This window comes from Cajanus cajan, chromosome 5 (genome assembly GCF_000230855.2).
Source record: "Cajanus cajan strain Asha chromosome 5, NIPB_CcT2T_4, whole genome shotgun sequence".
NCBI classification, from domain to species: Eukaryota; Viridiplantae; Streptophyta; class Magnoliopsida; order Fabales; family Fabaceae; genus Cajanus; species Cajanus cajan.
In genome coordinates, this window is record NC_138521.1 from 70,444,341 (window position 1) to 70,516,429 (window position 72,089).

Consider the following 72,089-nt stretch of genomic DNA (forward strand, 5'->3'; position numbering starts at 1 on the left):
ATAGAATCTGACCAAGAGCAGCAAATTATGTACATAAATAAATATCAGAATGCCATTGAGGTTACCAAATAAACTTTCAAGTCAACCCTAATTTGCCAGGTTTATAGAATGCTCTAATTTCCTCACTTTTGAGGTCTGCTTACCTGTTTCACGAAGCTGTATTGTTCATCTCAAAAGACGGATGCTGAACTTCTAGTCTTCTACAGACAAGTCAACCAATTCCATAACAATCCAAGGGAAATAAACTATGTCCTAATAATGCATGTCAATCTCAATCAAACAATAACCTATTCTACCGAGATTTAGCACATCCAACATCTCTTCCATTTTTTTCAATCACCGGTGTAGTGTGTACCAATGATCATAGGTATCCACACCTTTGTACCTAACAGAATTTAACATACAGAAGCAGTTTCAAAAGCAAGCCAGCATATAGCAGTATTGAACAAGCAAACAATTTTACTAATCCACATGTCTGTGCAATCAGATCATTAGGAATAAAACGTCAACCTAAGAACAATTTACACACACAATTTCACAAAAATGATGAATCCCCTCTATCGCCAAAAAATATTATTTTTCCTTTATTCGGCTTCTGTATGAAAACATACAACAATATAAGAATTGAAATCTCATAAACAAGCTAGCATGATTGTTACTTGTTAGTCAGAGTGAGAGGCTGAGAGCCAAGACAAGGATACAAGCAAGATTTGTTCTTCTCCTTCTCCCTGTGAATGTCATGTATTGTCAACATTCATAGTTTCGTCGTATATCTCCAACAACCTCAAAGAATGTCCCTGAAAACGCGTGACAAACCTCTCCAAGAACAGTTTCTCAGTGACAAGGAACGGCGTGACGAGACTGGCACCCTTTTTCCTGAGACCCTGGGAGGCAAGGAAGTGCAAAACGGCAGCCCTGGGAAGCAACCTCTTCTGGAGACTCAGCTGGAAAATGATAGGATACCTAACAAGATCTTTAGAATCACCACCGAATGTATCAACCCAGAAGCTGAAAACAGCATGGATCTTCTCAGGGGAATTCAACATACAATAGGGTTGCCTTTTAAACGCCGAAACCACATCCTCCTCAGACCAGCCCCATTTCCTAAAGGCCTCAACTTTCTCACCCCACTTGGCTTTATTGACGGTCCGTTTAGCGAGAAGCGCGACGGAGAAGGTGGTGGTGGAGGAGTCAAAGCCCATTTGTTTGAGCTCGAGGATGGTGTCGGAGAGGTTGCAGGAGCAGAGAATGGAGGGCCACATGCGGAGGAGCTTGGCGATGGTGGAGCGCGTGGCGCCGTTGTCGAGGAGCATTTTGGTGTTGAGGGGGACGCGGCCGTCGGAGAAGAAGCAGGAGTTGCGGACGAGGCAGGCGATGATTTGGGCGTCGGAGAGGAGGAAGGCGCGGAAGAATTCGTAGGCGGGGACGATGTGCTTGTGGAGGCTGCGGGAGAGGAGGCGGGGGCCGGTGGTGACGACGTGGACGAGCTGCTCGGCGGAGGCGCCCTTGGAGCGGAGGAAGCGGAACTTGGGGGAGAGGACCTTGTGGGGGTCGCAGAGGAGGATGCGGTGCTCGCGCTTGATGATACTGCGGATTTGGGATTGGGAGAAGCCGTGCCTCTCCAAGAAGGATATCACGGAGTCCGGCTTCGACGGGGTCTCCAAGCGGAGCTTGCAGGCGGTGGCGGCCGCCGAGGAGGGGGAGAAGCCGCACTGGGTTATGAGGTACGACACTGTGAAGGCGTGCGGCTCGGAGGTGCTGCTGCTGAATTTGAATGCCTGTTTAGTTGAGGGGTGGAGGGGGCTGCGTGTTAGTGTTAGGGTTCGGAATGCGATGCAGTGCAGCTGGTGGAGAACACCTTTCTGAGTGTGGAAACTCGCCATGTCTCCTGCCGAGGGAAATCACCATTTATGTCAACTAATGTTATTGTTAGCAAATAAAATACATAATAGATATATAATTTGCGAAAAATAAAATACAACATAAATATATAATTGTCTTAAAAATTAGACACTGAAACGAAAGTCCAATTTGCGAGGTGTAGGATGCGAAATCATTTATTCGAGTCTCTTATATGGATCGAGCCCAATCTGCTGGGCTTCAAACCCACGAAAATTACGTTGACTAAATAAAGACGATCATATCTTTGTACTTTTCCTCACTGAAGCGCTGTGAAAAGCGGAAACCATTTTACGGGAAATGTGAAAAAAAATAAAGAAAAAGTATAATGTGAAATTGTGAGTTGAAAATTATATAAATAATTTAATATTCTTGAAAGAAAACAAAAAAAAAAAAAAAAGCATGTGTGCTAGTTAGAGACATGTTGATTAATAATTAATAATCATAATTATTTTTATTTACATTTTTTTGACTTTCTAGCACATGATAATTATTTTGAATCTAAATTAATTAACTCTAATCAAATTGGAGAACATATGAAGAAGAAAAATACTTTATTCTTTTTTTTTACGTAAACAAATTTTATTTATTAATTTAGAGAACATAAATCAGATAATATTTAAGTTTGATCCTTAGTAGCAATAATTTTTAATAAGATTTTAGTTACTTCTCGGTCAAATTAATATAAAATAAAGTCTCAAGATAATGGTGCAAAATAAATAATAATGATAATAATAATAATAAAACTCAAATTTTGTTGTTACTTACATCAAATATGCTATAATAATTAATGTACTTAATGAATAATTTTGAGTATAGAATATAAACAACATTAAGTAAGTACATGCATAAATTTCATCAATGATAGATCTATAAAAATTTTAATAGTGAGATAATGCTCATACTTAAATTTATAGTATTAAACATATAACTTCTCAAATTTTATATATATATATATATATATATATCAAATTGTTTCTATGAAATTTCATATTATAGAAATATTAATTTTTTTCATTTTTAGTATATTCAAAAATATCTTTGTATAAGTAATTAAACAATTATATTGGATCTATTTGATTTCATCATTTTCTATTTTCATTTTTGAACAGAAATGTGTTTACTTTTAATTCTAGGAAAATTTTTTAAAAATATTTTATTTTAAAATATTTTCAAAAGAAGCCCAAAATTGTAAATGAAAAAAAAGTTTTTTTTTTACTATTCTCTATACTTTTAAAATTGCAGTGTCATGTGATGGTAATTATTAAAAAAAATTATTAACTTGCTTCTAAGTTTGCATCTGTACACATAATTCAATAGACTTCAACTTTTTTAATACATCTAATTCAATCAATCTATCTTCTATTTTATTTTGTGTGCTTAAAATTTTTATTTGATGCTTGCGTATATATTATATATTAATATTAATATTATAAGATTTATTATATATAATCATTTTATAGGATTTTAATTACATAAGTTATTTGTATTATTTAATTATTTTAATTGAATATTGTTTATTAAATATGATTATTATTTAGTATGATTAAGTTCTGATTGATATATTTTATAAGTAGTGACGATTAATTAATTAATTAATTAATCATATTCATATATATATATATATATATCATTTATAAAAATAAATATATATTTTTTATTTTGATATACAATTACTATTTTTTGGATAATAAATTATTCATTTGATAAAAAAAATATAAAAAACATTTGCATGTGTTTGAGAGTGAAATCTAACTATTATAAGAAGAGAGTATTCAAATAAAAATAAACATAAGATAGAGTGAAAATAGTGAAATATTTATAAAATAAAAATATTATTCTAATTCATATATAGAAAGTAATTTTTATTGTAAATTTTATACCAAAAATATTTTATGAACTTTTATTTAAAAAATAATCAAACCAATCATATTTTTCTAAATTTCAAAACTAGAAAATAAAAATATATTTTTAAAATGAAAATAGATAATATTTTCTAAAATCAAACAAACTCTTAACTATTCATAACCCATAATTTCATATCAAAATTTTGTCATTTTCTCAAAATAGTATAATATGAACTTAAATCAACCATCATTTCTTAATATTTTTTTACTGACTTAACTTAGTACTTTATTCGTCTCATAATAAGTATTGTCTTACATTATTGTACACAAACTAAAAAATTAATCTTCTTTATTATAAATAATGAAATACATTAAACATAATTTAAAGGAATATTACCAAGGATATAAATGAAAAGTGGTAATCATTACTACATTAAAAACTTAACATAACACTTATTTTAATTATTTTATAAACATGATACTAATTCTGAGATACACAGAATATTATATATATTATGAAAATATCTTTTAAAAAAGTTAATATATTATCTTTGACATTTTTTATAAAATAAAAATACAAAAAAGAGTGGAAACATCTAGTTTTAAGCATGAAAAATATAAGTATTTTATTAATATTAAATATGAATAAGTTAGTGGGCATTTGTCCACTCTATGTTGAACCTCAATCTGTCCATGAATTTCATTAAAAACAGAGAGAGAAACTACATGACTTTAATAATTGGAGTAATGAAAATTGTTTTCCTTGAAATTTGAATGGAATGCTAATATCTGAAAATATATTAAAGAAAAATGTGTATTTTATATTTTTTCATGTATAATATTTTTTATAATTATTTTCAGTAACAATTTAATATTAAAACACAAATTTTATATATTTGTATCCAAATTTAAAAAATTTAAAATATATTTAAAATGAGACTAATTTAATGATTGATAATGTGTGATTTTCAAATGATTTTATTTGCTCTAGTATATAATAATCTCTTACAAATAAATACATTATACCAATAATGTATATTAATTAATATAATTATATTTTTATGCTTGTTTTGAAATCAAAATTGGTGAAAAAAACCAAAATTAAAATTTTAAATCCATAATAAATATATTAATTAAAATAATGTATTAAATAAAATAAATTTAACATTAAATAATAATTTTGGTAAACCAAAAATAACGTTTTCATGTATAATATATTTTGGCGTTATTAAATAACATAAATCATTTTGGCATTATTTCATGTACATTTTTTTTATAATTATTTTCACTAGCAATTTAATATTAAAATACAAATTTGATATATTTGTATCCAAATTTATATATTTTAATAAGTATTAAAATATTTTTATCCAATTATTTTTATTATTTTTATATATTTGTTTTGATATAATATATAAATAATATTCATTTTCTTTCACTTATTTTGATATATCTGGAGGAATTTTTGATAAAATATTATTTCGTTAAAATATTTTATTTTATGAAAAAAAAATTGTTTTGATACATTTTTTATTTTAATTACTAAAATATTTTCATCCAAAAATTTCCTTTTATTTTGATAATTTTTTTAATTTATTTTCTGTAGCAGTTTATTTTATAGTATTGTGAAAATTTAATTATTATTAGTAATTATTAAAATATTTTTATGCAAATTTTTTCTCTTATTTTAGTATATCTGTTTTGATATAATATATAAATGTCATGCAGTATTCATTTTCTTCATTTAAATGACCGTGTACACATAGGTTATATTATAGGTAATAAAAAAAACTATTTTTGTGTGTGTACAGTTATCAACAATAACATTTTAAGTTTATATTAAAATATGTGAATTAAATATGAAGTTGTATTTATCCTATATTAATCCATTTTGGTAAAGAAAACAAGTTTTGACAAGCCGGCGAAATTGAAATTGGGGTCAAATTTGATGTGACTTGTTAAAATGGGAGTATGAATAGGTTTGAGAATGGAACCCATGGCCCAGGCACACTGTTCTATCTAAGTAAAACTAATTATTTTAATAGTTAAATTATAACACCTAAATACTAAAATTAAAGTCATATATTTAAATAAATTCATAATTTGATTCATAAGTATTTTTTGGATTATTTGTCAATGGTTTAAATATATTTTTAATCTCTTAAATTTATGATAAATTTATTTTTAATTTCTTAATTTTAAAATTAATATTTTAATATAATTTATAAAAATTTTATTTTAGCTTTTTAAGCCATCAATAACATATGTAAAAGTATCTGATTGAGACAATTGTACATTATTAATTGAATTTAATATAATATTTTTACTAAAAAGAATATTAATAGATAAATTTTATATAATAATATTTAACAAGTTTTTTTAATAAAATTTGAGTATAAAAATTAAAACAATATTTTTTAAAATTATAAGCTACAAAATTAACTTTAAATTTGAGAAATTAAAAATAAATTTATCTTAAATTTAAGAGACTAAAAATATATTTATGTATATTTTAATTTATATATTGTTTGAATTAATAAATATATAATAACAAAATATAACATTTAAAATATACAGATAAAAAATATTTCTTTAAAGTATATATAAGAAGAACAAAAAAAAAGAGTAAATGATATGAAAATAGTTAAAGTTAATCACCTATACGCTGTCAGTGTAAAGTTTTTTTACACCGACAGTTAATTAGAACCATTAATAGTACCTTTTTATCTGCTTATTTAATTAAATTAAAATTAAAAAATCATTATTAATGACTTTGATTAATTACTAGTATAAAAATTTTTACACCAATAATATATAAGTGATTAACTAAAAAATCTGACCGACATTTTGGTGGGTGGAGGGAGGGAAAGAATGGAAGTAACGTCCAAAAAAAGGAGTAATTGCGCAATGGCCAAAGTCATACTCATGCGCACCTGTACGGATTAATCTAATGTCTGCCGTCCGATCCTCCCATTCATTGTCACCAACTCCCTAATCCCTGTCACGTTTTTTTTGTTAAAATCTTTCCGCCACAATCGCGAGTTGGGACCACGTACCATACCATTCACTTTACCACAAAATAAAAAAATATTCCAGCTTCAATATTGTTACAACATCAACGCCATCTTATTATACTTTTTTTTTTCTTCTTTATATCACTAATTTCATTTTAGTTTTAATTAATTATTTATTTATTTTTCTATTTGAAAATGAAAATAAATTTGCTCCATCGTTGATTTTTGTTTAATATATTAAAAATACTAAATTTTATTTAAATTTTGGGAGAATATAATAAATTAGTATCTTAATTTGTATCATTCATAGAGTGAATATTTAATTTATATAATTAAAATTTAGAATAAATAAAATTTTTAAATATATAAATTTTATTATAATTAAAATTTATAATAAATAATTTTTTTTATCACAAATTATATTTTAAATTTATGAATAATAATCTATCTTGTGATATATAAAGTTAATTATTAATATTTTTAAAAATATCAAAACTTAATTTATAAATTAAAATTAAAAGATAAATTGTAATAATAAAAGGTTAATAACAATTCCTAAAGATGTTATCATCAAATAAAACTCTAAAAAAACCTTGGTTACAAAAATCATTTAAGATGTATTTATTCTAAAATATATACTTTTATATTATATATATATATATAGGGAATATCTTTCTTTGATTTTCATAATTTTTAGATATTTATATTCTTTTGCTGTATATTTTTTTTCCCACCATCATATCTCTCAGGGTAAAATAAAATATGTAATAACTCAACATGTTTCTATACTTATTACAGTCTAACAATTAGTAACGAAAAATATTAATGTAAATACTTAAAATTTTCATGTAAACAATTATTTGATATTTATGCAATAATACACATGTAAAGAATAAACATCTAAAAACATAAAATTCTTTAGTGAGATTATAACCAGTCCCATATACACACATAACCACAAACACACATATCAGGTTGCAAAACATAAAAGTCATTGGTTGTCCTTGCCTTACTCTTATAATATGATAATTGTAATTCAACAATAAGAAAAAGTTAGGGTGAGATTTATTACAACAAAACATCGTATAATATATAAACAACGAGCTAGCTATAAAAACAACTTCATCAACACAACAACAATCAAAGTTCAACTTAACAATACTAGTCAACATATCAACACAATTATACAACTTAATAACATGTAAATGTCACTACTTAATAACATAGCAACATTTAAACTCGTAACACAACTTATCAACACAACATATTAACAACATAACAATTTATGCATTGTCTCATATTTCAACTAATAAATATCTTACAACATAGGTAAGCAATTAAATTGATTTGATCCTACTAAACCAATAACAACACGATCTTCTTGCCTTGCTAGATCAACAACAAAGTTGAATATCGATCCATTTCAACACAACATAATTTCTTGAATTTTATCAGTTATACTAAAAAAGTTAAATATCCATCGTAAAAAATAACATAGCTTAAACATAGGTCCGCCACGACATTAACATGCATTAATCAAGTCACATATGAGAATAATCTGCTAATTATCTTCATGATACCACACACCATTCCAATAATCAGTAAAAGATTTTATCCATCAACTTCATACCTTACTCAAATTGGCCACTTCTAAACTAATATGACTCAACCTTGCCTCCATATAGTATCAATTGAAGACTTAAAGGAGCCTCGACACTATAATATATGTATATTAATTTTTTCATTATATTATATAAAAAAATAGGTTGAACTATCAAGCCTAACATATTTTTTCATAATCTTTAAGCTTAACCTTTTATATAAATAGGTTTTTCTAGAAGTCTAAATTTAACATTTTTATTAAACAGGTTAGTCCAGACTAAGTTTTAAACAAGTTAGGTCATAAGTTCCTATTTAAGGGTTGCCATATTCTCATCATAAATCACAACACATGTCCACACAATGAGATATTTCAACTTTTAAAACAACACTTATCTCATAGTCGTGAGTTTACAACTCATTTCAACATCATGCATCTATCAACATAACTCAATATAACAACATGTCTCATGCATATCATAATACGACCTTACACAAACAACACATCTCATGCATGTCACTACACAACAAAATGCCTCATACATCCTTCAACACAACACAAAGAGAATATAACTCAAAAACCATGATTCTCAAAAGAGGTCATCGCTTAAAGCCTTGATGAATGCTCTCCAAGCAAACAAAATTCACTTTAAGTGCTCTATTGCTCGCTTTGAGCAAGTTCAAACAGAGACTACACCTAGGAGGTGAGGTCAATTCACTTAAGTGAGTGAGTACTCATATTGAGTGAGAAATTCACTTAGATCGACTAAGTGAACGCTTTAAGTGAGTCAAGTAAGAAATCACTTCTGAAAATGATTGCAGTAATTCGCTTGAGTGAGCCCTAGGGACACTCTGTGCGAGCAAACACAACAAATACAACCAAATCAAAAACATGCATCATCAACTATAAACAACTCAACCTCTTTTAACAATTTCAATCCTCTGGCCATACCAATTCAACATGCAACTTTCAAAAACAACATATATATATATATATATATATATATATATATATATATATATATATAACAAATCATTCATCAAAAGGAATAACATGCACCAACAAAAAGATCTAAGATTATCAATTTTCTCAAATCACAAAAAAAAAAAAACATAACCCTTGGGGTTCTAGTCTTAAAAATCAGCATGAAATGTCTTGATGTTAAGTGTGTTACTTGTTCTATTAATTAATAATCGTTGCATATGGGTGCCAAATGACTGTTGTCCATCATGATTAATTTTAGAGCCATTAAAGAATCTATCTCGCAGATGATTTTATTATAACCTTCATTCCATGTTAGTTCGAGTCCATGGAGGATAGCTAAAATAATTAAAATTGTAACTAATTAAATAATACTGATAAGTTTAATTCATTTATTCTTTCTATTACTTACTACAAGAAATATCATATATAATGACATATAAAAAATATCATTATAGATATAAAATATATAAATATAAATTTATTTGACATATAGTTACACATAATTTTAATGTTAATTTTAAATGAGATTTAACAATATATATTGTGTTTCACTATAGTTCATACTTATATTTTTTAACAATATATCAATATATGTTGTATCTATATGAGAATCAAAAAAATATTACATCTATATATTGATAGAAGTATTTTTCAGTAATAAGTACTATCTTACTATAAGATGTGTGTTACATGACAATTTTTTTGTAATAACTATAACTAATATGTTTTTTTAATAGTTATGTAACTTTTATCTTCTTTTTTTTTTTTATAAATGAAATTGTTATACTTTCAATGAATTTTTTATTCCGATATTTAAAATAATTTTGCAATTGAAAAGAGCTTAAACTTTAAAACATGAAAATAACAATTTAATAAAATAAAATAAAAATCGTAAGACACGTCAGGTTATAATTTTGAAGATAACTCATTGTTTTAATTTTAAGAAAATATAATAATCGTGGAATAAAACAATATACTCTTTGTAAACATTAATTTCTCCATGTCTCTCTTAACATGTTTCCTAGATGAAGAACTTTATATATTTTTAGCATAAATTATGTTTGAGTTGAGTAAGAACATTATGGGGAAAAAAAATCTTTTTACACATCAATCTAACTGCATATTCAAGACCCGAATTAAAAATTTATGATTAAGTTGAGATAATTTTATATTAGCAGATTCATGAGCTCGATAAGTATGTTTGATTTGTATTCATAATTTCAAGAAAAAGAAAGAAAATGTCAAGTCAATATCCTTCATGTGTATTTCTATTCATCTCGTTATTTTTAAAATTAATAAGGACAAAAGCTGTAATCAATTGGTCGATATTCATTGTTACTACTTACTGATAAGTGTTTGCTTCGTGTTACTATAATAATTTGCATACATTTTATCCATAGAGATCGGCCTAACCAAAAAAATTAATTTCTCGTAGCGTAATAAACCATTGATCGATTTTATAGTAAATGGATATTTACATTTAATATTTAAGAACATATTTAATGGGTGTATTTTAAATATCTTATTTACTTTAACTAATCTATAATGCTACATTACATTTAAGCGATTTATAAAAAATAAAAAATTTATTTACATTTTTCTTTAACAGTATATCTTAAAAAGTAGTTTCACTCTTTTACATTTTTTTAATAATTTTTTTTATTTACATTTAAATGGGTCGTCCATAAACTTCTCTCACCTCTCTTTTCTCAATGTTTTTTTTTTGTTCGTAAGATATTATATCCCATTTTGATATAAGATACAAAGTTTTTATCAATCTTCCATTCAATATTTTCTTTAAATATACTTATAAGGAGATAAACAAATGTGCTAATTGATTGTCAAAACCAGGAACCAATTTTTCGAATGAGATTTTTTTGTTTGTTTGAGTGTTTGAGATAATTATCTCGTTTTGTCCTAATGGATGTTACAGGAATTATGTGTTTTAGAGGTAGCTAGTTTTTCTTTCTCCTCATTTTTTTTTTGTCTTTCACATTGATAAAATATATATATATATATATATATATATATATATATATATATATATATATATAAAAGATATACAACCAAACTGATTAACCGATCAGATATAAAATTCTCATGATATTTGAATGATCAAATAGGATCTTAGAATTTATAATTTTCACATATAAAATTAAATAAAAATACTAACCTTGATCTATGATGAGATTGATGACTTTGAATCTTGTAGAATTTGTAAGAAGAATCTTTTCTATCTCTTTATCTTTATCTTTTCTTTGTACTCTGTTTCTTGATGGTAATTAAGAGACAAACTTTCATAGGCAGAGATAGAGATTATTCATGTCCTTCCATTATATATATATTGTTTCCATCAAACAATATACCCCTTCATTAAAACATAATAACTCTTTCCCAAAAGTCATACCCTTTCATTCAAAATAATTGAATAATATACCTCTAAAAGTTATATCCTTTCATTTGCCACACACATAAAATATTAATTTCTTACATCAGAAACTAGTCTTAAACCAGTTTAATTAGTCTAAAGATCAAATTGTTGAAAAATTAGTAGATCCAATTAAAATTGGTAAAAAAATAAGTCAAACTAGTTTGAACTGATTAAGTTAGAAAAATTGTTTTTAATTTTTAAATTTAATTCAATATATTTTTAATAATAATATTCAATAAAAAATAAATTAGAATAACTTATTTTTAACACTTGTTTCATAACTATAATTTAATCATTTATGTTAATTTACAACTTTTAATATAATTATTTTTTGATAGTTTATATTATATTAATTTATTTTTTAAAATTTTAGACATAAACTTATTATTATTAACAGGTTAATATATTTTATTAAAAATTAAACTTAGATATTATATTATATACAACTTAGAATTTTTACGTGTATATTAAATATAAAAAAATTAAAAATAACATTTTATTTTTATTTTTTAGTGTTATAAAATTCTAATATTATATTTTATATAATGTTAATTGTATAATAATAATAATATTTATTATTAATATTAATAATAATTACTAGTTTCATCATGGTTCAAACAACTATTGAATTATTAAAACTTGAACCAAAGTTTAGATCGATTTAATGATTGTTTTGATTTTAAAAACATTGCTATTGATCATGATTTTGAAAATTGGACTGAATGGATCAGTCGGACTAGTTCAATTAAGAAACAATCTTTAACGAGTTTCATTGATCCCAAGAATCATTTGACAACAAACCAGTGAAAAAATTGTAAAACTAGTAATAAACCAATCAAATTAATTTGAACCGGTTCAATTAAAAATGATTTTAAAACTTTTAAATTTAATTTAAAATAATTTTAATAAAATACATATTTTTAAAAATTATAAATTAAAATAATTTATTTTTAATACCTAACTTATAAATATATTTATGTTAATTTGTAATTTTTAATATCTTTATTTTATAATTTATATTATATTAATTTGACACTCTTTATTCTAAATGTAAACTTGTCATCATTAATAAGTGTAACGACCTGTCATGGCCGTCACACTACGGAACAACACTACACACTACAAGAATATATATACTAAAATAGTATATTAAAATAATTACAACACAAGTTGCTAATCAAGCAACCAACAACAACCAGCTATATACAACAAAATATGTTATTATAAGGTAGCTTACAAAAAAACCAATCCAACTCCAGGCACCTCCTGTGGTCTCTAGCAGCTATCTCCCAGCCTATCCCTGCCCTGCTCCCATACAATGTATGATCATCGTAGTCCAAACCACATGGAAACATGCAAGGGTAAGCTAGAGACAATAAACAACTTATAATAATTAAAAATGCAACACGCCAACTATATAATCATCTTCACATCCAACATAGAAGACAACAACACATATACTATACATCTTAACATCATTTTAACTTGATTCAACATATCACCACACTACAAGAAAAATGTAAATTTCCGACGGAAAATTTCCGACGGATATGGATCCGTCAGAAATTTTCGACGGATATGGATCCGTCAGAAATTTCCGACGGATTTATATTTCCGTCGGAAATTTCCGACAGAATTTTCTGTCGGAAATTTTTCGTCAGAAATTTTCGACGGAAATATAAATCCGTCGGAAATTTCCGATAGAAACTTTCCGACGGAAAATTTCGTCGGAAATTTCCGACGGAAAAATAAATCCGTCGGAAATTTCTGCCGGAAAATTTCCGACGGAATAAATTTCCGACGGAATTTTCTGTCGGAAATTTCCGACGGAATTTTCCGTCAGAAATCTTATTTTTAATTTCTTTTTTTAATATCTTATTTTTAATTTATTATTTTTAATTTCTTATATATATTTGTAGTATTAAAAATTTTATATATCTTTTAAAGGTATAAATATATATTATAATTATTTATTACAAGTTTTTTATATCTACGATTAGTATTAAAGATGAAAATAAATTAGGTTATACTATATTTTATTATAATTTACTTGGTTTGAACCTAACTTTCTTTAAAAATATATATTTTAAGTGTGACTTATTTATCTATCATAGATAATTTTTAAATATTTGGGTAGAACTACAATTATATATATAATAATTTAACACTATTAAAAATATAAAAATCTATATGTTAAATTTATAAAAATAAAGTTTAATTTATTTATGATATAAATCTGTTTTTAATATATCTAATATATATTTTTAGATGATAATTTATTTTAAAATATATCTTATAATAACAATTCTAAATAGAATATAAATCTTATGATTTTCTTATTTTGATTTTTTTAATCAATGTATACAATTTTACAATTTTGATTTTTTCAATCAACGTATACAATAAATAAAAAACACAAAAGAAAAACATGCATGCTACAAATTTTATTTTATCAAAAAATTATTTGTTTTAATATATTACATTATATATGTGAATATTAAGACATATATATATATATACATATATATTATAATTAAACTTTTTTTAAAAATTAATTCATTATTAAGAAATTTTTTTTATCACATGAGAATTAATTTCCTTCAAAAATTTGACAGATATCAAATAAATAAACATTTTTTCTGAATCTATATATTTATTTTATTAGAATATAATTTTTATTTTTTAAAATATATTATTTTTTTAGATAAAAAATTATGTATATGTCAAATAGTAGTGAGGGCAAGTGCCTCACTATTCCAAACGTGCAGCTGTCGCTGTATATATATGTATGTGTATATATATATATATATATATATATATATATATATATATATAATATAAGGGGTTATAATTATATCGGTGTAACTTTTACTAAGTATTATGCCGCTCTATAACTTTATATTAAATGTGAATTTTGTAAATCCAACCGTTAAATTGAAAGTTCATATCACTTTATACGTGTATATCAAGTTTTGTTAAAATTGAACAACAACTGGAAGATAATCCAAGTGTTCATATTTTAGTGTATTTTGAAATGAATATATTACATCAATTTTGTTTTATAAAAATGAAGTATCAAATCATCTTGGATTAATATAAAGTTTTGTATATATAATCTATAAGAGATATGAACTTTCAATCTAACAGTTGGATTTACCAAATTCACATTTAATATAAAGTTATTGAGCGGTGTAATACATTGTAAAAGTCGCATTTAATATATATATATATATATATATATATATATATATATATATATATGAGGGGGGTTATAATTACAATGGTATAAATTTTACTAAGTGTTACACCGCTCAATAACTTTATATTAAATGTGAATTTTGTAAATTCAACCGTTAAATTGAAAATATTTTACTCTTAAATCATATATATATATATAGACACACACACACACACACACACATATATATATATATATATATATATATATATATATATACACAAGGACGGAGCCAAGGGGGGACCTACGGGTGCCACGGCCCCCCTAACAATTTTAATTTTTTTTTATATACATATATATTACTATATGGCACCCCCTATTTTTAATATAAACTCATATGTATAATTAAATGAATAACCCAAATTTATTTTTTTATTCAACTTTTGGACTTCTGGTACGGCCTGCTATGTGGTATCACTTTGGAATTTTTTTTTTTTAAAAAAATGTAGCGCCTCATTTGATCATTCCAATTCTCGGCCCCCCAGTATTGAAATCCTGGCTCCGTCCCTGTATATACATGAGGGGAGCTATAATTACAATGGTATTAATTTTACTAAGTGTTACACCGCTCAATAACTTTATATTAAATGTGAATTTTGTAAATTTAACCGTTCAATTGAAAATCTTTTACTCTTAAATCATATATACAAAATGTTATATTAATCGAAGATGATTTTTTATAAAATAAAATTAAATCTGTCGAAAAATTTATATTTTTGATGAGAAAATTTTTGTAAGAAAAGTTATATTATTGATAGAATATTTCAGAAAAATTTATATTTGTCGAAAATGTAAGAACTGGTTTTAAATTTGATATGAAAATATTATGATATAATTAGATAAGATTTTAAGTTAGTATTTTATTAATGGTTGATAATTAAAAAATAAAACATGGATAAATACATTATTTGAATTTTATATGTTTGATTTAAGATAACTTACAAAATAACTCTTGGTAAAGTTATTCCGCTCAATAACTCATGGTGTGTTGAATTTCATCGATCCAATTAATTGTTAAATTAAAAGTTATTAAATTTTACTAATAATTAATATAAAAAATTAATTAGTTTTGGAATAAATTATTTGCTAATTAACAATATAATTGAAATATTAATTATTTTAAATTATTTAACTAAAATCTTATTGACAATTTACTATATGATCTTAATATTTTTGTATAACTAATATCTGGTTTTAAATTTGATATGAAAATATTATATATAATTAGATAAGATTTTAAGTTAGTATTTTATTAATAGTTGATAATTAGAAAAAAAAAAGGATAAATACATTTTTTAAATTTTATATGTTTGATTTAAGGTAAATAAATATATTAAATTAATTAATAATTTATTTAAAATATTAAAATTTAATTTATAAGTATGTAATAAATAAATATTTATAATTTTATAAATTATATTATCATTATAAATTATAAAATTAAATAATTTAAATTATAATTTTAAATAAAAGTAAGTAGATGTTAATTATAAAAGTAAGTACATATAAATAAAGAATAATTAAATATATTATTATTATTATTATTATTATTATTATTATTCGTAATATAAAATTATTATATATTATTATTATAGTACAAATATGAGATTGTATATTTGAGGATGACTTAAATGAATTAATTTGTACAAGTTATACTGACAACATACATAGACATTTCGGTAGCTTACTCATCAGAACTTCACAGTTAAGCGTGCTTGACCTGGAGTAGTACTGGGATGGGTGACCTTCTGGGAAGTCTCCCAGAAATTGCACAAGTAAGAATAAAACACGCTAAACAGTGAAATATTGTGAACCCTTGAGAAGCCAAATATGAGAGTTGTTACATTAATAAATTTATTAAAATTAAAAAAAAAATTATAATTTCCGACGGATTATTCCGTCGGAAAATTTGACAGCAATTTCCGACGGATTTTTCCGTCGGAAATTTTTGACAGAATTTTCTGTCGGAAAATTCCGTCGAAAAAATTATTTCCGACGGATTTTTTTTTCCGACGCCACTTTTTCCGACGGATTGAAATCCGTCGGAAAAAGCAAAATCCGTCGGAAATTTACCTATTTTCGTCGGAAATTTCCGTCGAAAATCAGCATTTTTCTTGTAGTGCCACTGTATCAATACTTCAATGCAGCTACTGTACAAACCATTGGAATAGTTACCATATTCATCATAACAACAACCGACACATGTATTGCACACCTCTCAACAACACATGTTTAAAAGCAACTTACAACATAACAACACTATCATCATCCTCAACAGGGTTAACATACAACACATAACAACACATAACTCAATCACAACTTCACAACACAACAACACATATACAGCTCATATCAATCATCAATTAAACACATCAACAACTTATGCGTCGTCACGCATTTCAATTCGGAGATCTCCTATAACACGGGTGAGCAGTTTAAGTGGCTAGGTTCTACCGAACCGACAACAAAGAACCTTTTTGGGCTTGTTAGGTAAACAACAAATTTGGATGCCAATCCACAACATGATAACGATTTCTCAAACTTTGCCACTTAAACAAGGAAGTATAGTACTATGTCAGGATAGAACAGCTGGGTTTAGGCCTACCACGACATTAGCTAGCTTAACTAAGCCATCTATGAGATTAACCTACTGACTATCCTCTAGATACTACAACCCTTTGATACTCGATTAGGAACTAAGTTCACAACCTCGTACTTTACTCAAATTGGTCGTTTTGTAATCGGTATAGCTCGACCTGGCCCTTATACCGTGGTCGCTTTGTACACGTGTGTCTCGACCTTGCACACACACGGGACCAACTAAGTACTAGAGGAGAACAACACAATGTCCACTCCAAGGGACAACTTCCCAATGAGGGTTTTCAACAAATTGGGCTCTCTGAGCACCACAGCTTTTTCAATCCACACAATGGGATGGGCAACTTCAAAAACATCTCATCTAATCCTAGTGATCAAATTTGGTCGCTTGTAATCGGTATAGCTCGACCTGGCCCCTATACCGTGGTCGCTTTGTACACGTGTGCCTCGACTTTGCCCACACACGGGACCAACTAAGTCTTAGAGGAGAACAGCACAATGTCCACTCCAAGGGACAACTTTCCAAGGAGGGTTTTCAACAAAATTGGGCTCTCTGAGCACCACAACTTTCTCAATCCACACAATAGGATGAGAAACTTAAAAAAAAACATTTCCTCCAGTCCTAGTGATCAACAACTCATCATCACAGCATAATCAACATACAACACAACTCAACTCAACATCTTTAACAACATAATCAACATACTACTCAACTTAACATCTTTAGCAGCATAATCAACATACAACACAACTCAACTTAACATCTTTAACAACATAATCAACTCAACAACACAACTCAGCTCAACAACTTAAACAACATGATCAACTTAACAACTTAACGACTCAACTCATAATCTACAACTCAATCATCATAAAATAATATCTTTCAACTATATCATCTCATCATATTTCACAACATAATTAGCCAACTCATAACATAAAACAACTTTAACCACTTAATTTCAACATGCTCCAACCATATCATCAATTCAACATATAATAGATCAACAACTTCACAACATACAACATATTCAACACATAATACAACTCACCCATCATGTTTACAACTCATCTATCATGCCAACCTACACATCATATATAACATGAATTAACCTACGCACCCAAGACAGCCTTCAACTTATCCAAATCACTCCTTGTGAAATGACAACCTTTACATAAAACAGCATATCAGGAGTTATACTACTCCTATCATTCTCATCCTTATCTCATATGAAAGATAAGAAGATTTCCTACAACTCTCATGAAGATACCAATTCCTAAATCTATCATCTACCTTGTTAAAAATTCTAAAAACCGCAACAGCTATAACCAATGCTGGCAGCTTGACCCCTCTTCACTAAAACAGTCATATCTAGAGTTCTAGAACTCCTTTTTGGGTGATTCCAGCGCCATTGGAAAACTAAGATCCAAGGATACAACTTTCATGAAGACTACAAAGTCAAATTATGAAAGCAAAAAAGCGCTCAGCACCTCCAAAGCGCTCAATGCTTTAGCTCTAGGAATTCTCCTCTAGCTCTCTATCCCCAAAGGGCTCAGTCCTTCAAAATGGCTCAGCCGTTTCAAAAGCGCTCAGCCCTTTAAAATGGCTCAGCCCTTTAAAACAACTCAACTGTTTATGACAGAACCCACATGTTCTTCACCATTTTCACCCAGAACCTGTGATCTCAGAATAATCCAACACATGCAACTACCTCCAAACACTTACCACTAAATCAAACAGCTAAAAGCAACTCAAAACATCAACATGCAACTATAAGATCACCACAAATCATCAAAAACACCACATGCAAACCCATTAGCTTCCCTTACCTCGGAGAAGAAGAATTTAGCTTTAGGGAAAAGAAAGAAGAAGAAGAATATTCGTGCCTCCAGCTAGCAATCCACACCTCTACTCAACACCTTCCACGCGACTCCGAGTTTCTCCCAAGCTTCAAGCTCCCTAACACCAAAACCTAAATTTTCCTCGGCTCAATCTTTAGAAAACAAGAAGGAAAGGAGAAAAGGATTTAATTTCAGCCAAGAAAAAAGAAATGAAGAGTAAAGGAGAAACGGATTTGAGACTTACAATAAATATTATCATATTTTATTAAAATTTAAATTTAAATATTATATTATATTTAGTTTAGAACTTTAACATTATATTACATTAAATGTTAAGAATTTATAAATAATATTTTATTTAAATTTTAGTATTATAAAATTATATTATTATATTTATTTAATATTATTTTTTATATTGATAATAATATATTTATTATTTTATTAATACCATTTTAATTATAATTCAATTACAATTAAATCATTAATCTTAAATTAGTATTAAAATCGATTCAATAATCAATCCAATTTTCAACACTTTATTATTGATACTACATCCAATGAAAAAAAATGATATCGTTGCTTATTATACTACATTTTCTTTAAAGGATTGAACTCAAATACAAATTCAAATGAAAACCAAAATCATATATGAGATATATAAATAAGATTCGTGAATCACCATAATCTTATTATCAGCTGTTCATTGTGAATGTTGTCATCGTGTAACAGTAAGAATTGAATTGTTGCACTGTTTGAAATTAAAAACAAAAATCACGCACACGCGTATATCCGGACATTGGTGCACAACTAAATCAAACTATTATAAAGTTTGATCTTTCTAATAAAACAAACCCAATAACATGCGTCTCTTTTTTTTTGGTATAAATAGTTGCATGTCAACATTCGAAAGCAACTTAATGAGATGGAAAACTAACATAACATAAAAGCATTGCAGTGGGCAATTGTGTTTTAAATGTAAAAGGGTCTGTTGTTAAGACAATTTTACCCTCATTATTCACTTAATACGTTATTATGACAATACATAAACATGAACATAAATTGTTTAGTATTTTAATTTATATATCAATTTGTGGGGCACTTTAATTTTGGTTTATTCTTTGTATAAAGATTTGATAGTTTAAGAAGTAAATAATAAATAAGCAAAATGTTTTTTCATAAAATATGCTTTTAAAACAAGAGAGATCGAACCTAAAAATCTACGAATCTCTCTTGAACTGTAACGTATAAATGCTATTGCTAACTGAAAATTATATGGTTTGCATTCATTGTTTATTTGCATTAAAATTAACAAAAACTGTAATAATACTTGTCATCAATAGTGTTCAGGTTTTGCTAACACGAACTTATGAAAACAAGGGGGGAAATTATAAAACCTATATCATGATAATTAAGTAACACTTTGTATTATGATAATTACGTTATTTGGCTCCTAGACAAAGAATGCATTGAAACAGTTATCGTGTCTCTCGTATATTCTAAGTCGCTCGCTATCATGAGTCCAACATTATGATAAAAACAAAAAATGTTATACCATGTTACTCAGCAACATAATTGTAGGATGATATAAATTGCGGAGAGGAAAATCTGCATGACACGAATGAAAAAGAAAAATTCATAGAATAAATTATTTATTATAATAAAACATAAATTTCCACCCTAATCATCTCATTCTTTTATTAATATATATTTCTGTCTTCTCATTTGCAAGTCAAGCATCTATATCTCATTTCTTCGTACGTCTATAGATGATTGAGTTTGATTATTGTCTCATACCAAATATTTTGGTATTTTTAATATTTAATATTTTTTTTATTCATGAGAATTGAACACAGATATCAAAATAATTTATAACACTTATGCATCTGGTTCAATCAACTAAACTGGATCTCTCAATTTTTTTATTTAATATGAACTTAATTTGTTTTATTATATTTACTTTACTTTTTTTTTTTCTGTAATAACGCAGCCCAAAATTGGTAAAGTTAGTTAGTAAAATAACTTTTTATTATTGTCATTTAGGGATAGATGTCATAGCTTCACAGTATGTTGAAATACTAAAAATGTGAATAAAATAAAACAGTATTAGATATAGTGATTTCCCCCTAATATTTATGAAGAATATTTTAAACATTCACTCCCCCCACATGTAACTACAACTATAACTATTAACGACTAGAATGAAAGATTAATTGTTAAAAAAATATACTGAATCAAAATTTAAAATTATTCGTTGAGGTAATCGATTAGATTTCAAAAATTAATAAATATTTTTGCATTAATAAAGCGATAAAAAACTACACACATATGCATATAATCATAAATATAGGCTTGCGTAGTTATATATATATATATATATATATATATATATAAATAATGAAGGAATTATTTATTATAAAAATAAGTTAATTAAATTTATTATACTCAATAATTTATGTTTTATATTAAATTTTAACGATATAACTGTTGAATTAAAAACTCATAATGTATGTATTAAGTTAGTAAAATTTTAAAAATTTTAAAAATTATTTATTACTCCATTTTACTAATTTAAATTAATGTATAAAATATTTTTATAATTATTCATCAATTTAAATTAATGAAATAGAATATTAAATAATTTTTAATTTTTATAATTTTATAAATTTGATCTATATTTTAAAAAATTTTAATTTAATGATTTAATCATTAAAATTCGATGTATAACATAAATTATTAATTAAAATAAGTTTAAATAAACTTAAGCCGTCAAATTTTTTTTCCTTCAAACAACGTTTTTTTAACTCGATCTCATTATTTAAGAATTTGTGAAGTGAACAAGTTATACTAATATTATAAAAATATCGCAAACTTTAATTTTATTCATTATTTTTTTTAATAATCCCCTTTTTAATCGGATGTTTTTATCTTTAAATAAATTATTTTTAAAATTATTCGCTCTCTATAATAAAAAAAACTACCGACTCACAAATCTACAATTTTCAAATCTTAATTTTTCTTCCATAACTATAGTTTCCTAAAAATAAATATAAAGGACACAAAGTATTTTTTTCGTTACTAGTATCATCTTATAACAAACCTGATAATGATATAATATTTGTTTTTGATAATCCAAATAATTGAAAATAAAAGGAAGTACAAGGAGTACTCTAACCCATTACAAAAATACCACATGTGATATGTGTACTATGCACCACTAAAAATATTATTTGAAAACTAGGAACCTAAGCTAGTCCATCACATCTAAACCCATAACTTTGAGATAGAAATTGCAGAATCAGATTTCTCTAATAGTCTCATTTACCACCTGAATACATTTACCTAGGTGAGGCAAGCTGCTGGATTCATGGACCAAGAAGTAAAGTCATACCTAAAATCTTTATGCCTTGTCCTTAACCAATTTCAGGTTTTAATTTTAATCAAATCTACCATCTCCAATACATATATTTGAGTGGAAGAAAAGACCACTTCATTCCTAGCCAACCACACTGTCCATATGATGGCTAACCAAATAAATATCAACAATCCCTTTTTTGAGAGTTACATAAAGAAATACCAAAGAATTGTTCCAAGTGCATTGCACAATTATTATGCATAACTGTGCTAACACTTAACCATTTAAAACATTCCATCCAAACTCGATAAGATACATGATACTCAAAAAACATATATGATATAGTCTGCGTGTGACCCGTGCAACAAGGGCACTCAACTTGAGAACTGTCCAAAATGTCTCTAATAAACAAATTGTGTTTAGTAGCAACTTGGTTAAGAATTACCTTACAAGCAAAAGCTGTAACCTTTGTTGGAACTACCTGTGACCATACTTTTGAAAAAATTTTATTGGATGCAAAAATCTTATCATTTATAATCTCCTTATATGAAGACTCGACAGAGTAAATGTCATTGGGATCAGCAGTCCAACTACAACAGTCTTCTACATCAACCTTCAAATTTATATGACATAATATAAAATGAATTATATTTAAGTGGTAAAATTATTTTTCGTAAGAATTACATATAACTTTTTAAAAAGTAACTTTAATTTAGTTTTTAATTTTTATAAATTAAAAAAATATAAAATTTATGATTTTAACAAAATTATTATACAAATAATTACTTTTCTTTAAATTATAAATATAATTTTTTTAAAAAATAGTTAATATTCAAATATTTTAAATATTTAAATAATGATTATTTAATTTCAATATTATTTATATTTATGTCAAAAGTATATATATATATATATATATATATATATATATATATATGTATATGTATTCTAACATGTGCAATGTAGATGATCAATATATATTTATATAACTAAATTTCTAATTAAATATTTTGATATATAAAGAAAGAGACAAAAATGAAAATATTGGCATGAGAGTAATTTAATACATCGAATTAAAACCTAAAGATTTTTTTTGGAATAAAATAAAAGACAAAATTAGAGAAAGAAATTAAAGGTAAATTAATTTTAAAAGATAAAAATCACAATTATGTGAAAATTACAGTTTGAAGGAGAGAGGAAAAAGGAAAGTAATTTACACGTATTTTTTTGGAAGTGCTGGAATGCAAAAATTAAAATACTTTGCGCTAACCGGCAACCAATGACCTTTCAACAAAAAGTGCATTTTCATTACACAATTAAGCATAGACAGAATCTAAATCCGAAGCTAGTGGAAAGACATCAATAATTTGTTTGGATTTGGTTTTGCCAAGTTGAAATGAAACAATGTTCACGCGACCCCTTCAGTGGTTTTTTTTTTTCTTTTCACAGACATATTCTATACAGTATTTTAAAATAAGCAATTAAAAATTAATTTATATTGATTAAATATCATTTTATTGTAAAAAAAAAATGTGAAGCGTTTTGTTTTTGTTATTAATTATTAGACAGTGTGAGAGAAAAGATATGGAAATTGAATGGAATCCCTGAAGTAGAGTGAGAAAGAGGTTAGTTGGGAGTTCATAGTTCATAGTGGTATGTGTCCTGTAACCTTTTTACCACTTTTAAGGAAGAAGATGTAACATGTTTGCGCCACGTGGAGGCAGTGACATCTACTCATGCTTCTTTTTGCATCAGCGACAACGCCTGCCCACAACCATCAGGAGATTAATTAATTATCTCACTTAATTCATCCTTTGTTTTTTCTATTAACACTAATCTAATCTATAAAGGACAAATCTACCATATCCCCTATATTCTATTCTATTCACTCTCCTATCTGCACTACCACAACCTCAATCACATTTTCAATTCTTTTTTTTACGCCCCCTAAATCTCACACTAATTTTCTTTTCTTTCTTTACCCAACCTATCCACTGCTCTAAAAATTCATAATCTCGACCACATTTTTTTTTTACAAATATATAATCAACAAAGTTGCTATGTTTACAACAAGAGTTTAATTTAAACCATTGGTGGAGTTTGACTAATATGCCTAATTCCGCATGTTTCAACTGATGAGATTTTTTATTTGTATTTTCTAGAGATATATATATATTTTTTAAAAGAAACTTGATATAATTATATCCATAGATTTCATATGTACAAGAAAAAAAATGTAACACAAAATTTAAATTTTAAAGTCAAATTGATACTACTTTATTTGATCAGTAAAAAAATATTATAATAACAGTAACGATACTTTTATTTTTTATTTACATACTATTTTAATTCTCACTACTATTGTCATTATTTTTACCACTATAAAAAATTTACATTATCAGTTAATTAGAAATTAGCAATAAATATAATTTTATAAAAATTATTATAAAAAGGAATAAATTTATGGTATAGGTTAATGTGTGACCGGAAGAGAATGTAAATTTTTTATTTTGTTTCCTTAAAGTAATCTTCCAAATTTATATAGATTGTTGAGTTAAATCCTAATAAAGCAATTTACAATTACGAAAAAGGAGTAATTGAAGGGGGGGTTTATATTATTGTTTTTAATTATTTTGGTAATTGTGTGAGATGTTTGGCGCGTACATAAATAATAAACCAACAATCTCTCTCTCCCACCAATGAAAAGAGCGTCTCCCAAAGTGAGGAAAGAAAAAGATAAAAAAAAAAAAAAAGCTTTGAAACGGAAAGAGAGAGAGAGAAGCTAGAGAGAGAAAGAGACCAAACTAATAGTGTAGAAGAAACAGAGACGCTGTGTGTGTGCGTGCGTGAGTGAGTGAGAGAGGGAGAGAGAGAGAGAGATAGAGAGAGAGAGAGAAAGCACAGAAAATCCGAAGCAGTTTCTCACTCTTTTGATCGGAACCTCTCATTCTGCGTTCAGATTGCGCCCCTTTTTCCCCCCATTTGGTCCGTACAATGGAGCGGTAAGGCCGGGCCAGCGAAGGGTCGCAGTCTGATCCGTCGCCGGAATGGACCGTCGGCGGTGGCGACGCCGCCCTCGAAGGTGACTCTATCCGCATTCTCTGTTATTCCTTTAGCGATTCTCGATTTGCGCACAATAATGTGATAACAAGGGAAGTAAGTAGGTTTGATCTTGATTTGGCGAATGCAGAGTCCTCGTGGCAACTCGGATTAGCCGCTGCCGAATCCTACCCTCTGCGTCCCGATGAAGCCGATTGTATCTACTATTTGAGGACTGGGTTCTGCGGTTACGGCACACGATGTCGTTTCAACCATCCTCGTGACCGTTCCACGGTATTACTCTTAATTCCCGTTTCGCTGGGTTTTCGTTAATTTCGTTCCTCCTCTTCGCGTTTGTGTTTCCAATTTTGCTTTTGATCTTGCCTCTCTGTGGTTTGTAGCAGTTAGCCTTCAACGGTTACAATTCAGTTCGTTGGATTTTACTTCTGTTGTGTGTTAATTGAACTTTAATTGTGTGAGATTAAGGAGTCTGCATTGGACACTGTGATCGAACGTTTCCTTATTTGGGGATATTTTTCTAATTGTGTGTGTGATTGCTTAGGTTATTGGAGCTGCGACGAGGACTGGAGGGGAGTTTCCAGAGCGCGTGGGACAGCCTGTGTGCCAGGTTTTTTAATATAGATTCTGTGCTGCACTTGTATTAAATGGTTGTTGTGTAAATGTAATTACTTTCTGTTTTCACAAAATTGTGCGCTGTGTCATGTTTGTTGTGAAGGTTTGGGTGGAAGTTGAAATTGACTTCTATTTTTGTTTTGCTTGTGTTCAATGTTGGTGACTTTCCTTATGTGTTGGTTGTATCTGCTCATGGTTAAACTCCAGTACTATATGAGGACGGGATCATGCAAGTTTGGTGCATCCTGCAAGTACCACCATCCTAGGCAGGCGGCTGGCACTGCTACCCCTGTGCCGCTAAATTATTATGGATATCCATTGCGAGTGGTCTGTATCGGTTTATGTTCATTCTGTAAAATTATGCATGTTTTGTGAATTTTGTGAATGTTGGTGTCGCGTTTTCCAAATGATAATGTGGGTTTCTCTTCAAACTTGAATTTTGTAAATGATACAGGGTGAGAAAGAGTGTTCCTATTATGTGAAAACTGGACAGTGCAAGTTTGGTGCAACTTGTAAATTCCATCATCCACAACCTGCAGGTGTCCAAGTTCTAGCACCATCTCCAGTTCCCCCAGTTTCACCTCTGCCTGTACCTGTACCTTCACCAATATATCCAACTGTACAGCCCCCGTCTGGTCCTTCGTCACAGCAATATGGTGTGCTAGTTGCAAGGCCACCTATGATACCTGGCTCAGTAGTTCAGGGTCCCTATGGGCCTATGGTAGTGTCCCCTGCCATGGTCCCTTTTTCAGGCTGGGGTCCTTACCAGGTAGGTCCACCATTTCATATGAATTGCTTGTGCTTACTCAAGTTATATGTACATTCATTGAAGCTGTTAAGCACTTGGTGCAGGCTCCTGCAACAAACCCTGTACTTCCATCTAGCACCACGTCTAATGTTGTTTCAACACAGATTTATGGGATAACCCAGCTACCTTCATCGGCAGCTACTTACACCGGACCTTATCAGCCTTCTGGTTCGTCAATTGGTCCTTCAGGTGCTAGTCAGAATGAGCATCCATTTCCAGAAAGGCCAGATCAACCAGAATGTCATTATTACATGAAAACAGGGGAGTGTAAATTTGGTCCATCATGTAGATATCATCATCCACCAGACAAGAGTGCACCAAAAGCCAGCGTGATCCTTAGTCCTGTGGGTCTTCCTTTGCGTCCGGTATTTTCAACTCCTTTATTCGTTGGTGCTTTGACTTGTGACTAACATATACTTGATAAATATCTCCTTTCCTACCAAAATTTTTGGTATCCAGTGATTAAAATAGCTAACTGTTAGGTATAACAGAATTACCTTCCTAATTTTGTTACATAATGCATGCATTTTTTTATGTAGGATTGCAACCCTGCTTTAATATGAAGTTTGTTTTTTCATTGAAAACGAGCCCTTTTTATTTTTTTCCTTGTCCATTGCTTCCTATTTATACTAGCTATTTTTTGGGATGGCTTTCCGTTTTCATGTATTATGCATTCATGTTGGGCTATACATACCTGTTGGTTTATTAGTTCCACCTTTTATGAGTGGAATTCTCTTTTCGTATTACATTCATTATAAGTGTGCTTCCAGTTCCTTTCTTTAGGTGTTGGTTTTGTGAAAAATATAGTGTATCACTGTGACCATGCCCAAAGACAAGTTCGTAAGCTCCTTTTTGAATCCTGTTGCTACGGAAATGTTCTTTGACAGGGCAGGGAATAGTGTTATAATGAACTCTCAAAGGCTTAAATATATTTTTGGCCCCTGTAGTATATCGTTGTTTTGGTCCTTATAATTTTAAATAGTCCTTGTAAAATTTCTCTTTTTTATTTTGGTCCTTATTATTTTGTTTTAGTCACCATTTTGTATGCTTGAAATGTATTTACATTATGAAATGGTTTTCCAATATGAAGTGGTGACTCAAGAACCATGAGTGTATTGCTTTCCTGGTTTGTACGGAGTTGGTTGCCATTGGTTGCATTTTGCCTGAAATCTTTGACAGTGCTAAGAATTTTGTGCTCCAGGATTCTATGTTTAGTGCATAGCTGTACATATGCTCGGTTATCTGTTTTTCCTCTCAAAGCTATGTTCCCGTGCTAGCTTGAGTTGTTCAAACTTTGTTTTCATTAGTAAATTTCGTGTTTCATTCCTGTGATTTTGGATTAGGGGTGCTTCCTATTTTGCATGTTAAAAACAGATGTGGATGTTTCATGGCACAGTTCTTCGTATTGTTTGATGTGGTCATTTCCTGTCTTCATAAATTAGTCTTTAATGATCTTTCTGGCTATTATTTCTCTCTTCTTAGTGCTATTGTCTCTTTGGAATGTGGTTGAAGAATAGGCAAGTATCTTTATTTTTATTCATTATATGACTTTGGTTGTTTAAAACTGTCACTGAAATGATAAATTTGTCTATATTCTGTTGATTTTTTTTTTCTCTTTAAATTCTGACTACATTCATGAATTATTAATTGTCAAGTATTTAATGTTCATGTTTGTTAATCAGGGGGCACCACTTTGCACTCATTATACTCAGCGTGGAGTTTGCAAGTTTGGTTCTGCATGCAAATTTGATCACCCTATGGGATCACTGAGTTATAGTCCATCTGCATCTTCCCTGGCTGACATGCCAGTTGCACCCTATCCTGTGGGTTCCTCAGTTGGTACTCTTGCCCCATCATCTTCGTCCTCAGAGTTACGGCCCGAACTTGGTGCAGGATCCAGCAAGGAGACTGTTTCGTCCAGAATGTCTTCAATGAGCACATCGACTGGATCAGTTGGCTTGACCCTGTCAAGCGTTGGACCCATTTCTCACTCAAGCACCCATCCATCTGCTCCGAGTTCTACTCAGAGTTCTAGTTCTTCTGCATCCACCAGTGTTACTGCAAGTAACACTATTTCTCACACCTCAAGCTAAGCAATGTGAATGAATCCCTCATTATTACTCCTTTTTATCTCAAATTTTTCAACCGGTCATCATTACTCAAGGAGGTTCTCAAATAGGTTTTATTTTTCAATTATCCAAGTTCCACATTCAGGTCTAGCACACATTGCACCAATTGTCTCTGTGTTCATATAATCTTTTTGTGGCCATTCCTTTGATCTTGAATAAACCATGGCCAACCTTGAGAATTTTAGCAACCCATACACGCACCTTGCTTTTGAATAATTTCAAAAGAATCTGCAACTCCATAATGCACATGTCCATCCACATCTCCAATTTTCGTAGTTTGTTGTGCTTATTTATGCTTCAATCTTTTTTGATGAGAAAATTTCTGCTCGGAGTTTCATTGACTATGTGTATCTCTCTTCACCTGAACCCTTTCTTTTTTTGCATTTGGGAATATCTATTTCTGCCCGGTAGGTACTGTTCACCACCGTTCCCAAAATTATCTAAGGTTTGACGTGAGGAGAAGTAATCAGGAGACTACAATGAGGCTTCACATTGCTATATTTTTATGATTTGAGATACACGGTGATGTTGTGACAAGTAAAATGCTTGACTTGGTACTTAAATTTATTACAGAATACATATATGAAGAAACACATTTAAATTAACAATTTGAATGTTTAATAATGTTTTCTTCTCTCGTCATTGTACTTTGGTCAAGCTTTCATGTGATCGGGTGATTTTTCTGGGGGATTTTCTTTTTTTGATTTTTTTCATTGTCCCTCCCCCCCCTTATATTTGGATATGTTTGTTGTAAGATGATTCTATGTATAAATAGAATACACTCTCCTGAAGATGAAGAGCGCAGCGTGGCATGCAACATAGAACATACAGCGGAAATCAGAGCCGAAGATAAAGGAAGTACATGCGTAACTTGTGTTCTTAGCCACTTCAAAGTTAAGGTCAGGCGTATTGCACCTGACCAACCAAACTGACGTGGCACCAAAAAAAAAATCACAGATTAACCTTAAAAATGAAATATAAAGTTTGTCTCTTCTGACTTTGTTTTGCTGTCTAAAAGGATTTTGTGACTGTACCCTTCCAAATTTTCCCTTCGTTTCCACGAAACCCTAGTTTCAGTGATCTGATCTGGATTTTGTAGTGACAATTTCTTGTTTCGCACAACGATCGGATCCGTGTACCGATTTATAATTAACAGTACTGATGCCGTTGGTAAAAGCTATTTGGTAAGCCTCTGAACTAGGAATCATGTCTCGTCTATTAATTGTTTTTGAAATTTATGTTACTTCATTTTCCATGCTTTTTGTGAGATGAATCAAACTAAGGTATTATTTTTCTATTTAGAAGTTATCTATCATACTTAGTAATTCTATAATTGGATCGTTCGATTTTTCTGATGAGAACGTTGTCAAATGGACTGCACCAAATAACTGCATTAAATAGCTAGGGAGCATTATCCTTTTCCTTTCCAATTCAACATTGTACTGTCAATTTCCAATCTGATTTTTGGCTTTATATTATAGGACAGGGTGATTTGAAACTCAGTACAAAGCTTTACAAAAGAAATTTTATAAAATGGTTTTTTTTTAAATATATCAATTCAACTATTAGATTTAAAATTCTGATAAAGTAGGACAAATTTACAAAAGTATATTCTCTAGAAAATTAATTAATGTTTCATCACACTATTTTGTTCTTTAATGGATATGCAAAACTGTCGAATGTTTTATATTGTAAACCAATTAATAAGTTTTGGTGTGATTTTAAGATAATTATTATTAGAGTGGATGAAATTAGCATTGCGATAGGATGACATTTATATTTTTTCACTTAATTTTACTGTGCAAAATGTTTTTAAAAATATAAATAAATATCTACTACTAAACATTATATATATGCGTGAATTTTTAAAATATATATGATTATGATTATCATGACGATACTGTATAATTTAGTTTTGTAGTAATTAAATCCTGATCAATTCTGTTTCTTAAAGACAAAAAATTGGACATCTTGCTAAAGTCACTTGTGGTAACTATTTCCTATTGATGTATTTTTTTTTTCAGAAAAAAGTGCGGTTGATAAGATTTGAACGCCTGGCTGTCCTATACCTAACCATGATATTGCTTCAAGCGTGGAACTTTTCTGAAAATTAAAATTAAAATTGTTTTATAGGAAGTTATAAAGAAAAGGAAAAGGAAGAGGGAAAAACAACTCATTATCTAATCAATCAGTAGTCAGCAAAAGGGAATGTACTGCAAGCAATAGATTAGAATCGCGGGTTATTGGCTTGACAATATGTCTTTCTGTGAACCTATATGCTGTTTGATTGATATGCGTGTGCCATGACTACCTTTATTGTACCCAAAAGTATAGGCAACTAGCCGAAAAGAAGGATAAAATCATGCTAACAATATGCATCCATATAAATAAGTTTATTTGTACTTTTCATCTTTATATTTTATTCTCATCTCAAGTATCATTTTACCTTTTTATTTTCAATTCCTCGCACATTAAGTCACCGACCTCAAATTTTTATTCAATAATAACAAACGAACACAAATATAACGGAAGTAATCCAAATCATGAATTTATATACATATATGTATATAATATTTAAATTAAAAATAAAAATCAATTTATATATATTTACTTCTATTGAAATGTATATATGTTTTTTTCTATTAATTTATACAAAATCAATGACACGTTGCACTAATATTACATTTACGTTATTTATTGGATAAAATTTGAAGGTAAATAATTTAATTTGAACAAATAATTTTAAGGGAATCAAAATCACGCCAAAAGTAAAATATAGAGAGTATAATTAAGCGTAAATAATAAATAAGCAGAAGGGGGGGCAAGGCACTAGGCAGAGCATCAAAGGAAAGGCTTTCCATTGATTTGAAAGGGTAGTGGAGCTTTTTGAACATCTCAAAACCTCACCCCATCATGTGTGCAATTTAGTAATTACATTAGAAGAGGCAAAAGGCTTGGTTTGCTAGACCCAAGTTACAAGGAAAAATAAAAAGAAAAAAAACGTACAAGTGCATGCAATGCAATGCAAGTACTAAGGTACTCCTTGATAAATGCACCTCAGTCTGAAACTCAGAAGAGTGGGTATCCCAAGTCTACGTCCCCAAAGGATGGAAGTGATGGAGAACAGTTAGTTGAAGTTGAAGAAGCACCCTGATTCATTACCCCATAGCTTGGACTATCATTAAATGCATCCATGCACCCATCTTCAACCCTTAATGGGTTCTTAAATATTGCTGAAAGTTCACTACTATTCCAATCCCATGATCCTTCACTTGGATAATAAAAATCTGAATAGTTTGACTCCCTTGGTGCCATTTCTTGAGAGAATGAGGTCATGTCAACATGTGAGTGGTACTCATACTCATGAGTACTCTCCATGGAGCTTGTGTTAAGCTTTTGATCACTCACATTGCTCTTTCTGGAGCTTGAACTAGGTCTGAAGCAATTATCAGGAACTATGCATTCCAGATAGCCTGAGTTAGAATCACTGGAAAAGAAGAAATCATCATCCTGAGCTGACCCATGTGTAGTTTCAATATTGTTCATTGGGGAGGGGTTTCCACAGTTTGGAGCATGAGTAACCTGAGAGAGACTATTGTGGTTGGTTGGTTGTTTGGCCTGAGTGGTGTTAGTGTTAGTGAGAAAGTGTGAAGGTGGCAAGAGGGGTTGGACTTGAACTTGAAGTTGAACATCCACAGGAGAAAGGAGAGTGTGGAAGTTGATGTTGTCAGAGTAAACAAAGTTGGTCCTTGCTTGGCTTCCTTTCATGGACAAAGCAGCTCTGTCATAAGCAAGAGCTGCTTCTTGAGCAGTGTCAAATGTGCCAAGCCAATGCCTCTCTTTGGTTGTGGGGTCTCTGATTTCAGCAGCATAACGGCCCCATGGGCGCCTCCTAACTCCAAGGAACCTCCCTGGCTCTGCTTGCTTCCTTCTGCCTCTTCTCTCACCACAAGGTGATGTGTTGCGTTGGAGGAGAGAGAGGCACATTTGAGTTTGGTTATTGGGGTCATATCCCTTGAAGGGTGTATCTGAGGTTCTAGAGGTTGACATGGCAAAGAAAATTTGGAGTGAAATGGAATGAGGTGAGGAAATGGGGAGTTAAATAGTGTGCCAGAAGAGAGTACACTGCAGAAGGCTTAGGATGAGATGAATGGGAGAAGTGTTGGGGAGTCTTTAAAGACTGTGACTTGGATCATGGAAGGAAGAAAAAGGACATTTTGCAGATGTCATTCTTTTTTCTTTGGAGACCATCCTCCCTTTTCCACCTACTTTTTAAAAATCTTTCTTTTTCTTATTTCTATTAAACCTCTACTTCTCCATCCCATTTAGTTAAGGCTCACAACTAAACAGTGAAAATAAAGATTCCCTTCACTTGTCAAGTACTTTAAATGGGGCTCTACACACTGCACTTTTGAGATCTTATTTCCTTGCAACAGTCACTTTCCTCCTAGTTCCAATGACAGTCCAAAATGTGTTTTCTGTTTCTTAGTAATAATAAGTACAGACATAGAAAAATCAAATTACATTGGTGTTGAATAATGTAAAAGTTAGTGAGGTAATTATTACATCAGGTCCATGCAATTGCAAGGTATTGGGATTTGATAAGGATTGACAAAGTTAAATCTCTATGCATATCAGTTCACGTGTAAAGGCCCAGCTAATCAACTAACTACCTGGAATTGACCTGGTAAGCTCTATTGCACTATTTCCAATACTAGGAAAAAATAATGAAAACAAGAACCAAAAAAGAAAAGCTTGCCCTATAAATTACTGTTTTTTATTTTTAATTTATGGACAAAGAAATCTAACAAAACTTCTACCTCAGTTTTTTCTCTAGGCTTGATAGATATTGACCTATAAGTTTTGTTTTTTGAGATAATACATTATACACATACTGCTGTTTTTGGAGAACTTTCCTGATGAATAAATGATTGGTGTAAATGAAATCTTATTATGCTGGAATCAATCCCTGACAAAACCAGAAAAAGAAAACAACTGCGTGGTTTTGTCTACATACTCCTAGAGAGTCTCAAACATTTGAATTTGGAGGTACTAATCTTAGCATGATATTCACTAAATAATGCATGTATTATGCACATGTGAATCCGCGTTTTATGCAAAATAATCAACCAATTACATCGGAAGCTCTTGTTTGCTTCATGATTTTCAAAGGGAGCAGTTAAAATCATCTCTAACTACACACAAAATTATCCAACAATTTTATATTGTATGAGCCTTCCCTGTCTTGTGTCATGGAAACAACCCCACACTTGAGTACAAAAATAAAAAGTTCTCTTTTGAAGGGCCCACAAGACAAACTCTTGACTTTGTTTGTTCTGCATATGCTTCACATATTAATAGTAGATTTCCCCTATTTTTTTTGGTAATGAGTTTTAGAATTTTTAATTCTTGTACAAGAGTTTATTTGTGCCAAACTGATCATAGCAGTTGACCATGGTCTTAGCTTAGTGCCCTGTTATGATTATGTGGCTCAGCCAGATAAACTAAACCTCTTAAAAGTGTAGATATGATTTCTTTTACTGCTCTAGAAACTTGCATTGCCCTGTTTTCACATTTTTTGCATATTATAGTTTATTTTGAAAGTATTTAATTTAGCTCGTGTTTTGGATCTTAATTTCAAGGACAAATACAATTGTGTATTATAAAGATAATAATCAAATTTTGTGGTAGTGGTGTAGGCTAAGGTGACCTTGTGAATGTACACTGAGTTTTAAGGGTAGCGGAGAAAATGGCTAATGGTATAAAATTTAAATAGATGACAAAAACAATGCCTTTTAGGTTAAACACCTTTACTATCTCTGATCTCCAAAAGCCAAATTAGCCAATATAAAAAGGGTTCAGTCAAAAGGGCAATGAAAAGTTTAAAGGACACTTGCAAGTTGAGTTGGATTAAACCGCCCCACAAAGGCTAAAGCATAGTGGGGCACATTTTTATTAGTTCACAGTTCCTACAAGGAAATTTTGTAATTTTAGTACTCCCTTTAATTAGTCTGCAATCACATGCCTATATATCATTGGAAATAGCACAATGCTAATCATACAAATGGGTCAAGCCGTCTTGTTGTTATCAGCATATTTCCTAGTGCCAAAATATTTTCCAACTACTAATAGCATGTTGGCTCATGAAAGGATAGAGATGTCACACACACTGACTCAACTATATTTGTTTAAGGTTAATTAGTCCTTTGTGTTCCTTAATTGATTGAAGTTTGAATCCAAGACCCTTGACTCCTCCACTAAAGATTCCAAGAGGCAGAAAGATAGTATGTTAGCTCCGTTTGGGCCCCATGGTGAAAGGCCAAAAAAATGAAATATTACTTGTTTTGATCAGGGTATCATAGTGCTCTCGTGTACCAAGACAATTTAATGAGTATTAATATGAAAAGGAAAACACATATGAAATTCAAAAAGATGGGCATCGAGTTTTTTTTCTTGTCTTAGTTTTCTTCCATTAGGAAGAGTACTAGTAGCTGAGTGCATGGTAAAAAAAGAAAGCAGTCTAATTAAGAAAAACTAGACACAATATTACAGTTGGTGGTAATTGAGAAAAAAAGTTGATTCCAAAAGAGGAAGAAGGAAAACTAGAGGGAGTGAACGTACATGTTACAATTCCATAACCATTATTCTTGGTATGGAAGGTTTTGGAACTTACGATTATGAAAGAATAAAGGTTAGTCAATGTGTGTCTCAAAAGATGTGACTTTGAAGTTGGGTTGGCAAAGGGTACATTTTGACAAGGTGCTTTAGACATCCCTAAAATAGATGTTTTTCTTCAATAATGACCAAACAAGACCATAAAGAAAGGTAGCTCTATGTCTCTCTCTTGTTATTGTTTATTTTATTTTGTCTAAGATGGTTTTTAGCATGTAACTTTTTATGGTCAGAAGGGAATTCTGCACATTCTCCAAAAGTGGCACACACTTTTTTGCTAATGTTAAAGGTCGTCCGGGATTTAGGGAAAAAGATAAACATGTTTTTTAGGAGTTGGATTTTGACGGAAAAACTAATGGTGTTTAAGTGACAAATGTTCTAGTAAGCACTTTTCATTCAAACCTGTCCCATGTTAGCTTTTCATGCTTCGCCTTCTTTCTGCTCAAAAACCACACTCGTGTCCTTCCACAAACTAGTGTTTTTTGGACTTTAATTTAAACCCTCTTCTTTGGCAAGTGTGTTTTGTGTTGTGTCTGAATCGTACTTCGTATGAATTATTGTTGCTTTAGTCAAAGTGGCATCATATATAACATGCAGGAGTCACGTGCTTAGAGACAAGAATAGACACTTTTTAATGAAAAATATTACAGATTGCCATCAAAATATTTTTAATGTGTTTTTCATCCAAGATTTTAATGGGATTACTTATTTTTTTTAAGTTTTTTTAAATATTTTAATATAAAATATCTTATTTAAATGAAAAATTTATAAATAATTTAAAATTTTAAAGATGTATAATTTTACATTATAAGAATTTAAAATTTTTCTTTCTCTTTTTTCTCCTACCTCTCTCTCTTCTCTTTTAAAGTCGACATAAAAAATATCAATAATTTTTCAAATTATTGAATATTCAAATCATTTTTTAAATTATTAAATATTATCTAATAAATTTTAAAATTATTAGTTTTATAGAATTAACATCTATAAAAATTAGTTAATATTTAATTTTATAAAACTATCTAATCTTAAGAATTTAGTTTTATCTATAATCAGAATTGAATTACTATATCCAAATTAAAGATTTAAAATTTTAAAAATTTTGAATTGGTTGATCTAAACAAAGAATTTAAAAAATAATGAAAATTGAAATGAAAATAATTTAAATTCTAAAAATTTTAATTCCTTGAATTTTTAAAATTTTTCATTCAAATATACTATTAAGTTTAAAATAAACTTTAATATAATTTTAAATTTTAGCTTTTCTATTATTTATTTTCACTTATCCTGTTTTTTTTTTATATACTTTGATTAATTTCTCCATGTTAAAGAGTTTATTTATAACATAAAACTCAAACTACTCTATTTAACGTCAGCACGTTTCTTTAAAATGAATTTTATTATTAAAATGAGTTTGTGAAAGTGTTATATAACCTTTGTAACCAATGTCACATAATATGAGAGTTTTGTTGTTGTATTTTGTTTCATGTATATATTTTTATTACTTAAGTTTCATTAGCCAGAATCTGATAATTGAATTAGGATTAAAAGTTAATAATTTTTTTTACAGGAATATAATTTTCTTTTATTAAAAATCACAACGAAAATATATTGAAAATAGCGCAGCTTAATACATGCATAAAATTAATTAACATGACAACCAATTTTTTTTTTCATTATTCAAACATGACGCAAACAAAGTGATGGAATTGTCTAACAAAAATATTCGTGAATACACGAGATAGAAGGGGGAAAAAAATTAGACACCCCAAAACACCCTGTTACAAAGATGGGAAGAGAGGAGAGCGGTTAGGGCTATTCAATTAAAACATATATGAAAAGAAGAGAGATAGAAACAAATTAAATTAAGATTCCGATTAGGTGTTTCATTTTTTATCAGTTAAATTACAAACAGGGGTGATAATTTCGTCACAATTGGTTATATAGTAGATTTTTAGATCAAATACTCTGGTTTATTGTAGGGGTACAAGCGGGTTGGGTTATTAAATAAATCTGTTATCTCACTAAATTAAAATTTAAGAGATTGGATTGGGTTAGATTTATATAACTTTTTTTAAAAATTCAATCCAATCTAACTCAATCACGAATAGGTTAAGTTATGTTAGGTTAATTGGGTCAACATAATTATATTTATTTATTGATTTATAAAAATTTAAATATTTCAAAATATATATAAATCATTTGATACATAGTTATAAATTCAATGTTATCAAGCTATAAAATAAATAATGATACAAATTAAATTTTTAAATAAATTTATTAATTTGTTACATTGTTATCAATTCAAAAAATCATTAATCAATACAAAATAAAATTTAAAATAAATATATTATATTGTTACAATACTATCAACCTAAAACATAAAATTTATTATTAAGAGTGACAATAAGTAATGTCCTAAGCAAAATGATCATTCAAATATTATTATTATTATTATTATTATTATTATTATTATTATTATTATTATTATTATTATATATATAATCAGGTTGGATCAGGTTGGTAATAGGTTAAAAACACAAAATCTGTTACCTGACCCGTACAGTAACAAATTTTGAGTAGGTTGGGTTGAATTTGACTCAAACATTGAAAAAATCCAATTTAAATTCATTAAATTAATTTGGATCTCGCGGATTATCCATTCCCACTTATTTAATAGTTAGTTAAAATTTAATAATGTTAGTTTAATCATAAATCAATAAAAATAATACCCACTTCTGTCTCTCTCTCTTCCTTTAATAATTTCCTTAATCCTAAGTATTGGTAATATAAATTTTATACAGAAAGCAGCACTGGAAAATCGGCAACGTTAAAAATGATTCAGATGAATAAGCTATGAAGAACAAAGTATAATTCGCCATCCGTAGACATGTATTAGTGTTTGCCTACTGCACAGCCTCATTATACTTAATTTTCCTCTCATTGACATGTATTAGTATCTTATATAATTTTGTTCCAGCCAAAGGGTGGACTAGGGTTTTTTCCTAGATCGTGCCTTAGAGCCAGAGCATTCAAAAGTGTAATCTGCCTTCTTAGCCTTAGGGTTTTAGGTTTTATACTTCGTTGCCTATGAGCCTCATGGGCCCCGAGAACATAGGGATTTCCTCAACCGTTCTTGCTACGAGGTCCCGCAATGAGTGAGGATTAGTCAAGTCAGATTTTGACTGACTAGGCCTGTTCCAAGGGTCCAATCGGGTAAACGCCGATAGCCCCCCTTATAAGCGAGTGGAGCCGAGCTAGGACCGAGTCGGCTTGCTCACCAAGGATCCAGTCGGGTGCGCGCCGAGTGGCCCCCTTATAGGCGAGTGGAGCCGAGCTAGGACCGAGTCGGCTTGCTCACCAAGGATCCAGTCGGGTGCGTGCCGAATGACCCCCTTATAGGCGAGTGGAACCGAGCTAGGAGTGAGTCGGCTCGCGTAGAGATGTTAACTCGGTTGTAGGCCGAGTGGTTTCCAGTCAAACAGAGGATCAAGTTGGGTTTTGACCTGGACGGTACACTAGCCTTCCAGCCCTGAGCCGATAAGTCGAGAGGGCTTGTGGCCTGGTAACTTAGTCGGGTATCAACCGAGTAGAGGTCAGTCAGATTTTGACCTGGACGGTACACTAGCCTTCCAGCCCTGAGCCGATGAGGCGAGAGGGCTTGTGGCCTGGTAACTTAGTCGGGTATCAACCGAGTAGAGGTCAGTCGGATTTTGACCTGGATGGTACACTAGCCTTCCAGCCCTGAGCCGATAAGGCGAGAGGGCTTGTGGCCTGGTAACTTAGTCGGGTATCAACCGAGTAGAGGTCAATCGGATTTTGACTTGGACGGTACACTAGCCTTCCAGCCCTGAGCCGATAAGGCGAGAGGGCTTGTGGCCCTTCGAATGATGTAGGGAGATCGCCGAGTCCTTCTTCGGATGAGAACCGTAACGGTACGTATGTCATCCTGGAAAGTGGGGATCTCTCAGGTCTTGGGAAGACGTGTCTTTTCCCCTGGTCCAGGAAGGGACATGCATTTATTACAAAGACGGCGTTGCAGGGGTGTAATTAATGACGGAGCCACGTGGCGGCGCTTGCTACCAGGGTTAATGAGGTGGGGCCCCCTTGGGTTAGGGGTTACAGCGCCCCACGCGCGTTGTGGCTTTTGGGTTTTCCCCCCTCACGCGCGGCCCTTCACCTCTATAAATAGAGGTGGCCTCCCATTTTTTTGAGTTATTTTCTTTTCCCTCTTTGCGTGCCTTCTTCTCCGGTGGTCTCTTTCTTCTCCGTTTTGGGGCTACGGCGGTCGACGGTGGTTGTCCCTGTTTTTAGTGGGTGAAGTGGTGTGAGAGACCCTTAGGTACGCGTATTTATTCTGCTATTGTAGTGGTTTTCTTGCAAACCTTTGGGTTGTAGGTTAGTCTAAGCTTATATTTGCCATGGCTGTCATGAGTTATGGGGAGTTATATAAATGGGTTAAAGATGATGCATTAAAATGTGAGTCTTCTTGGGAGGCTATGGATAGCTTTTGTAGAGACCATGTGGTTTGTCGTGATGGGAACGACGTAGTTATATGTGAACCTTGTGTTGACAAAGAACCGGTGTGTATTAGTTCACCCTCAACAGAAAAGTTTACGTTTTGTTATACGACCCTCATTTCTAAAATTAGGTGAGATGGCCCCTTACTGACTGTGAAAAGGGGGTACTTCACGCCTTGGGTGTTGCCCCGACCCAATTGCACCCAAATAGTTGGGCCTTTGTACGTGGTTTTGATGTTTTGTGCGCGGGGCTCGATATAACCCCGACTGTAGATAAGTTCTTCTACTTCTTTGAGAGTAGGATTAGCAAGCGCACTAGCTGGGTGTCCGTTAGCGGGGTTTCGGGTCGGGGAGTTTTATCATTATTCCAGTCGTCCTATAAGGACTTTAAAAAACCGTTTTTACGAGTTCGTAGCATGCCGGGTCATGAAAATGTGTTAGAGGGGTTCCCTTTGTACTGAAATCAGAGGCCGATAACATTTGGTGGTCTAGAATCTGAGAAGCTTTGCGAGAGTGATCGGGGTGACGTTAAGAAAATTGAAGAGTTGAAAACCCTATTCAATACTGGGAAACTCCTAGATCTAGAGAGTAGGCCTCAAGAGTTGAGAATATACATAGGTATACTGTTGTTTTGAATGTTGAGAATTTCCTTTTCCGTTTAGCCTTCTACTTCTATCACAACTTGTTTATGTATTTTTTGCAGAGAGAATGGCGAGTATGAGCAACCGGGAAATGATGAAACTCTGGAAACAACAGAAGGTTTCCCAAGCTGCTGTGGTGGGCGAGTCGGCCACCGAGAGAGTTGTAGAGGCCGGGAGTACCGCGATTGTGTCGAAGGTTGTCGACGAGGCTTCGCACAAGCGTCGCAGGGAGACCGATAAGGCTGTATCGGTGGTGAACCTGGAGACGGTAATGGCCACCGAGATGGAGAAAGGCGACATGGAAGTTCAGTCTGTCGAGAGGACTCTGAGTGTATGTCTCGGCGAGAATTGGGAGCCAGTGGACCACGGAGTTGATCATGACCATGTGGCTTCTTTCTGGGACGAGAAGTTTAACCATAGCGCTCATATTCGTGGTACCGACTTGCTGGACGGGGACCGAGGTGATCTGGAGAAAATGAGTGCTTTTTCCATTGCCAAAGGCGTTGAATCGCTGACGAATCGCCTCTCTGCTCTTTCAGTTATCAACGAAGATAAGATTCGTGGGTTAGTGAGGGAGACGAAGGTGCAGGGGAAAAGGATTTCTTCCTTGGAAGAAAGTTTGAATAAGAGTAGAGCTGACTTCAAGTGGGTGGCCAACGAAATAGATAAGTTACTGGAAGGGCGTCGCGTCTTCGAAGGAGAGAAGCAAGGTTGGGCTGCCGAGAAGGTGGCGATGGAGAGCGAGTTGGCCGAGATGCGCCTAGCCAGGGACAAGCCAGCCGACGCTGCGAGTGTCTTTGAGAACGACTTGTCTTTGATGAAGCTGGAGGTAGAGAAACTCCAAAACGACCTTCAAGCAGCGAAGATGGACTCTATGAAGAAATTCGTTCAAGGCTTCGATGCGGCGACTTCCCAGATAAAATTTCTGCATGCCGATCTTGATATTTGGGGGCATGGGCTACTTTAAGGAGATCGTGAATGGCGAACTGGTGGATCCTCCTGAGGAAGATTGAATGTTACCTTATTAGGCTACTTTTTCCTTTAGCTACTTTTTCCTTTATGCCTTTATGTTTTTTCTCTTCTTTTCTAATCGTTTGTATAAACTATCGTTATCCTTCCTTTTGGAACCCTATATGAAAATTATGCGTTGTTTTTGATTGCGACACGACAAGCAAATTGCTATATCAACGAAAATTTTTTCTAAGGTAATAATTAACCGCGTTGGCCGACTGCTATGACAACGAAAAATTTTCTAAGTTAAAGACGTAATTTCATGAAGCCACTCGGCCGAATTCCGATTTATTTGACACGAAATTTTTTTTTCTAAGTTAAAAATGTAATTGTACGAAGACAATCGGTCGAATTCTGACTCTTTTTTCTAAGTTTAAAAGGTGAAATTCTTCATAAAAGGTCGGTAAAATTCCGATTCAAATGGGACAAAAAAACTTTCTAAGTTAAAAGGGTAAAATTCCACATAAAATGTCGGTAAAATTCCGATTCAAATGGGACGAAAAACTTTCTAAGTTAAAAAGGTAAAATTCCACCTAAAATGTCGGTAAAATTCCGATTCAAATGGGACGAAAAACTTTCTAAGTTAAAAAGGTAAAATTCCACATAAAATGTCGGTAAAATTCTGATTCAAATGGGACGAAAAACTTTCTAAGTTAAAAAGGTAAAATTCCACATAAAGGCCGGTAAAAATCCGACACGTAATGATTAAAAAATTTTAGCTTAAAGAGGTGCTTCGTAATTACAGTCGGCCAAGCCTGACTTGTTTGAATAGAAAAATTTCCAATCTGATATGAACGTCAAGTGCGATGATTGCCTGAATTCCTAGTCAACGTGGTTTAGGGCTTTGGGTTTAGGAATCACCCAGTGGGGGGTTCGCCGAGTAAGGGATCACCCTTCCGCGAGGGATGGTCGGCCATATTCCGACTTGTATGAGTTGGATCGTCAAATCTCCGAGTCTTGAGATGTGAGATCACCCAGTGGGGGGTTCGCCGAGTAAGGGATCACCTTTCCGCGAGGGATGGTCGACCATATTACGACTTGTATGAGTTGGATCGTCAAATCTCCGAGTCTTGAGATGTGAGAAATTTACTTAGTTAGGAAAAATCATCATTTAAAAGTAGTCGGTCGATTCCCGACTCACGTTCCTTGGTCATAGTCGGCCAATTGCCGTCCCAATTCTTCTTTGGTCACATAATCTAACTTCGTCCGCCAGTTATGAGTCTGTCTTCGAGTTGTTTATACTCGCCCAGTCGGACTTTGGCCGACAATCACGAGTTTAGTTCTTCGAGTTATTTATACTCGCCCAGTCGGACTTTGGCCGACAATCACGAGTTTAGTTCTTCGAGTTATTTATACTCGCCCAGTCGGACTTTTGCCAACAATCACGAGTTTAGTTCTTCGAGTTATTTATACTCGGCCAGTCGGACTTTGGCCGACAATCACGAGTTTAGTTCTTCGAGTTATTTATACTCGCCCAGTCGGACTTTGGCTGACAATCACGAGTTTAGTCTCTCTTCTGTATAAAAAATGTCAAAAAATCATATGAGGGATAATAATATTCATTAAATAGACAAATTATTGGATTGTGGGGCCTCGTTAAAAACCTTCTCAGCAAAAACCCCTCTCATTCTTTATGGGAAAAATACTGAGTTAGGAAAAGAGTGCACCTTCTACAAATGAATAAACTAACTGTAATAGAAACGTAAGTTGGCTGCGTTCCAAGTTCTCGAGATCGTCCCTCCGTCCAAGGTCCTCAGTCGGTAAGCTCCTTTGCCGACCACATCATCAATTTTATAAGGGCCGACCCACTTAGGTGACAACTTGTTCTTCATCTGAGTTAGCTGAGCACGCCTCAACACGAGGTCTCCTACAACAAAATCCCTCGGGATGACTTTTGTATTGTACTTGAAGGCTGCTCTTCTCTGGGCTGCTACTTGACTTATTCTTGCTCTCTCTCTTGTTTCCGTGATCAAATCCAAATCCACTCGTCTTCCCTGGTCGGACTCCTCCTCCGAAAAAGCTGTAGTGCGTACTGTCAGCTCTGCAATTTCAATCGGGATCACGGCGTCTGTTCCGTACACTAAATTGAAAGGAGTCTCTTGGGTCGATGAATGAACTGTTGTGTGGTATGACCATAGCACTCGGGGAAGCTCTTCCACCCATGAAGCGCCTGAATCTTGGACGCGCTTCTTCAGTCCCAAGAGTATAACTTTGTTGGCCGACTCTGCCTGGCCGTTGGATTGGGGGTGTTCGACGGAAGTGAAAGTCATTCGAATACCGACCTCGTTACAGAAATCACGAACTCTATTACTTGCAAATTGTGTCCCGTTGTCAGAGACAAGCACTTGAGGAACACCATACCTGCACACAGGGACGGATCTACTTACAACGTAGTGGGGGCACTTGCCCCCACTACCATTTTTTACATACACAATTTTTTTTATCTAAAAAAATATATTTTAAAAAATAAAAAATATATTCTAATTATATATATATATATATTTAAATCATCATATATATAAAATATAAATTCTGAGGAACTATTCATTTATCTGATATTTGTTAAACTTTCGAATGAGATTAATTCTCATTTGTAATAAAAAAATACTCCTTAATAATGAACTAATTTTTTTAAAATTTTTGGTTATAATATATATATATATATATATATATATATATATATATTAATGCTCACATATATAATGTAATATATTAATTTTTGATAAAATAAAATTTACAGCATGCATGTTTATCTTTTGTGCTTTCTATTTATTGTATATATTGATAAAAAAAATTAAAATAGTAAAAATTGTAAGATTGTATACGTTGATTTAAAAAAATCAAAATAGAAAAGATTGAAAGATTTATGTTTTATTTATAATTTTTATTTTAAAATGTGTTTTAAAATAAATTACCATCTAAAAATTTATATCACATATTAAAAACATGTTTATATCATAAATAAATTAAACTTGATTTTTATAATATTTAACATATTTATTTTTATATTTTTATTAGTGTTAAATTATTAATAAGTAGGTCTTTAAGATCGTAATTTTAACCAAACATTTAAAAAATGTCTATGATAGATAAATATGTCATATTTATAAGATGTATTTTTAAAAAAAATTAGGTTCAAATCTACTAAATTATAATATAACATTGTCTGATCTAATTTATTTTCATCCTTAATTGTAATTGTAAATATAAAAATTTATAAAAAATAATTATAATATATATATATATACTTTTAAAAGTTATATGTAAAATTTTTAATACTAAAATTATATAAATAAGTATTGCCCTCACTATCTAAAATTTCTGGATCCGTCACTGCCTGCACACCACGTTTTTCCACAGAAACACCCTTACTTTCTCTGCTGAAATAGTTGCAACCGGCTCTGCCTCGATTCACTTGCTGAAATAGTCCACGGCTACTATCAAGAATTTCAACTGCCTTACCGCGATCGGAAATGGACCGAGAATATCAATACTCCACTTGTGGAAAGGCCAGGGAGATAGAATTGAATGTAATCGTTCAGCTGGGGAATGGAGTAGGGTTGCGTGTCTTTGGCATCCATCACACTTTTGGACCCAATTGACGCAACCGTTCCTCAAGGATGGCCAGAAGTACCCCGCCCGGGGAACTTTATACACTAAAGCTCGTCCTCCAATATGACTTCCACACATTCCGCTATGCACTTCATCCATCACTCTCTGCGCTTGTGACGTGGTCAAACACCTCAAAAGGGGAGAGCTGAAACCTCTTCGATACAACCTTTCATTGATGACCACAAACCTGGCTGACTCTCTCTGTATCAATGACGCCTCCCTTTTGTCCTCTGGTAGTTCTCCCCGAGTCAAGTATGCGATGTACGGTCCCATCCACGAATCAAGTTCTTCCTGGACAAAAAGGACATTCCCATGGGCCTCATTTATACTCGGCTGTGCTAACGTCTCTTGGATGACTGACCGAGTAGCCCCTGGTTTCTTTGTACTTGCTAATTTAGACAACAAATCGGCTCATGAATTTTGCTCTCGAGGGACATGATTCAGCGAAAATTTGGTAAAGTCAGCCGACATGTCCTTTACCCTTTCCAGGTACCCTGCCCCGTCACAAGTTGCGAGTCGCTCTTGGCCGAGAGGCTTGTTGCACCCATTTCCTTCGCCAAAGCCATCCCTGCCAACAGCGCTTCATACTCTGCCTGATTGTTGCTAGCTCGAAACTCAAAGCGTAGCGACTGTTCCAAGAGTATGCCTCCTGGCCCCTCAAGGACGATCCCGGCTCCGCTGCCACCTATGTTGGAAGCTCCGTCGACCGATAGGATCCACTCGCTTTCCCCAGAAGGATCACCCTCGGCTGGCGGGGTCAGTTCGACCAAGAAGTCGGCCAACACTTGAGCTTTGATGGGTCCTCTTGGCTCGTACTTGATTGCAAACTTTGACAACTCGATGGACCACTTCATCATTCTGCCAGCAAGGTCGGGCTTTTGCAACACCTGTCTGATGGGGTAGTCTGTTCGGACTACCGTTTCGTAGCTCTGAAAATAGTGTCTCAGCTTTCGCACGGTTATCACTATGGTAAGTGCCAGCTTCTCAATCTTTTGATAGCGAACCAATGCCCCTTGCAACACCCTGCTAACAAAATAGGTCGGTAGTTGGGAGTTACCCTTCTCTTGCACCACGACTACGCTGACGACGTTATCGGATGCCGACAAATATACCAACAAAGGGGAGTCGGCTTGCGGTTTAGTGAGGATCGGCGGTGAGGTGAGAGTCTGTTTGAGTTCGCCGAATGCTCTTTCACATTCGTCGGTCCATGCGAAGCGGTCGTTCTTTCTCAAACATTGGAACAAGGGTAACGACTTGTCCACTGCCTTTGAAAGAAACCGAGAGAGGGAGGCCATTCTCCTTGTCAACTGCTGGACCTCCTTCACCGTCGCAGGACTTCTCATATTAATTATTGCTGAGCACTTGTCCGGATTCGCCACAATACCTCGATGAGTCAATAGGAAACCGAGGAATTTTCTGGCTTGAACGCTGAAAGAGCACTTCGCAGGGTTCAACTTGAGTTGGTATTGTGCGAGAGTGTCGAACGATTCCTGTAAGTCAGAAAAATGTCGAGACACACTAGGCGACTTGACGACCATGTCGTCTACGTACGCCTCAACATTCCTTCCTAACTGATCTGCCAACACCTTGTCAATGAGCCTCTGGTACGTCGCCCCTACATTTTTTAAACCGAAAGGCATGACCTTATAACAGTAGGTGGCCTGATCGGCTATGAACGAAGTTTTGTCCTCATCGGCGTGATGCATCCTGATCTGATTGTACCCTGAATACGGGTCCATGAAGCTCAACAGTTCATAGCTTGATGCGTTGTCGACTAGGCAATCGATGTTAGGCAGCGGGTACGAATCTTTTGGACAGGCTTTGTTCAAATCCGTGAAGTCGGTGCACATCCTCCAGTTTCCATTGCTCTTTCGTACCATTACCACATTCGCTAGCCACGTCGGGTATTGGATTTCCCGAATGTGTCCAGCCGACAGCAGCTTCCTCGTCTCCTCCGCTATAGCTTTCCTTTTGTCCTCGCCGAACTTTCACCTTTTTTGGGTCACCGGCTTCGCCTTGGGGTCCACCATGAGATGGTGACATAGGAAGTCGGGGTCAATACCTGGCATGTCGCCGACACTCCACGCAAAGGCCGAAACGTTGTTTTTCAACACAGTGAGCAGCCCCTCCTCGTCTTCTTTGGCCAAAGATACACCCATTTTGACTGTTTTCCCTTCGGCTAAGGTAACTTCCTTCACATCCTCCGCGGGGGCTGGTCGGGAGTCGAAATGAATTATCCTCGGATCTAACTCGATTGACTGGACACCCCGATCGACCTGCGTTACATATAGGTGTCTCCTAGCCCTCAAACTGTCCTCTAGCATTTCCTCGTGACTTATTGATCGACACAGAGGACCCCGACCTTTCCGTTGGGCAAAGGATACTTCAGCTTCAAGTGGGGTGTGGAGACGACCGCTCCCAACCTGTTCAGTGTAGGACGGCCGACCAGTATGCTGTAGGATGATTGGGCATTCACCACCAGGTATCGGACAGTGATAGTCTTCATGTGGTCTCCCCGACCGAAAGTAGTCTCCAAGTCGGTGTACCCCCTGGCCGTTACCTGATCACCTGCAAAACCAACTAACGTACCTGCATAGGGCATAAGACGGTCAGTCAGAATTTTCATCCCGATAAAAGCTTCCCAGAACATGATGTCAGCCGAGCTGCCTTGATCCACCAACACTCGCTTCACATTGTAGCCCATGACGATTGCCGAGACGACTATGGGGTCGTCCTCATGGGGAGACACCCCCTCGAAGTCGGCGTCCGAGAACGTGATGGCAGACTGGGAAGGTTTTTCCCAATCCGAGACCGACAATACGGAACGAGAATATCTCTTCCGTGCCGACGATGTCGGACCTCCTTCGGCGAATCCCCCCGCTATGGTGTTAAAGTCTCCATGAACAACCTGTTGGTGGGTCTCTGAACTCTTCTCCGGGATGTCTCCCGGAGGAGATCTCCCTTTGCGTCTTCCTCCCCTCGCATCTTCCCCTTCATGTCTGCGTCGTCTGTCCGATGAGCTTTCATCATGCTTACCTGCGATGAACTTCTTCAGGCGACCTTCCTTGATGAGACGCTCAATCTGCCTACCGAGAACAAAGCAATTCTCTGTAGTGTGTATATGGGTGCGTGAAACTCACACCAGTTAGTTTTGTAAGGGCCCAACTGGTGGTCGGTCACCGCCGAAAACTCGAAGAGTGAAGCGCTGTTGATGTCATGGAGTATGTGCCTCCTGGGGACGTTGAGTGGGGTGAATTTTTCTTGCTCGTTGCTTCGTACCCAATCGCCCTTCGCCCGACCGCCATGATCCGCCTGCCTACGATTTCCCTCCTTGGGATCGTAGTGATCACGTCGCTTGCTCCAGTCTGAGCGTACCCAGAGGTACTTGTTGCCTTCCTTATTACTGCCCCCTGCCTCTCGGCTTTCCGCTGCTCTTTTAACAATTTGGTTTTCCTCCGTCTTGATGTGACTCAAGGCGAAGGCCCTCACCTCCGACATCGTTTGACAGTTAGCTTTCTCGAGCGCGATGTCAAAAGCTCCGGACCTTAAGCCCTTCTGGAATGCTATGACTGCCATCCTCTCGTCCAACGACCCTATTCTCAAGGCGACCTCGTTGAACCTTTGTAGAAAATCCTTTAATGACTCCCCGCATTGCTGCTTGAAGTCGAACAAGTCCGCCGTAATCGGTGGTTTCTTCTTGTTGGCAGCGAATTGCGCCATGAAGAGCCGACCGAAGACGTCGAAGTCGGTGATTGATCGGTCAGGGAGACTACTAAACCAATCAAGTACTGCCTTTTTGAGTGTGCCCATGAATAGTTTGTAGCGGACCTCCATGCTCCCTCCACAGATCAACATTTAAGCTCGGAAATCCGTCAAATGCTGACTGGGATCCTGTGTCCCATCGAAAGGCTCGACTTGGGGTATCCGATGGTCCCTGGGGATGATCTCGGCCTCTATGGCTTCCGAGAAAGGTCGAAAATCCCTAGGGACTTCCAGCATGACATCCTCCTCCACCGTCCTAGTACTAGCCGCTATTCTGGCCTGCATCTCATCCGCGCGTCTCCTGATCTCCTCGTTCTCACATTGGATGGCCTCCTCTCTCTCCCTGGATCGCGCATTTTCCTCCCTTAAGCCATTGATCATGGCCATCATCTCCTCCATAGTAGGGGGTTGTGAGTTGTTGTTGTTATTGCCGCCTCTCGCCATGGTAAAGTGTAGGTTTTTTTTTTTGTATTTCTTGGGGCGTAGGAAAAGTTTCACCGTAGCCCCACGGTGGGCGCCAAAATATTCCAGCCAAAGAGTGGACTAGGGTTTTTTCCTAGATCGTGCCTTAGAGCCAGAGCATTCAAAAGTGTAATTTGTCTTCTTAGCCTTAGGGTTTTAGGTTTTATACTTTGTTGCCTATGGGCCTCATGGGCCCCGAGAACATAGGGATTTCCTTAACCGTTCTTGCTACGAGGCCGCGCAATGAGTGAGGATTAGTCAAGTCGGATTTTGACCGACTAGGCCTGTGCCAAGGGTCCAATCGGGTAAACGCCGAGAGCCCCCCTTATAAGCGAGTGGAGCCGAGCTAGGACCGAGTCGGCTTGCTCACCAAGGATCCAGTCGGGTGCGCGCCGAGTGGCCCCCTTATAGGCGAGTGGAGCCGAGCTAGGACCGAGTCGGCTTGCTCACCAAGGATCTAGTCGGGTGCGTGCCGAATGACCCCCTTATAGGCGAGTGGAACCAAGCTAGGAGTGAGTCGGCTCGTGTAGAGATGTTAACTCGGTTGTAGGCCGAGTGGTTTCCAGTCAAACAGAGGATCAAGTCGAGTTTTGACCTGGACGGTACACTAACCTTCCAGCCCTGAGCCGATAAGGCGAGAGGGCTTGTAGCCTGATAACTTAGTCGGGTATCAACCGAATAGAGGTCAGTCGGATTTTAACCTGGACGATACAAATTTAAACATTTTCTTTTCAAGCTTAAACTTATTCTTTTCTCAGCTTGATTTCTTATTTTGTTAATATGTGTTAAGTTCTGCCATGATAGACATTTTTTATCTAATTGCTTACCGACATCAATTGGGCAAAGTTGCATGCCTCTTTAAAAGGATAACATGAATGTCTCCCGGGTATAAATCATTGATATTTTTTAAGAACTTTAAAATGATTATCCTCCCATTCATTTAAAATTAAATTTCTTTAAAAATACTCCATTATTCGTTAAAAAAAATCTTAATATAAACAAAATGATTCTAATTAAAAGTTGTCTTTAATATTATTTAATAGATATATCAGTCATGGATGATGACATTAAAAATATGATGAGTCACTGACTAGTGTAATAATCGTTCATGATTGAAATCATTCAGCAGTAATAGAAGTTCAAATAATATACATATATTTTTAAAATTTGAATCATATCATTGTTATTACATTTTTTTTAATGATTTGATGTATAAATAGTAATAAAGATGATGATAATCACAATCATAATCTTAAACTATATATTTTTTTTAATCTTATACACACAATCTGAAGCTACACTTTTTATGTTGGATACTTGTATTCTAAATTCTAAACTCTCAAACCCACACCTACACCCACACTGACCCTAAGCTCAGAAATTTTATGTTACAACTTATACTTAATTTTAGATTAAAATTTTAAAAAAATATTTATTCAAAAAATAAGAATTTATTGTGATTTTTAATTATTATATATTTATATATTTAAACAATTATTATAAAGTTTAATTAATAAATTAGTATATAAATATTTAAAATCATATAAGTAAATTAAAAAAAAGTTTGACAGAATTTTTTTAATAAAATGTAAGGTGGGTTTCCGTAGGTTTTTTTCTCAAACCCAATAAAAGTATAAAACTCAAAAGAGATTAAGTTAAGTTTAATTTTTTTGTTTCTCTCTCCTTTTCTTAAACTTCAGTCCGAAGCCGACATATACGAGAGAAAGAGGCTCTGTCTGTCGTATTGGACCATTTTGTGTAAATAGAAATCCACATAAATTTGGATTAGATTAGTTTTTTATTTATGGCTAATGATATATAAACCTATTTTTTTTTACAAGTCTTTTATTAATTTTTTTTAAATTCTAAAATAATCATAATTTATTTTATTTTTAAAATTTTTAATTTTATATCTCTAACTTATAATTAATTATTTTTCATTTTCACACACCTCCTACATTCTCTTTTTCAGTTTTTACATGTACCGTCTTATCTCATCTAATTCTTCACTTATTTCAGTGGGTAGTTTTAGATCTCTCGATTTTTATATTACTCTCTTATTTTTTCACCTCTTTTATTTTTTTAAATGCACTAAAATCATGAAACTGGTAGGCGACAACATTGTAGGTACGTGTAGCTTTCTCGACAATTTCTATCAAATTAGACACATATTTTTTCTTCCAAAACTTCCTTTCCTTGCATCCCTCTAAAAACCTTAACATTAAATTTAGTATTATGAAAAAGACATTTTTACTATTTTAGAGTACTATGCGGATAGTAAAATGAGTGAAAAAACTGAAAGAAGAAGGAAAAAAAATAATGTAAAACTAAAAAAAAATAAAATTACCTATTAAAATAGGTGGGAGTGAAGAAAAATTAAGGGAGTACGTATGAAAATAAGGGAAAGAAGTATGTAAAAAAATGTTAAATTAAATATTAGGAGTGTAAAATAAAAAATTAAAAAAATTAAAAATTAAAAATATTTTAAGAATTTAATTATTTTTTTTTAAAAGGGGGTGCACTTATAAAAAATAAAAATAAAAAGAGGTATATATATAATGATCCTTTATTTATTTATTTACAAAACTCGTAAGTTGTACAAGCTCACTTCACGTTTATTTGTGGCAAAAGAGAGCCTCTTAATAAAATACATTTGGGCTTGGCCCAAAAATCATTTGGGCTGGGTCTCGTATGCAAACTTGTTCATTTAACCGCGAGATTACAAGAGCTTTTTTCCCCCTCGAATTCAGTTGTAAGGGATTATAACAAGTCAGACACTGTTTAAACAACTAATACAAACTCTCTTCATTATTGTTAAATGTTTTCTTTATGCAATTTTTTCCCTCTTGCTTCTCGGTTGCAACAAATTTAGGATATTTATTTTTTGAAATATTTCATTTGTCAAAAATATTACCTTTTCGGAATAGAATTACGTGTTTATAATATGTTCAACAACAAGTAATTTTTGTAAAAAAGAATTGTTAAATATTAAGTTAGTGTCAAAATGATGGGTAATTCAGGGTATTATTTATATATTTATAAATATTTTATTATAAATTTTAATTATAACTAGTATTTTAATTTATACAATATACAAAATAAATGTTTAGTTTATATCATTAAAATCTATCTACATCATTATACAAAAGAATGGTTATTTTAATAATTAATTTTAGTCTTCATATTTTATTGAATCGTTGGAACATTATTTGTACATTATATAATGATTTTCGTGTAAACTTATTCAAACATACTAGTAGCATAGCATGGGATAAATAATTTATTATATATAATAATAATAAAAATATTTTCTCATTTCGTATCCATGTTTATCATTTTTATTTTATTCTTAATAATTATATATAACGCCTAATAACTTGGATGTGACTCATCAAAATACACATTAGAATTGTATATTAGAATGATATCTCAAAAAGAGTGATACTAACTGTTACTTTTAAAAAGTTACTTTTTCACCTTTGTCATGTCTTAAATTAAACTACAATGAATATTTCTTGACTTATAAAAGTGAAAAGCCTCCACTAAAGTAAGATAGAGCAATGAAACTTGAGCTTAAGTGTCTGATTGAGGAAACTAACTTTCTACTTAATCTCTTTTACAAAATACATGTCACCATGCCACTAAATTATAATAATAAATTTGTGCATAATATATGTCACCAAATCAGTAAATAATAATAGTAATTATTTGAACTTTTTTTCATTTTTTATCTTAAATAAAATACTCTAATTTCATTCTATTTATCAGATATTTATTCGGTATATTTCTTTCATCCATGTATCTATTTGTGTTACTTATTATCTATTTTTTCCATCCTCCAAACATGCCCACAAAAGTGCATATTTTTACATTAACCTAATGCATTTATTTAGAAAGGTGAATTTCATTCCGGTTTGGGTATGAATAATGAAGTTATGCATTATTTGACACATTTGTTACTATAGAGAGACATTATTTGGCGGTAAAAATTACTTTATCTACATTATAAATATAGTATACCGTTAAAAATATAGATATATATGTTATAGTGATATATAATATATATTATTAAATTTTATTTAAAATTAACATTAAAGTTATATATAGGTATATGTCACAACATTTCTTATAGTATCATAAATTAATTATTATCCTCTATTTGTATTCCACTATCATGACATTTTTTTTAACCAGATGGTGAATTATTAAACACAAGACTTAAGCGATCACAAAAATGTGTTTTATATTAATAAATCTATAAATGTGCTAACATATTTCATATTATTTGTAATTTTGTTCTAATTTTATATTTGACAATTCAGTTGAAACATTGCACATCTTAGTAACTAGTTCACTTAAAAAATATTATAAATTAAATTTTATTATTTAAAAGAAATTATTAATAACAAAAGATAAATTTATATCATAAATTTAAATTATAATTTAAAATATTTATTTATTAAAAATTTAATTATATAAAAGTATTTATCTTTTCTATTACATAAATTAAAATACTAGATAAAAGTGAAATTTAGGCCATAATTTTTTTTTGCAATCATTGAGAAAACATTATAGATCAACTACTTCCTAAAACAACAGATATAAAAAAAAATACATTCTAAAATAATTAGTAGTATATATGTGTACCTACGTGATGTATATGATAAGATTATTTAAAAATAATAAGAAATGAAAATAAAATGCAAATAATATTAATACACAGTATTATTATGAATCGCCTTCAACAATTTTCATGTATCAAATTAACTAAAGTTGTGTGTATAATCATGAAAATTTCATCAAAATAATGTGGTAATGAATACAACAATTATATATATATATATATATATATATATATATATATATATATATATATATATATATATATGAGTCTTAATTAAAAATGCATTATCATAAATTTAACGATCACATTTTTGACTCAAATTTAGATTAATTTTGTAATTTTTCTTCATTTGTTAATTTTAAACTTCAAAAACATAAAAGAAGCATGTAAACATGAAATTCTTTTTCATCAAAGACTGCATTTATACATTTGTCCTCCAACATATTGCCGAAAAATATTTTGTTGTCTCCTAGGAATGAATTTTCGGCACAATAAAAATAAATTTGATTATAAATTGCATGTAACTACAAATGATAAAATTATTTATTAACACGTTAATGTTTGTCCTCCATACATAGGGATGACAATGGGACGGGTCGGGTACGGGTTTCATGATACCCGTCTCTGTTCTTGCGAGTCAAACTCATTCTTGTCCCTGTACTTATCGGGTATGTGATTTTCATCTCCATCCCCGTCTCCCGTTGGGTATCGGGTATACCCGTACTCGTACCTGTACCCGTCTTTTTTTAATTTTTAATTTTTTTTTTATAAAAAATGATATTTTTAAATTATTTTTTTATTATATTATAATTATAATTAGATAATTTCTCTATCTCATATTATAATAAATAATCACACATAAAAAATATTAAATTTTTTTAATATAATTAAATTAAAAGTGAGTATTAAATTAAAAATAGGAACGGGGACAGGTACGGGTACGAGTACGAGACAGACAAGTACATTTCCGTACCTGTACCGATTTAATATATCGAGTTTTACCCATATCCGTATCCAATCAAACCGGATATTTCCTGTCAAAATCAGGACAGATTCAGGTAGTACTCGCGTGTCCAGATATATTTGCCATCAGTATCCATACACCAGCATGAGACAACATGTTACCAAATTAGTACGTCATATCATGTTGCTCGTCATCTTCAATTTGTTTTTGATTCAGACTTTTGGCACTTTTATATATCACACTCATCTATAATTATTGGGTAGTAATATATTTTAATCTTTTAAAGAGATATGTATTATTTTAAATTCAAACAATAAAGAAACTAAATGTTGCATTTAGACACGATTAAATTGTCTTTTATATTTTATATGTTTTTTTTACGGAAATTTTATATGTTAAAATTATCAATTTAGACAAATTAAATTCATTTTATATATACCATATCACGATTTTTAGAAATATAAATTTAAAAAATATATATAAGTAAAAAACTTAAATTTACATTTCATTGTTACACAAGTTTTATTTTAATGGACATACATATTTAAAGAGATCGTACGATAGTAATGCATACTTTATAGTGGTACGATATTTGTTATTAATTTTTTTTTACCTACGTTATACATATAATATATGTTGGTATATTGCTAAAAGGTGTAAATATGGTTATAATGTTAGTGACACTTAATTTATATTGTTAAATCTCATTCAAAATCAACATTAAAATTATATGTAACTATATATAAAATAGATTTTTACTTACATATTTTGTATTTATAATGATATTTTTTGTATGTTATTATTTATAACATTTCTTGCAATAGAGGTGAAATTTCTCTAGTGGATCTTTACTAACCCTTTACTCATCCCATAAGCATGAGTTAAAATTAAGATTTTAGAAAAGTTAACAAGAGAAAAGTTAAAATTTAAATTACGATCATGCATAATTTTTTAAAACTTATATCAAAATTTATTTAATTTTTCTTTCTCGTTTTTCTCTCTTATAAGTGTTTTTTTGAAAACATTTGTCAAAATAAATCCTAAATTAATTATTTCAACAAAAATAATTTTAATTTCTCTTACAATATTCACTTACTCATTTTTCTATTTTTCATGTAATAAATATTATGGTATAATAAATTTTTTAGTCTCTTGAAACATTTTAAAATATAGTCCCATAATAAAATTTAAGAGTTAATCACTTATATACTGTCAGTGTAAATTTTTTTTACACTAGCAACCAATTATATCTCTTAATTGTGTCATGTCACTGTTAAAAGTAAATGTGTTTATAGTGATATGACACAATTAAAAGATATAATTGGTTGTCAGTGTAAAAAAAACTTTACACTGACAGTGTATAAGTGATTAACTCAAAATTTAATACGTTTTGAGAGCCTACGTTTGTCAAAAGTGGAGTTGTTTTAATACCTTATTAAGTATTAAAAATGCATATTTTTAGATAATTGCATAAGCCAAAAACCTATTAAATTTTTATAGGGACTAAGGAGGGTGTATTGAATTAGGATTTTAAAGGACTTTTTTAGTTGAAAAAAATCATGTGAATTTTAAAAGATTTTGCAGGATTTTTATGACTTTTAAGATTTTGTAGGATTCCACAAGACTTTTAATAAGGATTTTAATAGATTCTGCGGGACTTTGTGAACTTTACAGAATTTCGTAAATTTTTTACATACGGTAAGAGTTCAAGATTTTTTTTTCTTCATACATTCAGATTTAAAAGAGTCAAAGACAAAGAGAATATAAAAAAAACAACAATGTATGGATAAATAATAATAATAATTCTCCATAATATCATGTTCTTATAAATAACATTCACCCACATATTCATTGTTATAGTGGTCCTCAAAGCATTAACATCTTTTCGCTCTTGGTCCTGGATTTTAATAATAGGTTTAAAATTATGATTTTTCTTGACTGGTAATGTTGAAGATGAAGGTTCGTCCGCCACTCTAGTTGAAAATTCATCATAATGACATTCTTTACGAAGAAAGTTATGTAGTGCTGCACATGCTAAAATTTATTCTAAACAACATTTCAAATTTTTATAATTTGTAATTTAATTTTTTTTATAAATTTATAAATGATTAAAAAAATAGTAGGACAGTTACCCTACTCTCTTATAACTAAATATGTCCATTCATTTTATATTGGTACTGAAGTATAAATTTACAAACCTCAACTAGGAGAAAAAAAATATATGAAAGTTTGTTACAGGTACAAAATAATGTTTTAATTTTTTAATTGCTTTCAATTATTCACTCATGAAGAAGTATTTTTAGTATTGAATTCTAAGTTACTGCAATGTATTTTAATTTTCTTATTTAAAATATAAAAAATCCTAATTTTATAATATAAAAAATAACAAAATAAAATTTATAGTAAAAAAAAAGATAAAATGGGAAGGATAACAATAACAAATTTCAGAGAAAGAGAGAGATCGCAATTTTTGTGCTGAGAGGATTCTTCCTCCAACTAGGATCTATTCTTATCTTATTCTACTATCAGAAACCCTAACTCAAATTCATCTTATATATATATATATATATAGATGAGGGTTCAAACGACACTAGTGTAACTTTTACTAAGTATTACACCACTCAATAACTTTATATTAAATGTGAATTTTGTAAATCCAACTGTTAGATATATACAAAATTTTATATTAATCCAAAGATGATTTGATACTTCATTTTTATAACACAAAATTGACGTAATATATTTATTTCAAAATACAATAAAATATGAACACTTTGATTACCTTCAAGTTGTTATTCAATTTTAACAAAATTTGATATACACTTATAAAGAGATATGAACTTTCAATCTAACGGTTGAATTTACAAAATTCACATTTAATATAAAGTTATTAAGCGGTGTAATACTTAGTAAAAGTTACATCAGTGTAATTATAACCCCCTCATATATATATATATATATATATATATATATTTGTTCTAATAAATATAAATTAATTATAAGGTCTTAAAGATCTATAGTTGATTATAGAGATCATGATATTAATTTTAGTTTTTTACCTTTTCCTTTTCTTGACGTGTGTTACAAAAAAATTACTACCGATGAAATTTCAAGCATTTTCTGTGTTATGTAATTGAGGAACAATCTCAATTAAATAGAACAAAATATAACAAGTCAATTAAAGAGAACGGAAAGAAAAATAAAGGTTTAGAAGTAGGGGAATGGAGTTGGAACAGTAGTACAATATTATATATGAGTAGTAGTACAGTATTATTATCAAGAAAAAAATTGAGAAAACATGAGCATAGAAAAACCAAATGAAAAACTCACTTGAAAATTCTTGAAGCACTTGAAAAGTCACTTTGAAAAACTCATTTGAAAATTTTTAAAGCTCTTGAAAAATCACTTCAAATAATCCTCCAAAATCTCATAGGTTTGGATGAGATTGTTTTATGAATTTGGTATTTATAGATACCACTAAAAAGTCTTTCAAAATCTCTCTAATACAACAATCCTTTAAAATTATTATATTTTTTTAATATCAATTGATTATTTTTAAGTTGTAAAAAGCCTCAAATAAATATCAATATTTTAATGAACTCTTTAAAAAATCTTGAAAATCCATATTGAATACTATTGGATTATTTTTAAGTGACATAAAATCATGATCATACTTTTTCACTAAAAAAAAATCTTTTAAAATCCTATGAAATCTTAAATCAATACACCCCCTAAAACTTGCATTTCAAAATATTTTGAGGGATAAAAATATATTTTTTTCTTAAATATTAAATATATTATATTAAATGCATATGTAATAAATATTAAATACATTGTATATTGAATGCATGAAATATATAATAAATATTAAATGCATTAAATATATAAAAACATTAAATGCATTAAATATATAAAAAATATTAAATGCATTAAATACAATAAATATTAAATGCATCAAATTATTAAAAAAAATGAATGCATTAAATATTTTTTATTTTTAATAAATAATTCATTTTTATTAACTAACACGAATATCTCATGAATGATTCTAAGAGAGTATAAGAATAGGTGTTTGGTTCTCTCTAGAGGCAACACTACTTCATTATCTTCTTCCTTCTCTTCCCTCCCTAGTCACTATTATCAAGCCCTTCATTTCCCTCCATTTAACAATGTCAGGCTTAAACCAGTCTCAAACCCTCCTTTTCTCTCCATTTATTGATGTCAACCCTCAAACTTAGAGAATTATGTGTTACTTTAAAATTTGTGTGTCCATTCCCCTAAACATTTATTCACCCTTATTTTGATGAATATGTTGATGAGGTAACACTTTCACTTTCGTTATTTGTTCAACTTTTTCAATGACTGTTACACGCTACTCTTCCTTGTTGTAGTCGTATTTGTTTTGTGTATTCCTTGTATTTGGTTTTTTTGGATCCCATTATTATCACCATGTGTGTTCTTGGAATGAGGGGGAACTCAAACTATGACTACAAATTTTGTATTTTGGTTAACACTTGGATGAATTAGAATGTTATTTTCCTTAACATTTGTGTTGGTTTTTGCCCTAGAAATTCACCTAGTACTTTTTGTGTGACTAGGTTATGAATTACAGGGCCAATTTTATTTGCACTGAATTCCTAAAAATGTTGAGATTTATGTTGTGATTTTGAAAGAATTAATAAAGATATTCTACTTGTCTTTACTGAAAAATGATTCATCACCTTTATTCCATAACTTTGAAATCTATATGATAATTAAATATGCTTCTAAATTTAATTAGGGTGTTGGATATTAAAGATGAAGTTTATTCCCTAAACATAGTGTTAATATAGTTCTTGATTCCTTATTTTTTATCATCTTATCTACGCTGTTGTATTTCTTTAATATCTCTTGTTTACACGGTATTTTTTTTTTGGCATTCTTTCAACTTTTTTGATATGTAAATTTCTCAATTTATACATAATTGTAAATAACTAAGCATTTTTTTTATAATCAAAATTCAATCCTAGTACATTGCCTCAAATTCTCTTAAGTGAGAAACAATGGCTTAAGCAAATTTGCCAATTTGGCCAATTTAAAGTTAATCCTCTCTACTAAGAAATCGCTTAAGCGAATAGAGAATGACTTAAGAGAATGTTAGTCTGGAAGAATGTTTTTTGCCTCAAAATTGCTTAAGTGAGGGGAAAGGACTTAAGCGAATTCACTCAATCAGTAAATCCCTTTTTGGTTGAAATTCGCTTAAGCGGATCAAAATGACAACCAAATTTATATTTCTTCAAAATGAAGTATTTTGATTCTCTTATATAAGCATGTCTAAATGGCTAAAACAAATATAGTTTGGATGAGTTCCCCTGTTTTGATAAGTCAACACATATGTTGACACTCAAACATTATACTCCAAACCATATTTCCTTAAGTCATTTAGATTCACTTAAGTGAATAACAACACTTCATTATGAAGAAATCTAAAATTGTTATTATCATTCTGATATGCTAAAGCGAATTTCAAGTAGAAAGGGATTACTTGTATTGATAGATTCGCTTAAGCTTTTTTCCCTCACTAAAGCGATTTTGAGACAAAGAACATTCCTCCAGAGTAACATTCTCTAGAGTCATTCTCCGTTCACTTAAATGATATTTTGGAAAAAGAGGATTAACTTGAAATTGGATAATAAATTTGCCTAAGCCATTTCATTTCCTGAAGAGGATTTAAGGCATAAGTTTTTTCTTAAAATCGGTGAATCTACCTAAGGTGTTATGGCTTGCTAAAGAAAATTTAAGACAATACACTATTGAATCTAGATGTCAAGTGGTCTTAATTTTAATGAAATGTTATATGGACTAATGTCTCTATTAATTGTTTCAACAAATAAGTTCAAACTAACCAGATAGAGGAAAGTTCAAAATGATAACTTCTTATAAAAAGAAGAATAGAAGAAACCTATAAACGTCATCTAAATGTTGAAGAAGATGCTTGTTAAACCCCCCAGATTGCTACATTTTACTATGTTTTTAACTGTTGTTTTGTTATGTTTATAATCATAATTTTTTGGCAAACTTCACTTTTTTTGGTTAAGTGTGCAACAAATAGGTAAAAAAGGCGTAGAAGAGGAATCAATACAAATAAAGACAAAAGGATGGAAAATTAAGTTGAAGAGTTATGCACGATCATACTTGCTTGAAGTAGGATTGTACTAAAAAGAAGGCACCCCTAAACTTGAAGATGCACGCCCATGCAGACATGCACAACTGTGCTTCCTAAGATACATAATCAGACTTCAATTGAAACATGCTTTTATTTGATGAGATGCACGATTATACTTGATAAGATTCACAATCGTGCTTAAAGAGACATCCAAATTTTACCTATAAATATATATGTTCATAATATATTTTTATCATCCAGTTTTTGGTTTTTGTTCAATAATTTTCTCTTCTCTATTCTTTGTTCTCAATTGTTGCTTTGTAAGAAATTACGAGTCATCATTGGAGAAGAATTCTTCTCTTGTACAATTAATTATTTCTCTCTATTTAATGAATTTTAATAATCTGTCGACATTTTCTCCTTTCATATCTAGCTAATATACTTGTTTTAGGATTATGATGTAGTTTTACTTTGTGAATCCCTTTTATAAATTAAATGATTTCTTTTATGTAATTACTGGATTATTTTAGCCTTTTAAATTTATATTGATTGACGAATAATGCATTATCAAGTTTTGTTAATTAATGAAATCTTAAAATAATCCGACTTTGAAAAAATTGTATGATCAAAATGCTTTTGTACGCTTATAATTAGATTAGTTATTTAATAGGCTTCATAAACTTAAAAAAAAAAAAGTTTGCATTAATAAAAGTGAGGCATCGCAACATAAACATGAAACTTCATAATTATTATTATTATTATTATTATTATTATTATTATTATTATTATTATTATTATTATTGCAATTATTTTTTTTGGGATCCCATTGTTAACGATGTGAGTTGATAGGCAAAAACTACAAGGGCATGGTGTCGTCAAGTAATAAAAGTTATCATTCTCTTCACATGGGCTGTATTTCTTACTTTGTGATATTGTTAATTTATCCAAATTAAAACATTAAAAAATGATAATGGTCGGGATAAGAATAAAATTTAGAAATTAAAACTATAAACGATCAAATAATTTAGATGAAATTCAATCAATTAAAGTATTTTTAAGCTCCGAATTTTTCACTGTGAACAACCAATTTTTTTATTATTTATAATTAATCTTGTGTTTTCACAAGTTCGACAAATTAACTTAAGACACCTTTCATTATCTTTCAAACAACAAAGGAGTGTTTAATCAAATTAGCACTGCTTTCATCGTGGTTGGTTTTAAGTTGTCCTATGCTCCTTATTAATTCATTTTACCTCTTAAAATGAATTCTATTTTTGTGAATTAAAACCTAACTTCGTTATGGTGTTATGGATTTTTTCTCTTAGTTCATCATCAAATATCTATGATCATGTCAAAAGCAGGTCAATTTCATTCAACATGTAATAAGGTAAGTAATATAAGATCGTATTGATACGATTTTCAACTTTTTCACAAATATAATATTTTTTTTTTTAAGTAGTTATTCCATTCTTAGTAATCAAGAACTTGTTCTTATTAACTCTTAGATTCAAGAATTTATATATAATTTAAGTGACACATTAAAAGTTTTTTCTATTCTTCTATAGGATTCCATTCAACCTATGGTTGGGAATTAATGATTGGCTTTGTCTATAAAGATTTTGGATTTGCTCAAAATGATCAAATAATATTTGGTCTTGTTTTCACTTTTCTAGTTATTTTAGATACAATTTTAAAATATTTTATTTTTTATTATTTAAATTGTGTATTTCTATCACTTGTAATAATTTACCATTTAATGAATGTTTGATTGAAAAAACGATTCACTTATCTATTTTTAATTTTAATTTTTTTTAGATAACTTTTTCCCCTTCTTTTTAATCCCTTTTTAATCTAAGGGGTTCCTCTTCTTGGATAAGAAATTATATGAGTGACCTACCTAATCTTATTGTAGAAATTTTTAGGATTGATGATTATACCATGCAAACTATAAATATTTTTTTTTCTTGGAAAAAGGAAGAGATTACTCAATCCATTTCCATATCGATCATGATATATATAATAATCTGAACAGCCATTTCAAATGCATATCCCATTTTTGCATAATAGGGTTATGAAAATTTACAATAAGTAATTGCCTGTATTGTATATGTCAATTGCCATTTAGCTAATAAGCATGTAGATATTGAGGTTCCACAAGTGGTACTTCTAGATTATGTATTTGAAGCAGTTGTTTGAATTTCCTATGATATGTTTCAATTTTTCAATAAAAATGTACTTGTAATTTGAGGAAAATAAATTAATAATATTAAATATAAACATAAAAATGTGATATATATTTTTGACTTTTTTTATTTTATTTTTTCTTATTATTAATAAATAAGGATCATTTTGGAGTTTCTTTATTTACATACATGCACGCATATTTGTGTGTGTGTTTAAGATTTTAACAAAGCATAAGAAATCATGATTAAGGGAATAGAAAAAGAACTAAAAAATAGTTGTTTTGCTTTGAACGTGTTGCACAGGAATCAACCTTTTGGTCATCTAAATTGAAAAAGAAATCAACAAATTGATATATATCAAGTTTCAAAAGGGTGTTGTTGATAATTTTTGTTGTTGTTGAATATCTTATAATTTAGATAACCTAGACTCGAAAGTTAAAAATTTTGAAAATAAAAAACTATATAAAAAATAATGAAGAACTTGATATTTTAATTTAAAATAATGCAAATGAAAATGATTGTCATGATGAAATTGAATATTTTAATAATAAAAATTAACATATTTATAATGAACAATCTAAACAATATAATTCATTAGACATTTATGATCTAATAACATGATATATCTTTAGAAGTGATTCATAGAATAAATTACTAGAAATGATATTAAATGAAATATGTTTATTGTAAATAGTCTTAAAAATATTTTTAATATCTTAATAATTTATAATAAAAAATAGAATAACAATATTTAAAAAATTCAGACCGTCATACTTATAATTGGCTCATGACCGGTCCTGGTTATGCATATCTCCTTAGAGAAGCAACAAACATGCAAATATTTATCGTTGAACTTTGACTTCCTCTTAGCATAGGTTCAAGTATTTCAAGAAAGTTGTTTACCCGTACAGTTTCCACCCTTTAATATCACATTGTCACTTAAAAAAAATGAAATATGAGAAACGTATGTCATTGGTATTATACATCCATAAAATATCACATGCACCTATAACACTTTCTCATGTATTTGAAAATCATAAATTTGACAAACAAAGTTTAAATTCATGATCGTTATTTGTTGTGCATCAATCAATTCCTTTGTAAAATGTTGTTACCGTACAACCACTTATTATTATTTTTTATAGTATTGAAAGTCCCCTCTTTACAATCACATTTTCACGTAAAAATGAAATATATGAGAAATGTATATCATTATGCATCTCATAAAGTATCACGGGGACATGCAATGCATCTTATTACAAGAATTAATGATGACTATGATTTTTAATTTCGTTTGTCAATTTATAACTTTTTAAAAAATAATTTGACAAACAAAATTTAATATTCATAATTGTCGTTTGTAATATACACGTTAATTCTTTTCCTAAAAAGTGTTGCAAGAGAATAATTTTTTTAGAGGATGTAACAAAAAATTTAATCATTGTTTAAATAGGAAAAAAAATTATCAAAGCTAGGATTTATAACTTTTACCATTTGATGGATGAGTTAATTTAAATATATTTACTTTATAGATCAGTATTAATAAATTATTTGGATTTGTGTTTTCATACTTAAAAAACATTGAAATGTAATGACACATCCTATATAAACATATTATTTATCAATAAAATTTAATTTATCTATATTATAAATATAATATATATTGATATATTATTTTAAAATATAAATATAACTTATAGTGACATAATGTATATTGTTAAATCTCATTCAAAATTAATATTAAAATTATGTTTAAATCTATATTAAATAAATTTATATTTATATATATTATATTTATAGAGACAATTTTAATATATCAATATATATAATATTTTTTGTTTAATGATAAATTAATTCTTATCCTCTATTTGTATTCCTCCCTTCCATTGTCAAATTTCATGCATAAAAAATCTTTCTCGTGACATTTTTCTCAAGCTATATGGTGGATTTTTAAACATGGCAATCTTTTGTAAAATTAGTTTCATATTAATGACTCTTTGAATGTAACGACTTCTTTTATATCATCTGTGATTCTGTTATAGTTTTATATTTGACACTTCACTTGAAACATTGCAAATCTTAGTATCCAATTTACCTAAGAGTATTATAAATTGAATTCTATTAATTAAAAGAAATTATTAATATGAAAAAATAATTTTATATCATCATATAAATTATTTATCATAAATTTAAATTATAATTTAAAAAAATTATTTATTATAAAATTTAATTATATAAAAATATTTATTTTATCCATTATTTGAAAGTAATTTTTAGGCCATGTAAAAATTTTGCAATCATTAAAAAAAACTATATATAGATGAATTACTTACTAAAACAACCAATATAAAAAATATATTCTAAATTAATTAGTAATATGTGTACTACGTGATATATATATATATATATATATATATATATATATATATATATATATATATATATATATAGTTATTATTTAAAAATAATAAGAAATGACAATAAAATGCAAATAATATTAATACACGATTTTATTATGAACCACCTACAACAGTTTTAATTTTCATGTACCAAATTAACTAAACTTGTGTGTATAATGGTGAAAATTTCATAAAAATAATGTGGTAATGAATGTAATAATTATTATATATATATATATAATATTATAGTCTTAATTAAAAATGTATTATCATAATTTTTGAAGTGAACGTTAGAATATAAGAAAGATGTTGAATTATTATTTTTTAAAAATTATTCCTTTTTTATGGAGTATGTTTTACTAAAATAGTTTCTGAATTTATTTATGAACCAAAATATGTAATAATATAATATTGAATGCAAACAAGCAAGTAAAAAGATAAGAGAAAAGAGAATGGGCACAAGATTTATACTAATTCACTCCAATTTGATCATATCTAGTTCTCACACAACCTCATGGATTTTTCACTAAAAACATAGCCAACTACTCCTCAAACTCAACCACTTGCTAATAGTAGCAACACTTAGCTACATGTTGAAAACCTTCACTCAACCACCTGTTATAAGATTTGCATACAACACTTGTTGTAATTTTCTTTTCTTTCCTATACCACTACACTCTCAATTTTGGGTAAGAAATGTTTACATAAAAGAGTTTCTTATGTTCTTGCAGAAAATAAATATAACAAATTAATCTCCTACAATGGAACTTTAATTAAAGAAAATATCTTACTTCTTTTTATATTGCAGATCAGAGTTACATATATGAATGAATTTATATGAAATATCAAAGGACGAAACAATAAAGATTCTAGCTTGTTGAGTTTGAGTAATATCTTTTTTTTTTTTTTTGTTTGCTTTAAAATGAGACCATCATTTTTCTTCTATAGGCACTTTACCAATAGATCTATATTGGAGTTTGTTTTGTTTTTTATGTTTGATGTTGACATTATTGTATTTTTTTGTGTCTATTAATTTTTACAAATGAGATGTCTTTTGAGTAAGTCTTTAGTTCAAGTCCTCTAAATTAGGTTTTCAAGACAAGTCTTCCAAAAATAAATGTTTCAATTGAAGGTTTCTGATCAACAACTTGAGACAGTCATTCAATTGTTTGGAATAGAGATTGTCATTGGTGTTAATCAACAATCCTTGACATATTTTTAATCTTTTTTAAATTGTTATAAGAATGTCTTGTAAATCTTTTTTTTTTTGTTCAAGAACATGTCATGTCATACAATCTTCTAAACAATTTAATTTTCTTTTACTGAAATACTTGAACAAATTTATTAACACATATCTATACTCTTTTATTTTAAAGTTAATATTAAAATTTTATCATGATTAAAAATCAAGACCAGACAAGATTCAACAAATTTAACAATCACCTTTTTTTTTTTTAAAAATTAGTTTAACTTTGTAATTCTTCTTCATTTGGTATTTTTAAATTTCAAAAACATGAAAGAAGCATGTAAACATGAAATTATATTTCATCATATTGCCGAAAAATATTTTGTTGTCTCCCAGGAATGAATTTTCCGCACAATAAAAAAAATTCATTATAGAAACTAAATGTTGCATTTAGATAAGATTAAATTGTCTTTTATGTTTGATATGTTAAAATGATCAATTTAGATAAATTAAATTAATTTTATATATACGATACCATGATTTATAAAAACATAAATTTTAAAAATATAAATAAGTAAAAAAGCTTAAATTTACATTTCACTATTATACAATTTTTATTTTGGTGGACATACCTATTTTAAGAAATTCCTCAATATGTAGTGACACACACCTTATAGTGACATAATACTTGTCATTAAAAATTACTTTTACCTACATTACACATACAATATATGTTGACATATTGTTGAAAGATGTAGGTATAGACTATAGTATCAGTGACACAATATATATTGTTGAATTTCATTTAAAATCAACACTAAAATTATATGTAACTATATATCAAATAAATTTATACCTACATATTTTATATTCATAGTGACACTTTTTCTATGTTATTATATATAACATTTATTGTAATAAAGATGAAATTTTTCTAGTGAGTCTTTGTTGATCCTTTGTTGATATGATATGCATGAGTTAAAACAAAGATTTTAGAGAAGTTAACTAGAAAAAACTTCTACATATTAGATTATGTGTAAAATATTTTTTAACTTATATAGAAATTTATTTCAATTTTCTTTCCTATTTTTCTATCTTATAAGTATTAAAAAAAATAGCCAAATAAACCCTAAATAAATTATTTCAACAAAAATAATTTTAATTTCTCTTACAATATTAGCTTACTCAGGGCATCTCCAATAGAAGCAACTCATCTAAGTTGCTTCATGCATTGAAAATGAAAAAAGTTGTTAGAATAGTGGATTAAGCCTAACTCAACCCTACAAAACCGGCTGGTAAGGTGATGGTTGTTTTCCACTTATATACTATTCAATTGCCTAATCTCTAGTCGATGTGAGACTTGGGTTTTTCCCAATACACCACCTCACGTCCAGCACTATTGGGCTTGGTAATGATCTAGGATAGGTGGGACTTGGGTTTTCCCAATACACCCCCTCATGCCTATGAGGCATGCATCAATGGTGGGTGGCCCATTTTTAAAGTGGATCTAAATGGCTCTGATACCATGTTAGAATAGTGGATTAAGCCTAACTCAACCCTACAAAACTGGCTTGTAAGGTGAGGGTTGCTTTCCACTTATATACTATTCAATTGCCTAATCTCTAGGATGTTAGAATAGTGGATTAAGCCTAACTCAACCCTACAAAACCGGCTTGTAAGGCGAGGGTTGCTTTCCACTTATATATTATTCAATTGCCTAATCTCTAGTCGATGTGAGACTTGAGTTTTTCCTAATAAAAGTAGTCCTTAGTATGTCATGTCAGCATTAAGCAACTCAAACACAAATTTACTCCAATAATAAGAAACTTTAAGAAATTCAATTTTTAAATTTTTTTTCTAATCATTTATGAACCAAAATTAAATTTTTATTAAAAGGGATAATTGCACTATAATGAAAGAAAATAAATTACGAGAAAAAATATACAATAAGTAGATATTAAAAATAAAATAAAGCAATAGTAAATACATAAATATTATACGAAATTAATTTTCATTATTATTATTTATGAAACGTTCCCAAATATGTTCAATAAGATCTGCTTGAAATTTGGTAAGGAACGGTTGCTTGAGGAAACAACTTTCTCTCTTTTTCAAGCAACTCATGTTGTCATGTCAGAGTCCTCCAATGACAAGAAACCGGAGTTTGAGTTGTTTCATGGGACAAACAACTCCCATTGGAGTTGCTCTCATTTTTCTATTTTTATGTAATAAATATTAGGGTTTAATATATTTTTTTAGTCTCAAAACATTTTAGAATGTTGATTTTAGTTCCCTAAAAAAATTTAATACATTTTAAATGCCTACATGTATCAAAAGTGGAGTGGTTTTAACACCTTAGTAGGTATTAAATATTATATTTTTTAAATAAGTGCATGGAAAAAAATTCATTAAATTATTATAGGAACTAAGGGGGTGTATTGGATTAGGATTTTAAAAGATTTTTTAGTTGAAAAAAGTCCTGTGAATTTTAAAAGACTTTGCAGGATTTTCATGACTTTTAAGATTTTATAGGATTTCGCAAGACTTTCAATAAGAATTTTAATGAATTTTGCAAGAATTTTAAGTTAGGATTTTAATAAATTTTGCAGAATTTTGTAAACTTTGCAAAATTTCGTAAATTTTTAACATATGATAAGAGTTCAATATTTTTTTCATATATTTAAATTTAAAAAGAGTCAAAGACAAAAATAATAAAAAAAATAACAATGTCTGGATAAATAATAATAATAATTCTCCATAATATTATGTCCTTCTAAATAATATTCACCCACATCTTTATAATTATACTAGTCCTCCAAGCATTATTATCTTTTCGTTCTTGTTCATGAGTTTTAATAATTGGCTCAAAATTATTATTTTCATTAACCGATAATGTTGAAAATGAAAGTTCGTCCACCACTCTAATTGAAAATTAATCAGAATGACATTTTTTGCAAAGAAAGTTATGTAATGTTGTGCATGCTAAAAATTATTCCAAAATTTTTTAAATTTGTAATTTAAAATATTTTATTTATAAATTTATAAATGATTAAAAAAATAGTATGACATTTCATCTTATATATATACATATATATATATATATATATATATGTTCTAATAAATCTAAATTGATTACAAGGTCTTGAAGATTACAGTTGATTATAAAGATCATGATATCAATTTTAGTTTTCACCTTTCCCTTTTCTTGACGTGTGTTATAAAAAAAATTATTACTTAAAAATTAAAATTTCAAGCATTTTTTATGTTATTTAACCGAGGAACAATCTCAACTAAATAGAACAAAATAGAGCAAGTCAATTAAAGAGAATAGAAAGAAAAATAGAGTAAGTCAATGATATCATGTGAAGTTTCACCAAATAGGGGAATGAAATGGGAACAGTAGTACAATATTATTAGCAATAGGGGTGGGCAAAATGAACTGAACTGAACCGAACTTATAAAAATTATACTGAACTTAATATTAGTTCAGACGAATTGAATTAAACTAAATATTAGTTCAGATGAACTGAACTGAACTATATTGAACCGAACTTAACTATATTCTAAAAACTTGAACTGAACTGCAATTTAAACTGCACTAAACTGTTATGATATTTTGAATTGAACAATTTTGACTCATTGATCTATCAAAATAGGACACATTTGCCAACTTTACTTTATTTTCTATTTTATTTAAATTTTTTAAAGAAAAAAATATAAAATTAAGTCAAACAAACTCAATGAATTTTAAGCCTAAAAATAAGTAGTCCAACATAGCTCAATTGATCCATTAGGTTCGATAAAATTGATACAATTTTTTTTATCACTTTTTTTTCTTCTAAAGTTTTGGTTATTAGACTATCGAGTTAATCCATTATGACATAACAGGTTAGACACATTTAATTTTTATCCTTTTATAAAAATAGTTCAATTTTTATAATTCAGTTCAGTTTTATAGTTCAGTACAATTAACTTTCTAACAATTCAGTTCAGTTCAGTTTTTTTTTAAACAGTTTAGTTCAATTTTTTTACAAACAGTTCAGTTTTTTATAGTACAATTCAGTTCAGTTCACCAACAGTTTAGTTCAGTTCAGTGTTTTTTGCCCACCCCTAATTAGCAATAGAAAAAAAATAGAGAAGACATGAGCATAGAAAAAAAACTCACTTGAAAATTCTTGAAGCACTTGAAAAGTCACTTCAAACAATCATCTAAAATCTGATGGATTTGGATGAGATTGTTTTATGAATTTGGTATTTATAGATACTACTAAAAATTCCTTCAAAATCCCTATAATACAATCCTTTAAAATTTTGATATTTTTGAATACCAATAGATTATTTTTAAGTTGTTAAAAGTCTCATATGAATACTAATAGATTTTAATGAACTTTTTAAAAAATCTTAAAAATTCATATTGAGTACCACTGAATTATTTTTAAGTGATATAAAATATTGGTCGAATACCAACGAACTTTTTTATTCAAAAAAAATCTTTTA

The 72,089-nt window shown here is 30.5% G+C and overlaps 3 protein-coding genes across 3 annotated transcripts; 1 reads left to right on the top strand and 2 right to left on the bottom strand.

Annotated features, from left to right (window-relative positions):
• Positions 1-560: 560 nt before the first annotated feature.
• LOC109809007 (uncharacterized) lies at positions 561-1,999 on the bottom strand. The gene has a single exon (XM_020372224.3). It carries the CDS (start codon positions 1,881-1,883, stop codon positions 738-740), a length of 1,146 nt encoding a protein of 381 aa, XP_020227813.1. The 5' UTR covers positions 1,884-1,999; the 3' UTR covers positions 561-737.
• Positions 2,000-25,509: 23,510 nt separating this feature from the next.
• Positions 25,510-30,056, top strand: LOC109808379 (zinc finger CCCH domain-containing protein 32). Its single transcript, XM_020371367.3, is given in 7 exon segments — positions 25,510-25,887; positions 25,996-26,138; positions 26,407-26,472; positions 26,685-26,804; positions 26,932-27,246; positions 27,330-27,650; positions 28,968-30,056. Coding segments are annotated over 7 exon segments (1,464 nt in total). The 5' UTR covers positions 25,510-25,799; the 3' UTR covers positions 29,379-30,056.
• Positions 30,057-32,250: 2,194 nt separating this feature from the next.
• Positions 32,251-33,765, bottom strand: LOC109807391 (ethylene-responsive transcription factor FZP). The gene has a single exon (XM_020369908.3). It carries the CDS (start codon positions 33,462-33,464, stop codon positions 32,484-32,486), a length of 981 nt encoding a protein of 326 aa, XP_020225497.1. The 5' UTR covers positions 33,465-33,765; the 3' UTR covers positions 32,251-32,483.
• Between the last annotated feature and the right edge of the window lie 38,324 nt (positions 33,766-72,089).

What these genes read in the sequence shown, in the direction of transcription:
- LOC109807391 (XM_020369908.3), bottom strand. Translation starts at nt 33,464, where the DNA reads ATGTCAACCTCTAGAACCTCAGATACACCCTTCAAGGGATATGACCCC.
- LOC109809007 (XM_020372224.3), bottom strand. Translation starts at nt 1,883, where the DNA reads ATGGCGAGTTTCCACACTCAGAAAGGTGTTCTCCACCAGCTGCACTGC.